This window comes from Cervus elaphus, chromosome 19 (assembly GCF_910594005.1).
Source record: "Cervus elaphus chromosome 19, mCerEla1.1, whole genome shotgun sequence".
NCBI lineage: Eukaryota > Metazoa > Chordata > Mammalia > Artiodactyla > Cervidae > Cervus > Cervus elaphus.
The window spans coordinates 20,896,371-20,968,459 of NC_057833.1; the positions used below are offsets into that span (position 1 = coordinate 20,896,371).

Genomic DNA, 72,089 nt, shown 5'->3' on the forward strand with positions numbered 1-72,089 from the left:
ACACATTCTTGTTAGGTGGGACTTAATCTTTTGTTGTGATAGTTTTAGATCGACTTTGGACTCCATCTTTTTCTGTCCTTTCCACAATGTTTCTTGGTCAGCTTTTGCTTTCCTTGACGTACTGCTGTGGAGAGAGGCTAGGACTGACGAGTGAGAGACACATGAGATGAAAAAAAGATTCATCATTTTTTTTTAAATTCATAGTTATTTTGAAGTTTTAGCACTCTCGGTTCTCAAGGTCTGCTGAGTTTTTGTGTAGACACACTTTTCCCTTCTTTTTGTTTTGTATACTTCTCAGAGGACCTATTGCATGTGTGCTACATGCTAAGAGGACCCCTTAGGGATCTGGTAACTAGTATATGCTACCATTGTCTGAAGCTACCCACAAACTCTACCTTTTGTTTTTATTTCACAATATTGAGAAAACACTCCATTAGACAGAGAAGCACTTGTAAGTGGTAGCCTTTTTATAAATAGCTCACATTCCAAATTTGGGACATTTCTTATTTTAACTGGTCCTGAAACTTAAGAGAAAAGTAGTGTGCATTCTTAGTTGCCTAATCGTGTAAGGCTCTTTGCAACTCTTTGGATTGTAGTCTGCCAGGTTCCTCTGTCCATAGGATTTTTCAGGCAAGAATGTTGGAGCCGGTTGTCACTTCCTACTCCAGGGGATCTTCCCCACCTAAGGACCGAACACAAGTCTCTTGTGTTTCCTGCACTGGCAGGCAGATTCGTTACCACTTAGCACCACATGGGATGCCCATAAGAGAGAAAAGTAGAAGGATTTTTTTCAAAGAGTTAATTGTCTAACATCATGTATTAGCCTGGGCTTCCAGGTAGTTGTCAAAGAACCTTAGTTAACTTGAATCTTGATTGTTTTGAGGACATGTCAAAAGTAGTTTTAATTTTGAGACATTACTTTCTTTAATGCCAGACATATCAGTGCCTTGTACTTCCTTGTAAGGATGCTGGTCCTTTCTTTGTGAGATAGATAACTGTTTGAGTGTTTGATATGAAGAATGACTAACAGAATCACTCTGCATGCTATGTTTGAGGACAGAATGTGAAGGGCATTGTTTGAAGCAGGAGGCGAGTGATGTGTCTGTTGCAATAATACTGTTAAGAAATATGGGGGCCTCACATCAGTGTTCACAGAAGCACTACTTACAATAGCCAAGACATGGAAGCAATCTATGTGCCCGTAAACAGATGACTAATTTAAGAAGATGTGCTATATATGTACATTGGAATATTACTCGGCCATAAAAATAATGAAACATTGCTATTTGAGGCAATATGGATGGACCTAGAGATTATTATACTAAGTGAAGTAAGTGAAGCAGAGAAAGACAGATATGATATGATGTCACTTATATATGGAAACTAAAAATATGATACAAATGAGTTTATTTACAAACGAGAACTAGACTCAGACTTAGAAAACAAGTTTATGGTTACCAAAGGAGAAAGTGGGGTAGGAATAAATGGTTTGGGATTAACAAATACACACCACTATATATAAAGTTGATAAACAACAAGGACCCATTGTATAGCACAGGGGACTATATTCAATATCTTATAATAACCTATAATGGAAAAGAATCCGAATATATATTCTGAATATCTTTGCTGCACACCCAAAACTAACACAATATTGTTAGTGTTCATTACTATAGTTTCTATAGTTCAATAAATAAATGAGAAATATGGAGTCTTATGGTACCATAAGAAGCACAGGGAACTTTGCTCAATATTATATGGCAGCCTGGATGGGAGGGGAATTTGGGGAATGGATACATGTATGTGTATGGCTGAGTCCTTTTGCTGTCCACCAGAAACTATCACAACACTGTGAATTGGCTATATTACAATACAGAATACAAAGTTAAAAAAAAAAAATATGGGGTCTTATGGTAGCCATGGAGTGGATGAGAAGTGGCCAGACTCTAAATATATTTTGAGTTAGAGCTGAAAGGATTTCACCAGGGATTGGATACAATATTTGAAATTAAAGAGTAGTTAGGATAATTCCATGATTTTTGGTTTGTATAAATGAAGGATATAAAAGGGATTGATTTGGATAGGAGATTTAGAAGTTTATTTTGGGAATATTAAGATGGAGGTGACTATGAAACATCCAGAGGAATGTCAAGTAGGCAGGTAAATATATAGCCCTGGAATTCAAGAGAGAGAAGGGGGGTCTAGGATGGAGTTATAAATATTTGAATCATTAGCATATAAAGTGTTTTTAAAGCCATGAGACTGGATAGGATCATTAATGGAGTGAGTTGAGAGAGAAAGAAGTCTAAAGACTGAGATTTGGGCACATCAGTATTAAGACATTAGTCGGATGAGTAGGGAATAGCAAAAGAGATTATAAAGTAGAGAGAAAACCAGTTGAGTGTGGGGTCCTAGAAGCCAAATGAAGAAAGTGCTTCAGGGAAGAGAGTAACTCGATATTTCAAATACAGTGGCTAGATCGAGGAAATGAGAACTAGGAACCAGCCACTGAATTTAGTGACTCGAAGGTCATTAGTGGCCTTGCCAAATGTAGTTCCAGTGAAGCAGTAGAGTGAAAGCAACAGCTGAATGAGTTCAAGAGGGATGGGAAGAGAACTGGATGCAGCAAGCAGAGACAACACTTGCAAAGCTTTCCCCACACTGTAATGGATGTAAAGGAATGCGATGAAGCTGGATCGAGAAATGGATCCAGGGCATTTTTGTTCGGTTTCTGCTTTAAATGGGGAAAATAACAGCATGTTTATATGTTTGTGGGAATGATGCAGTGAAGAGGAGAAACTGATGATGCAGAGGAATTTCTGGACCAATGGTCTTGAGGAGAGATGAAGGGATAGGCTCTAGTCCACAAATGAAGAAAGAAGTGCTGACGTCATACCTGTAAATGAGGAGAAAGCATGGAATATAGGCAGGAAGATGAGAGTAGGTGGATGAATGGATGATGGGACCCTGAGGAAATTCCTTTCTGTTTGCTTTGTGGAAGTAAGGATGGGAGCAGAGATCTTGGAAGTTAGAAGATAGAGAAGAAGGTGTGAGGATCAACTGGGAGACTGGGGGAGACATTGGATCAGAGGATTCTGGCAAAGTCAGAATGAAAACATTTGAGCATGAATAGCTTTTGCCTGAGATAGTGGAGCTATGGTGTGTTTTGGGGGGCTATAAAGCTAAAAAGATTAATTAAGACCAGTTTATAATTTAATTAATTCATCTTGGGATAATACTGGTTTACAGTTTTTGGAGTTGGGGAAATTTTGAGGATGCTTAGAAATGACAAGGGTAAAGAAATGTTTGCCATTTGGCGTCTCTACTACTATCATGGAAAAAATATTCAGAAAATTTGAGATGTAACTTTTATAGATATTTGATAACTTTTCTTTTTTTTATTTTTTTATTAGTTGGAGGCTAATTGCTTCACAACATTTCAGTGGGTTTTGTCATACATTGATATGAATCAGCCATAGATTTACACTTATTCCCCATCCCGATCCCCCCTCCCATCTCCCTCTCCACCCGATTCCTCTGGGTCTTCCCAGTGCACCAGGCCGGAGCACTTGTCTCATGCATCCCACCTGGGCTGGTGATCTGTTTCACCATAGATAGTATACATGCTGTTCTTTTGAAACATCCCACCCTCACCTTCTCCCACAGAGTTCAAAAGTCTGTTCTGTATTTCTGTGTCTCTTTTTCTGTTTTGCATATAGGGTTATCGTTACCATCTTTCTAAATTCCATATATATGTGTTAGTATGCTGTAATGTTCTTTATCTTTCTGGCTTACTTCACTCTGTATAAGGGGTTCCAGTTTCATCCATCTCATTAGGACTGGTTCAAATGAATTCTTTTTGACGGCTGAGTAAAATTCCATGGTGTATATGTACCACAGCTTCCTTATCCATTCATCTGCTGATGGGCATCTAGGTTGCTTCCATGTCCTGGCTATTATAAACAGTGCTGCGATGAACATTGGGGTGCATGTGTCTCTTTCAGATCTGGTTTCCTCAGTGTGTATGCCCAGAAGTGGTATTGCTGGGTCATATGGCAGTTCTATTTCCAGTTTTTTAAGGAATCTCCACACTGTTTTCTATAGTGGCTGTACTAGTTTGCATTCCCACCAACAGTGTAAGAGGGTTCCCTTTTCTTCACAGCCTCTCCAGCATTTATTGCTTGTAGACTTTTGGATAGCAGCCATCCTGACTGGTGTGTAATGGTACCTCATTGTGGTTTTGATTTGCATTTCTCTAATAATGAGTGATGTTGAGCACCTTTTCATGTGTTTGTTAGCCATCTGTATGTCTTCTTTGGAGAAATGTCTGTTTAGTTCTCTGGCCCATTTTTTGATTGGGTCATTTATTTTTCTGGAATTGAGCTGCAGGAGTTGCTTGTATATTTTTGAGATTAATCCTTTGTCTGTTGCTTCATTTGCTATTATTTTCTCCCAATCTGACGGCTGTCTTTTCACCTTACTTATAGTTTCTTTTGTAGTGCAAAAGCTTTTAAGTTTCATTAGATCCCATTTGTTTAGTTTTGCTTTTATTTCCAATATTCTGGGAGGTGGGTCATAGAGGATCTTGCTGTGATTTATGTCGGAGAGTGTTTTGCCTATGTTCTCCTCTAGGAGTTTTATAGTTTCTGGTCTTACATTTAGATCTTTAATCCATTTTGAGTTTATTTTTGTGTATGGTGTTAGAAAGTGTTCTAGTTTCATTCTTTTGCAAGTGGTTGACCAGTTTTCCCAGCACCACTTGTTAAAGAGGTTGTCTTTTTTCCATTGTATATCCTTGCCTCCTTTGTCAAAGATAAGGTGTCCATAGGTTCGTGGATTTATCTCTGGGCTTTCTATTCTGTTCCATTGGTCTATATTTCTGTCTTTGTGCCAGTACCACACTGTCTTGATGACTGTGGCTTTGTAGTAGAGTCTGAAGTCAGGCAGGTTGATTCCTCCAGTTCCATTCTTCTTTTTCAAGATTACTTTGGCTATTCGAGGTTTTTTGTATTTCCATACAAATTGTGAAATTCTTTGGTCTAGTTCTGTGAAAAATACCGTTGGTAGCTTGATAGGGATTGCATTGAATCTATAGATTGCTTTGGGTAGAATAGCCATTTTGACAATATTGATTCTTCCAATCCATGAACACGGTATGTTTCTCCATCTGTTTGTGTCCTCTTTGATTTCTTTCATCAGTGTTTTATAGTTTTCTATGTATAGGTCTTTTGTTTCTTTAGGTAGATATACTCCTAAGTATTTTATTCTTTTTGTTGCAATGGTGAATGGTATTGTTTCCTTAATTTCTCTTTCTGTTTTTTCATTGTTAGTATATAGGAATGCAAGGGATTTCTGTGTGTTAATTTTATATCCTGCAACTTTACTATATTCATTGATTAGTTCTAGTAATTTTCTGGTAGAGTCTTTAGGGTTTTCTATATAGAGGATCATGTCATCTGCAAACAGTGAGAGTTTCACTTCTTCTTTTCCTATCTGGATTCCTTTTACTTCTTTTTCTGCTCTGATTGCTGTGGCCAAAACTTCCAACACTATGTTGAACAGTAGTGGTGAGAGTGGGCACCCTTGTCTTGTTCCTGATTTCAGGGGAAATGCTTTCAATTTTTCACCATTGAGGGTGATGCTTGCTGTGGGTTTGTCATATATAGCTTTTATTATGTTGAGGTATGTTCCTTCTATTCCTGCTTTTTGGAGAGTTTTAATCATAAATGAGTGTTGAATTTTGTCAAAGGCTTTCTCTGCATCTATTGAGATAATCATATGGTTTTTATCTTTCAATTTGTTAATGTGGTGTATTACATTGATTGATTTGCGGATATTGAAGAATCCTTGCATTCCTGGGATAAAGCCCACTTGGTCGTGGTGTATGATTTTTTTAATATGTTGTTGGATTCTGTTTGCTAGAATTTTGTTAAGGATTTTTGCATCTATGTTCATCAGTGATATTGGCCTGTAGTTTTCTTTTTTTGTGGCATCTTTGTCAGGTTTTGGAATTAGGGTGATGGTGGCCTCATAGAATGAGTTTGGAAGTTTACCTTCTTCTGCAATTTTCTGGAAGAGTTTGAGTAAGGTAGGTGTTAGCTCTTCTCTAAATTTTTGGTAGAATTCAGCTGTGAAGCCATCTGGTCCTGGGCTTTTGTTTGCTGGAAGATTTTTGATTACAGTTTCGATTTCCTTGCCTGTGATGGGTCTGTTAAGATCTTCTATTTCTTCCTGGTTCAGTTTTGGAAAGTTATACTTTTCTAAGAATTTGTCCATTTCATCCAAGTTGTCCATTTTATTGGCATAGAGCTGCTGGTAGTAGTCTCTTATGATCCTTTGTATTTCAGTGTTGTCTGTTGTGATCTCTCCATTTTCATTTCTAATTTTGTTAATTTGGTTCTTCTCTCTTTGTTTCTTAATGAGTCTTGCTAATGGTTTGTCAATTTTGTTTATTTTTTCAAAAAACCAGCTTTTAGCTTTGTTGATTTTTGCTATGGTCTCTTTAGTTTCTATTGCATTTATTTCTGCCTTAATTTTTAAGATTTCTTTCCTTCTGCTAACCCTGGGGTTCTTCATTTCTTCCTTCTCTAATTGCTTTAGGTGTAGAGTTAGGTTATTTATTTGGCTTTTTTCTTGTTTCTTGATGTAAGCCTGTAATGCTATGAACCTTCCCCTTAGCACTGCTTTTACAGTGTCCCATAGGTTTTGGGTTGTTGTGTTTTCATTTTCATTCATTTCTATACATATTTTGATTTCTTTTTTGATTTCTTCTATGATTTGTTGGTTATTCAGAAGCGTGTTATTTAGCCTCCATGTGTTTGAATTTTTAACAATTTTTTTCCTGTAATTGAGATCTAATCTTACTGCACTGTGGTCAGAAAAGATGACTGGAATGATTTCAATTTTTTTGAATTTTCCAAGACTAGATTTATGGCCCAGGATGTGATCTATTCTGGAGAAGGTTCCGTGTGCACTTGAGAAAAAGGTGAAGTTGCTTGTTTTGGGGTGAAATGTCCTATAGATATCAATTAGGTCTAGCTGGTCCATTGTGTCATTTAAAGTTTGTGTTTCCTTGTTAATTTTCTGTTTAGTTGATCTATCCATAGTTGTGAGTGGGGTATTAAAGTCTCCCACTATTATTGTGTTACTATTAATTTCCTCTTTCATACTCGTTAGTGTTTGCCGTACATATTGCGGTGCTCCTATGTTGGGTGCATATATATTTATAATTGTTATATCTTCTTCTTGGATTGATCCTTTGATCATTATGTAGTGTCCTTCTTTGTCTCTTTTCACAGCTTTTATTTGAAAGTCTATTTTATCTGATATGAGTATTGCGACTCCTGCTTTCTTTTGGTCTCCGTTTGCATGAAATATTTTTTTCCAGCCCTTCACTTTTAGTCTGTATGTGTCTCTTGTTTTGAGGTGGGTCTCTTGTAGACAGCATATATGGGGGTCTTGTTTTTGTATCCATTCAGCCAATCTTTGTCTTTTGGTTGGGGCATTCAACCCATTTACATTTAAGGTAATTATTGATAGGTGTGGTCCCGTTGCCATTTACTTTGTTGTTTTGGGTTCACGTTTATACAACCTTTCTGCATTTCCTGTCTAGAGCAGATCCTTTAGCATTTATTGAAGAGCTGGTTTGGTGGTGCTGAATTCTCTCAGCTTTTGCTTATCTGTAAAGCTTTTGAGTTCTCCTTCATATCTGAATGAGATCCTTGCTGGATACAGTAATCTAGGTTGTAAGTTATTCTCTTTCATTACTTTCAGGACGTCCTGCCATTCCCTTCTGGCCTGGAGGGTTTCTATTGATAGGTCAGCTGTTATCCTTATGGGAATCCCTTTGTGTGTTATTTGTTGTTTTTCCCTTGCTGCTTTTAATATTTGTTCTTTGTGTTTGATCTTTGTTAGTTTGATTAATATGTGTCTTGGGGTGTTTCGCCTTGGGTTTATCCTGTTTGGGACTCTCTGGGTTTCTTGGACTTGAGTGGCTATTTCCTTCCCCATTTTAGGGAAGTTTTCAGCTATTATCTCCTCGAGTATTTTCTCATGGCCTTTCTTTTTGTCTTCTTCTTCTGGAACTCCTATGATTCGAATGTTGGGGCGTTTCACAGTGTCCCAGAGGTCCCTGAGGTTGTCCTCATTTCTTTTGATCCTTTTTTCTTTTTTCCTCTCTGCTTCATTTATTTCCACCATTTTATCTTCTACCTCACTTATCCTATCTTCTGCCTCCGTTATTCTACTCTTGGTTCCCTCCAAAGTGTTTTTGATCTCATTCATTGCATTGTTCATTTTTAATTGACTCTTTTTTATTTCTTCTAGGTCTTTATTAAACAATTCTTGTATCTTTTCAATCTTTGTCTCCAGGCTATTTATCTGTAACTCCATTTTGTTTTCAAGATTTTGGATCATTTTTATTATCATTATTCTAAATTCTTTTTCAGGTAGATTCCCTATCTCCTCCTCTTTTGTTTGACTTGGATAACTTTTCTTAATTATACTAACTTGAACAGAAACAAGTCAATTATGGGTCTTTACCAAATATATCAAATGATATTTTTTAGCACAGAAAGTTTTTACGCTAAGTTTCAGCCTGAAACATTTTGTGTGTAATATAAGTTCTAACAGAAACGTAATGTAGAGAATGTGTTTACACTCTTTTGATATGAAACACATTTCAAAGGTTACTGAAAATTTTTAGCCTATGGATGGATTACCACTGCTTGGAAAGAGAAATGAAATGGAAACATAATGCTCTTTTCCAGGACATGCCAAATATCTTGTTTTGAAATGAGCTTTTAAATAAAATGGTTTCCCAAATGTCTTGTTCTCTGAATCAGTAGAGACTATGAAAGTGTTTACTGTGCTTCTGGCAAACAACAAATTCTCAGTCCTCAAAAGCACAGCTAACATTTTCTATTTGGAGGAAAGAAGGCATGCAAGTAGCAGGCTGAACTTTTGTTTTATCAGCTCCTGAAGTTAAAAATTCACAGTGCTGTCTACCTACATAGCAGGCACTCTAAGCAGACTTCTTGAATCAGTAAATGAGAATACAGTATGATATTATCTCCTTTTTCTGTGACAGGCTGTAAACATTTGCTTGGAAATACTTTTTGTTTTCTTGTGCTGAACAAGGCAGAATTCCCTACCTTCAATTCCAAGGTGTTTTATCTGACCAAGTTTCAAGCTGGAATTAGATAACTTCCCTTTTGCTCCTTCTGCTTGTTCTGAAACTTCAGAAGAGGAGCGCGAAACCAAATACTGAGGGATACATGGCATCAGTACCACTTCAACTAAACCCAAGCCAGATGTAGACAATTCAAGAAATAATAGAGCTGAAGACAGCACACTTTTCAGGGGTGCCAGGGCCATTTGCTCCCTCTGCTATAATTTATGTTTCTGTAGTCAAGGTTCAGTTATACCACAGTTTAGAAAACTCCCTGGAAACAGCATCCACCATTAGCTGCTCCAGGAGCCCAGGAATTCCTTTGATGAGCACTAACAGATTGGTAACAATACCTCCTAAAGGGCCAGGTTGCTAGGTAACAGCTTGTTTCCTTGGTCACGGTGAATACATGGAAGACCCCAAAAGAAGGCTGCTGATTCTTGCTGGACAGCTCTTCTGGGAATGGGATGAAAAATGTCTTCAGAAAAATAAGTTTAGGAAGGCCAGAGGAACTTTATGCACCAGCAAGACATGTCCAAAAGGTAAGCAAACAAAATGTTAGAAGTAGTCTTATTCATTCCTTAAAAGAAAACAGACAACCACAGCTTTGTGTATTCCTGGATTAAATTTCATTTAAAAATGTAAAATCATGAAATCTGGGTTACTGATGACTGTTGCTTAGAGAAATGAGCCACCACCTCTCCTATATGCAGGCAACTGGCTACAAACGCAATTCAGGTAATCATTGCTGTAACAGAGAGCTGGACTTACTGTCTAGTAGTGGTACACTAATAGCTACACACGGCACTTTAAGAGAGCGTGTGTGAACTTCAGGGGGAAGATCAGATAGGACAACCAGAAGGAAATATCTATTAGTTAATACCCACTAATTATAGTTAATATTAGTTTTATCTATTAGCTACATTTAAATGAAATAACTACCAGAAAACAAGACTTTTGCTAGATCAATAAAGTCATAAACCAGATTAAATTAGAGGCCAAAATCCAATCCTTGTTTCTTCATTCCTAAATTTTATAGCTGTTTCATAAACGTTTCTCAAAGCATGCTGATAATTAGACAACATATGATTAGGTCTCTTAAGGACTTGAATGTTTTGTCCTTATATGAGTTTCAATTGGCTCTCATCCTTTAAAAAGTGAGATTTGCCCCTTCAGTTTTCAGGATGAAATACTTTGTGCTTTCATGACTGTGTGAAATTTATTTATAGCTCCCTAAATTTACCCCCTGTAGTTAAGATAGGACTCATGCTTAAGTAGGGATTTAAAGGCTGAAGCAGTTATATTACAGACGTTTTATTTTAGTTAGCAAACTCTGAACATCTCATCTCAGCAGTATGTAGACGTTATGTTGATTTTAATGTCAAAAACTGTGAAATAATTAGAAATGGGCATGTGAATCAATGGTTTTTAAATGTGTAGAAGTTTTGTGACCAGTTATAAATTAATTTTTCCTAGTTGCTAACACCCTTGAATACACTGTACCAAGAGGAAGTTTACTCATGAATTCTGTAAAAAAAATGATATTTATGATCAATATTATTATTTTTAAGCTAGTACATTTTATAAAATTATTTCAGAGACAGGGTAAAAAGCCCAAGCTGCAACTTAAACTTTAATCTTCAAATTTTGAAGGAGTGGGGAAAGAGTGGGAGGAGGGAAGGAAGAAGAAAAAAGAAAAAAAAAAAAAAATGTTTTCTTAGTGCCAGTATTTGTTCGATCACATTTCTGCACATCATGAAATAAGTCTTGGTCAGACTACCTTCCTAATATACTGTTAATTTCATTTGAAATTTTCTAGTTTTGTCTCTGTTGACAAAACTACCTAATCACATATTGTCCTTTAGTGTCTATATTCTTCTTCTCCTTTGCAGTGTTGTATGTGGTTGAATTCTCAAAACTATAACAATATAGGGAGTAGTAAAACATTCCTCAAGAACTGGGAACCTTCTAAATAGCAGCTATATATGTTGCAATAACATTCTAAAAATTTCTAAGTATAATTTTATAAAGAAAACATAGAGGTATCTCAGTTTATCTTCATTGTTCCTAGGATTTTAATATAACTTTGTGTTTCTAAAAATGTCAATGAACCCATTAATAGGTACTGAAGTTTACAAGCTTTTCCTCTAAAGAATTTTGATAACGTTTGTCCTTTTACTTTTGTTGTATCTTAAATGGGGGCCTATTTGTGTTTATAGGAATGTACATGGGGCTAGAGCAACAGGGACAGGAAAAATTCATTAGAATACAAGGTTACATAAAATTAAAATCAAACCACTAAGAGAGAAATAAAGAAATGACAATTTTAGTTGTATATTTTTCAAACTTATAATTTGTACCTCTGTGTTTTTAGAATCAAAAATCTAAATAGTTTCAGATATATCTGTTAAAACTCTGGGCCTTAGGTACTAAAATTTTAAGGATATTTGTAAAACACATGAGTTTTTTAGAACATTCATTGCTATGTGATTATTTACTTAATTTATGGGTTTAGTTCTAGGAACTTAATTTAGAGCCATCAGAAATTGGAATGCAATAATATGGTATGCCAAATTTGCTATTTCAGACATTAACATGTTATAATTGCAAAAGACTTCTTGATTTCATGAAACCTCCTTTTTCAGTGTTTTACAATATCTCCTCACCATCCCTAACATGTAGATAGCACAATCATCACCTGTTTTACAAATGAATAAACTTATATATAGGTATAGAGAGGACAAGGTCTCTGGATTTTAAAAGATAAGAAGAATGGTCAAAGTAGTCAGAGATTGGATTGATATCTTCTTTCAGCCAAATTTAATGCTCTAGAGTTCATGGTAAGTTTCCTCTAGTTGATAGCCCAAGTGCATGGGTTTAGCAAGATCCCACTAGATCTGAGAGTCTAGCTCAATAATGTGGGGGGAGTAAGAAAGCATCTGAGGACTTGGGGAGCGTCCTTTGCTAACTGAAAATATGATTGAGCTGTTCTTTTTTTCTTCTAAATACAAAGCTTTCATGATGCAGCACTGAATATAAATGGAACATTTAGAAATGGAGTTGTAAGCAATGCCATCTTGATCATGCTGACTGTCTGAAGGAGCCCCCTGGCCTTCTGGATGGTGTGTGTTCAATATAGCCTCCTTCATCTCAGAAGCTCGGCTTCACCTTAGAAACTAGGCCATCTGCCACTTCCTCCTTTCCTGTCCTTGCAAAGCTACATAATCACCAACTTGACATTTTAATTAAATAGATAGCATCCCTTTGCAGCCGACAATTTATGAGGCTTATAAATTCCTGATTGTAAACAACAATGCAATCTTCCAAGGAAAGGGGCTCATGAATTGATAACTTATATTATTATTGTTTTTCGTCCTGCAGTCTCAGCTCACCAGATTCACTCTTGTTGGCCATTCTACACTTTTTGAAACCAAGAACAGATGGCCAATTCAGATAATACCACCTATTTTAAAGACATTATAAATCACTCCTGACAAATGTTGTACTGTTTTAGTCATGGCAACTTTATATTACAGCATTAATAAAATTAATTTCTCTCTCATAAGGTTTAGAGTTGCAATTTATGATACTTATTTGTTCAATGCAGGCAGAAAGATTAAAAATGAGTAAACCAAAATACCAACTAAACTACAAGCCTGGTTTTATTTTCTTTGGGGAGGGGAGACATGAGAGGGTTTTTAAAACAGCTTGATGTTACCTGGAATGATGTTCTCATAGGTTCTACTACTAAAGGCTTACCATTTATTTTCAGTAAAGAGTCACTGCTCAGATTTACATGTTCTATTAACTAGTGAATTATTTATCTGTAGTTAAGTGAAGCAATCAGAATAGGAAAAATCAATATTAATGATTTTCCTTAATAACAACTGCATTCAAATAAATGATACAGATTTACAGTTATTTAAAGAATCACAGTAACTTATCTGAATCTTATTTGAATTGTAGTAATTAAAAACACTTGATCATTTACTTGTTTGACTTGGACAAGTTATGCTACTTCTTTGGGTCTCTGCTTCCTCATCTCTAAAATCAAAATAACAATGTTATGCACTTTGGTGATTTTAATGATTAAATACTTTGGCCACCTGATGTGAAGAGCCAACTTGTTGGGAAAGATCTTACTGCTGGGAAAGATTAAAATCAAAAGGAGAAGGGGGTGGCAAAGGATGAGATGGTTGGATGGCATCACTGACTCAATGGACATGAATTTGAGCAAACTCTGGGAGATAGTAAAGGACAGCGAAGCCTGACGTGCTGCAGTCCATGAAGTTGCAAAGAGTTGGACACAACTTGGTGAATGAACAACAACAATGATTAAATGAGTTAATCTCTGTAAAGTTCTTAGAATAATGCCTAGCACATAGCATATGATTAATAAATGTTAATTATAAAATCATTATATAAGTAATAGTTGTCATCCTATTAATATTGTTGCCAAAAAAACACAAAACCAAACCAGAAAAGCTTTTCACTCAGGCAGAGTCCACATCATCTTATGAATATTAAATGTAAGGACCCACCAGAGGTGCTAAGTGACCCAAGGTCACAGCAGTAACAGTTTTAGATTCTCGGGACTCACTGCTTTGCACTCTGGCCATCAGTGACGTGTGCATGAAGGCAGATGGGGTAGAAGTTTGGATTAGTCAGATAACCTGGAAGATGCTCTACCTTTCCTTTTTTTAAACTAAAGGATCACAAATTATCTTTCTTGGCTGATATTTCCCCCCCCCCCCCAAACCAGACCAAAATAAACTTCTATATGGAATTCATGATAGAAGTAATGGAACAAAGAAGAGCTTCAGAATTCCCCAAAGGTTTTACTTCACAATGTGAGCACACCGCTCTTCACCACTGCCCTCTGGTGTGGCGTCCAGGAGGAATATATGAATGTGAGAGAAAGAATCCAGCCTTTGGGACCCACAGAAAGTCATCACACTGGAAGAGAGTCACACTAGTTATCTACTGATTAGAATCTTCTCAGATACTCTGTCCTTAGCTGAAACTCTAGACCAAATTTATTTCATTCCATTCTGGCAGGAAAACAGCCGGTGAAAGAGAAAGGTTGTTATTTGCCTATTTATTTCTGTTACCAAAGTTTTAAGTACTTTCTGTTATTCATAAATGTCTAGTGCAGTCAAGATAATGGCACAAATAGTTCTTCTAGTTTCAACGTTCAAACAATCTAATATAAACTAAGATAATGAGATAATTTTCAGTTCTTTGTAAACGTGATTTTACCTTGAAGCTGTTGTGCCTGGTCTTGCAGCACTAAACAACCAAAGTACAGTGAAAACCCGATCAACTGGATCCTTCTTATCCGACGTTTTGGCTTTGTGAACTTATGGTTCCCTGTGCTCTCCTTTACCATTTCTCACACTTTAGGTTTCAAAACAAGAGAGAGAGAGACACTTCCAGATTTTCCTATTGGGCCTGTTTCTCATCACCGTGTTACTGTTCAGTTGTGAAGTCGTGTCTGGCTCTTGGCAACCCCGTGGACTGCAGCACACCAGGCTTCCCTGTCCTTCACTACATCCCTGAGTTTGCTCACACTCATGTTCATTGAGTCGGTGATGCCATCCAGCCATCTCATCCTCTGTGGTCCCCTTCTCCTTCTGCCTTCAGTCTTTCCCAGCATCAGGGTCTTTTCCAATGAGTCACCTCTTTGCATCAGGTGGCCAAAGTATTGGATCATCAGCATCAGCATCAGTCCTTCCAATGAATATTCAGGGTTGATTTTATTTAGGACGGACTGGTTGGATCTCCCTATAGTCCAAGGGACTCTCAAGAGTCTTCTCCAACACCACAGTTTGGAAGCATCAGTTCTTTGGTGTTCAGCCTTTTTATGGTCCAACTCTCACATCCATACATGACTACTGGAATAACCAAAGCTTTGACTATACGGACCTTTATTGGCAAAGTAATGTCTCTGCTTTTTAATACACTGTCTAGGTTTGCCATAGCTATTCTTCCAAGGAGCAAGTGTCTTTTAATTGCGTGACTGCAGTCAGTGTGAGCATTGATTTTGAAGCCCAAGAAACTGAAATCTGACAGTTTCCTTGTTTTTCCCATCTATTTGCCATGAAGTGATACAACTGGATGCCATGATCTTAGCTTTTTGAATGTTGAGTTTTAAGCCAGATTTTTCATACTGTTTATAGGGTTCTCAAGGCAACAATACTGAAATGATTTGCCATTCCCTTCTCCAGTGGACCATGTTTTGTCAGGCCCTCATCACTGTGTAACCATCACTAAAGTTCAGAATCACAGGAGTCAGTCATGTCATTATCCTTATTTTCCTGATTTCATTTTGGCAGAAAATGGCTAGCATATTTTCATAAAGACAAGAGAACCAAAAGTCAGTTAAATGTTTATCCTCTCTTCATTCCCTGAAATACTATTCCATTTTGCCTTATTTTATTCTCCCTGATTGTTGGCCAAAACTCTGGTTAGAGACAGCAGGATTTACCTGCTTCAGGAATAATAAATTTTGCACACTGTAATGTTTTTCTAATGTTTGTTAATTTGTTGCCATGGTAAGATATTCTTTGGTATGTCAAGAAAACCATATCCAGTTTATTAAAGAATTGCTCAATTGGGGAATATTGGAGAGGTATATATTTTCTGAGTTTTTCACATGATTAAGACCAAATCTTTTGCTATTTAGTGGTAGATGGAGGGATAATTTTCTCCTTGATAACACAAGGAGACAGTTGTTTTATTTTCTTAATGGCACAATAGCACTATTTTAAGAATATGATGTAATGGCTATGCTCTTCTACTCTAACGCATCAGTTAATACATGAAAAATGAAAGACATTTCTACATTATACTTCATGAAGGCAACTTCAATATACAAGAGATGTGTCAGTTTCTTGTAAGCAAAATTGCTACAGAGCTTCATAATAACTGTGCCATAAAATATAGAATGCTGTCTCTTAAGATTCTTGGAGCCTGAGAAATAATCCATCAAGGGTAAAAGGAGGCCAGAGATAGATACAATTTCTAGTTTTACTTAACATGAAAAAGCATACTCAGATATTATTTTTAAATTGACTTAAAGTAATATACAGTACCAATTACAGAAAGGGAAACATAACCACTCTGGAGGAGAAAGGGAAAAGTGCAAGAATAACAGTAAATAATAAATACAGGAAAGCAAAAAGACATTTTATATCTCAGTGGCATAACAATGGGAATACAGAGGGAATAAGACTGTTTTTAAGTAAAATATTTGAGCAGTATTTCAAAGTGAGTAAAATTGATTAAAGAACCTGAATTTTTAATATGTTTGCCACCAATTTGAGGAAATATAATAGGTTTGGGGGAAATTTCAGGGAAAATGGAAGACCCAGATCAATGGGAAAACCAATAGAGAGTTTAAAGCTTATTTGGCACAAGCCAAATCTGTAGTACTAGTTCTACTAGGAATGGTATTACAAAATTAGGGCTGGTTTCCTTATTCATATCCTACGAGTATGTATTTGTGTGTACTATTAGATTTACTTTTCAAAGATGCGCAGTCTCTGTAGACACTCTTTCTTACCTGGAGGAGTAAGTGACAGCCTTAAGTGACTGTCAGCCATAAAAAATGTGTTTAGGACTATGACAGAATTCCTAGGGTATCACTTATCTTTCCTATAAATGGAAAAGCTGGTGCTTCTCATTTGTGGCTATTGTTGTTTTATACAAAGATATTTGCATTTAAAAACTTAAAGCATTTTTTAAAATGTTTAATTGGAGGATAATTGCTTTACAATGTTGTATTGGTTTCTGCCCTGAAAAAATGTGAATCAGGCATAAGTATCCATATATCCCCTCCCTCCCGAGCCTCTTAAGCATTTTCTTTCACTCAGCTCCTCAGGTCAAAACACAAGTGATCAGGAGACTTGTCCATCTAATTCATCCTACGGCTCCTATCTGAGTGAGACACACACCCCGTGGGCTCTCTCCAGGAACAGAACACTGTATTCTCGTTCAGATTCTGGAATATCATCCCTGGTAAGTATTTTTTAATTTGTTCTTTACTTAGTCTTAAGTTTAACATGCATTTTACTTAACACTTTACACTTTTTAATAAGTGTAAAGTCTTCCAAGGTGGCGCTAGTAGTAAAGAACCTGCTGGCCAAGCCAGGATCATAAGAGATGAGGGTTTGATCCCTGGGTAGGGAAGACCCCTGGAGGAAGGCCTGGCAACCCACTTCAGTATTCTTGCTTGGGAAATCCCATGGATAGAGGAGTCTGGCAGGCTACAGTCCATAAGGCCACAAACAGTTGGACATGACCAAAGCAACTTAGCACACACGCAAACATGTCTTAAATCTATCCTTGTAACTGGGAGAAAATGAAAGTTGTTACTCTGAGTCCCACCTCAGAGAGGAAAGAATCTGGGGGGGGGGGAGGAAGGAAGACAAAAGAGATAGAGATGAATAGAAAAGATAATGACCAGAGACATAACAATGGTGTCGCTTCCTTTCCCCACTGAGTTCAAATTCTGTCTCTAGTCTAAGAATTATCTCCTTTCTTTATGGAATATCCTTTGTCCACAAGATAAAAAATTTTCCTTCTAAACGTACCATTTCCAAGACTGTTCTTTAACCCATCTAAGTGGAATCACAAAGTTTTGTCCCTCCTTTCCTTCATTCAAAACTTTTCCACTTTTCCTTGGATGAAAATGAGTTATTTCTATGTTTGCCTCTCAAATTACAGAAAATGAGTTTTTCAAGCACAAATACCATATTTTATTTAACTCTGTATCTTTAGTGTCTGAGATAGTGCCTGCCGCATAGCAGGGGCACCATATTTATTTCTCAATAAATTAGTGAGCTGAAGCATTTTAGTTTCAAAAATATTTATTGAACCAGTGGATTAATCACTTGGTCCATCAAAATCAAAAAACAGGGTAAGACACAGGAATATTCACCAGTCCTTTAAGAAGAAAGCATGGTCACACAACTGCAATATGTTGACAGCCTTTCACAGATATAAACAAAGAAATGCAATGGCTCATTTTCCTGTGATGTTAGAAACCCCCAAATCAACCACATAACTCCTTTAAAAAACTGACAGTTTTTTTTGCACAAAATTAGATATCAGTTGAAAAACAGAAACCTTATTTTCAATATAACTTTAGCTTAGATTCATTTTTTCCCAGCTAGAGTCTCATGAAATAGCACAAAAAGGCAATTGGATGTGGCAACTATAGGAAATTTAACTTCTAAAAAATTTTTATTCTATGACAGTAACAAGCAAAACAAATTCCAAAAGCATGTAACAGATTGGGAAAGACGCGTCCACAACCATGTAAACCAAACAGCCCAAGATAGACTACATTTTTCAATAATCTAAAATGTGTTTGTGCTTCTTAGTTTTTAAAAAATAGTTCTGAAGAATAAGTGAATTACTTGAAAGTCTGTTAGCAAATCCTCAGATTGTCCCAAAGAATTGCTCGAGCATTAATTAACTTTTTAATGTTGCTGTTAATCAAGTTAGAGAATTTTGCTATTTTTTAAATGAATATATTTAAATATTTATGGAACAACTAAGGTCATTCAGTAAGTAAGTAATGAAGGTAAAAGACCAAAGCTAAATGATTATTAAAAACCCACTTCTTCCCAATTTATTTTGAGGCAGCTTGCCCCAAATTTTGCTTTATAGGATGAGCTAGTTCCATGTGATACACTAAGAATCAAAGGTTCTGTGGTTTAAAAGTCCAGGAAAATACTTTGTAGTACAGACTCACAATATATTTTAGGATACTAAAGGTTCAGAGAAGTCCTGTAGTAAAGATAAATGCTTAGCTTGGTTTAATCCAGTGCCTCATAAGCTTATTTAATGACGAAAATGTTTTTTATGTTAGTCACACAGCCTCAAGCAAAGAAAAACTATACAAAATACTGTTCTGTGAGATGAATGTAGTTGTCCCAAATACTGTAATGGCATTTCTTCAAATCAAATATCCTTGGTTTGTCTGTATAGGTATAACATGGCTAACAGAAGAATGAATCTATGGTGTATGTATTTAACATAATATTCTTTGTTGAGTAATATACCTTTTTCTTTGTGCTAACCTTGAAACTATCATAAGTCATGTAAGATACTAGGAATTTTGATTGACTACAGCTTCAATAGTAATAAACAGCATACAATTGTCCCAGATGTGATCTTGACACATATTCTGGTCAGCAATACACTGTCCAGAACAAGGAAGATGACCAGAGACCTGAAATATTTCATTCAATATTGGCCACACATTTTAGGAACAATGTCAATAAAATGGAACTCTTCTCAAGGAGAACCACGCTTTTCCTGAGTGGGCAATAATTTGTAAACCATGATCTGTAAGTAATAACTAAATGACAAAGAGGATGACAACTATTATCAGACACTTAAAATGTGAAGGGATTCTTCTGTGTAGCCTCAAAAGGCAGAGCTTGTACAACTGGACTAACTTAGAAGGATTACTTCGGACCCATATAATGAAGAACCTTTAACAATTACAACTATTCTAAAATAGAATGAGATTCCTCATGAGCTATTCAATAAATATCAGAGGACAGATTATTAGAGGTGGTGTAAAGTGGATTCATTAATGGGTACATATATTTATTTCTGTTATCATTTGTCATCAAACATAAATCAGCTATAGATGTTGAAAGATGCAAAATTGAATAAAAACAAATAATTTAGATTGGACTAACATAACATCAATAAGTATGTCATTAGGTACCTAGAGTTCGATTTAGCTCAATGTTTGGATGGGTTCACATTACTTGTACACATAAAGTAAGTGAACCATTTATCACCAGATGATATTTCTCTTCTCTCTTACTTTAAAGCTTCCATCAGATTCTTTCAAGTACCTCACTTGGCACACAGTAGAACAAAATGACATCCAAGGAAGTCAACTGCGTTGCCCACGGGTAAGAGAAGGTAAAGGAACTGAAGTGTGTGATCTTTTCGTACACGCTCTTAGTAGATGTTTTTTGAGGATAACAAGACATTACTGGGGGATACAAACCTGTATGACCTAGAGGTAGAAAAATTCCCTTTTTCAAAACCACATAGTTGTTAATATAGTGAAATGACCTTTAAAAGCATACTCTTTTTCTTTTAAAATTTATTCATTTGTTTATTTTTTTTACTTCTGGGCTGTGGCGGGTCTTTGTTCCTGTGTGTGGGCTTTCTCTACTTGCCATGAGTGGGGACTACTCTTCATTGCAGTGGACGTGCCTCTCATGGGGCTTCTGCTTGGGCTCTAGGGTGCAAGGGCTTCAGGAGCTTCAGCCCGTGGGCTCCGGAGTTGCTGTTCTCAGGCTCTAGAACACGGGCTCAACTGTTGTAGCTCATGGGCTCAGCGGCTCAGGGGCACGTGGGATCTTCCCAGACCTGGGATCAACTCAGTGTCCCCTGCATTGCGAGGCAGACTCAACCACTGACCACCAGAGAAGCCCTAAAAGCATCATCTTATAGCTGATCACATAAATAATAACGTTCAATATTAAATATTGGAAAACAGAAACAGAAGAACCTGTAATTCAATTATCCAGAAATAATCACTGTGAGTTTTATTTCCATTTAGTCTGTTTTTGAAAAGCATGTATATATTTCCTTACAAAATAATGTGGACACCTGTATTTCTTGAGTTTTTTCATCTGATATTGTGAGCCTTTCTTTCCTCCCTGTTATAAACATTACTCCAAACAAATTGTTTAGAAGTTGCATATCTTTCCATTGTAAGGATATTATTAAATTTATTTAACCAATGATATTTGTTGGACTTTTATGATCATGAATAACACTGTTAATTCAGTGGATGACTTTAAACTGGTTAATCCTACATTGATTAAAAAAGCATTAAAAGAGAATCTAAATAAACCAGTAGTCTCATTGTTCATTTTCACTAAACATTTTAAACTTGGTAAAATAACCAATGCTTTATTATTCCTCTTTCATACTTTCAGATTTTATAAATATGCTGGTGTGACAGTATGAAGGATTTTTAATCTGAAGCCCTGATATACATAATGTTTGATTTCTAGAAGTAGCTGCAATAGATTATAAGCTCTGTAGGAACAGAGACTGTTATCTTTTTGCATCCTTCATAAGTGGATGAAATAATATTAGACATAATTCCTGCTGCAGTGAGTATGAGTGTTTGGTCTTTATAAAATATCAAGTATCTTGGCTAATTTACATCTCTATTTGTAGACTTGCAGATACATTGTTTATCATACAATTGTAACACTGATTTAAGAAAAGTTGCTATAGGTATATTCATCTGCCCATTTCCACTTCTCAATTGCATTACTTTACCCACTAATGCTTTCCTTCTTTCACTCAAACTCAAATGATAAAGGTGATTAAAATAACATCTTTTTATGAAACTGTGAGTTAAATATGTTCTTATGGTTTAACTCTACCATATCTATTTTGCAGCTAAGCATTCATTGGCTTATATAATAAAACATATTTTATGTAATAACTTAGATTATATATTATATTAATTTATTTTATAATAATAAAATGTTATTAGATAGTACTATTAGAGGTAAATTACACTTCCCTTTGGAGACCTTAGAATATTTTTCTAAGAGCAACAAATTATGGGAAATTAGTGACATGTATGCACTTCTATATTTAAAGTTAATAACCAATAAAGACCTACTATAAAGAAATTTTAATGAAAAAATAAATAAACAATAAAAAATAAATTATGGGGAATTAGGAAGGAAGGAGATCGGAGGCCATGGAGGCCATGTATGTCACAGGTATAGAGTTCATCAACAAAAGAAGGAGAAAGGGTTACATCAGGGGCTAAAGAAGGCAGGGTTTAGTAGGCTCTTAAACTTCTGTGTGTGCGCAAGTTACCTGGAAGTGTGCAGAAAACACGCATTCCCAGGCCCTATGCCTGAAGCATCTGATGTAGTTAGTATGCAGTGGGGCCCTGGAATCTGCATTTATTAAAATTATTATAGGTGATTCTGCTGCAGGTGATCTGAGGTCCATACTATGGGAAAAACTGGTTGAGGGGGCTTGGAGAGAGGCAGGAAATGAAGACATTTGAATAGGAAGTGAAACATGGGAACGGAATGTAAGAGTACTGGCATTTATCCACGTGATGTTGGGGGAGGTCGTTGATAATTGTGGCAGCCACCATGAGGCAGAATAAATTGTATTTGGAGTGACAGGTGGAGAGTTGAGATTTAGAGAGAACTGCAGAACTGAAGAACCTGGAGGAGATGACAGGAGAATAAAAATCCAGGAGTAAACTGAAAAGGAGCATGTGTAAAAAGAGTCCAGCGGTCTCCCTTCTTCTCTCATCTAAGAAGCCAAGTCATGTGCTGAGGTCATCGCTCAGCAAAATCGGCCCACATGAAGATCCCAGTGGTCATTCATGCAGAGGATATCATCGCTCTCCAGAGATAAGGCACAATTTGCTTCCATTAGGCCATTAACAACACCCAATCTCTCGCAAGTGAACGGTCGTAAAAGGATTGGAGCATGTTCTCGGGGAGAGGAAACAGTGAAAAATCCCATCAACTCAAGCCATGAGGAAAACAGATGTCCTTGTTCGTTGCCCTAAATTTTGTGTAAGTGTTTTTTTTGTGTGAGATGGAGAACAAGTGCATTTCAAAAGCATTCTGATAAGAATGCCCCTCTTTCTAGATTAGATCCTGAAACATCCATCAAAATTACTGCAGTTGATCTCAGTTGCCCCAGTTGTACATTCAGGAAGAGTTCCCAAGAAAAGAAAGGTTAGCTGGTGTGTGATAAACAGCAATTTCCCAGGGCTTTGATTGCCAGATAGAAACTGACTTAACTCCTCCCAATTAAATGAAGCCAAAGAGCATATTGTTGGCAGAATTCTTTTAAAGAATAAATTCTTCCTGTTTGAAAATCCCCCAGCAAGTTAATTCAGTCACTGCTGTTAAGAGTTACAAATCCAGTGAAGGGACAAAGAATAAGCTCAGCCATGGCAGGTGTGAGCCAACATCCCTGGGCTGTCAGATATTCCAGACTTCAGTTCTCAGCTGCTGAGATGTATCTTCAATTACCAAGCAGGTCTGAGTTTTTTGTTGTTTTTTTTTTTTTTAAAGAATCCAATTTAATACATCTCCTCACAGTGGAAGTGACCTTTGGCTTCTAACTTCAAAGAAATCTTTGCAAGCTGCTTTGAAAAGAAATAATTGAAACAGCAGAAGATCAATAGATATCAAACAAACAATACAGGGCAGAGTTTAATAACTGGTATAGCTATTACACAAAGAAAGCTACCAAATTTGGTGTGGGGGAGAGGGTGTAAATAAAGACAATAAACTTGAGGTCTCCCCAGTCAATGAGTTGACTGGTCCAGTTTTTCCAGTTCTATAACTTTTCATTCCAATCATCCTAATCAATGAAGAAGGTGATTTCCTAGCACAAGGATATTTTATTTGTAAAGTAGTTGGGATACTACCACTTTCAGGGTATGTAATTTCCTGAGTGGCAACATTACAGCTTGTTATGAGAGAAATGCCTGAAAGTGCAGGTTAGATTCTTGACTTCCACCTGTGTCTGATGAAAGAACTCATGTTTTTGTCAAAATAATGAAGTATTGGCCTCTTGCTCTTATTGCCTTCCATAAATCCTTCATAAATGGGCTCATTATCGCCCATCAGAGTCCAGACGAATTTGCCACAAAAAGCAAAGTTTGCTCTCGATACCTTCAATATTGTTTCTGTGTTCTTTTCACCTTTGAAATCATGCACTCCAGAAAAATGGATTGAGGAGAAGTGGGTACAAATGGTGCAGGTCTGACTCAGAAATACAAGATGTTAGAGTTGAAAGGGAATTGAAATCAAACCTGGTGGCTCGGTGGTAAAGAATCTGCCGCCAATGCAGGAGATATGGGATCAATCCCTGGGTGAAGATCCCCTGGAGAAGGAAATGACAACCCACTCTAACAGTCTTGCCTGGGAAATCCCATGGACAGAGGACCCTAGTGGGCTACAGTCCCTGGGGTCTCAAAATAGTCAGACACGACTCAGCGGCTAAACAACAAAGTTTAGGGTGGCTTTCAGGGGCTTGGTTGGCATCAGGAAAGAGTGAAGTTTGCCTGTGGCAGCATGATAAGGGTGTTGGGTGTTTATAAATTAGAAATTTATAAAATCTTTATAAAGTATTGTGAATTTCAAACATAATTTCTCACCAAATTCAGCCCTTGATGGGCCCTTGATGCTAGACTTCCCCATATTTTTGCAGACGTGGAAAACTAAACAGCTCAGAAAATTAAAATTAATCATCTGGAGTCAGACAATTACCTGCTACTTAACTCCAGACTAGAAACAAAATATCCTTTCCCCAGCCCTGGAAGTTATGTGCAAACCTGATTTAGAAGACAATAAGGCTGGAAAATAGTAGGAAATGAGTTTGGAAATGGAGACTAGGATAAGATTGTAGAAAACATTGCCTGATGAACTAGACTTTTCCATCTTTATTTGGTAAGCAATAAGAAACCTCTGAAAGGTTTTGAAAATATCAGTCCCATGGTAAACACTGTTTTTAGGAGAGCTGGATAGCAATTTGTGTCATTTATGCTGAAGAAGAGAAGATTACAAAGCAGGAGATCTAAGAGAAAGTAGCTATAGTTCCGGTAGGAAGATGTGAGTGTCTGGACATTGAAAAGGAAAGGACATATTCTCAAGGGGGAAACTGGTAAGATTAGGTGGTTTATTGAATCAAGAGACAAAAGAGAAAGAAAGTCAAGAGTGACTTCATGATCCCTAAAGAGAAATTTATATGAAGATTAAAGCCACTATACTGGTGATTTTTCTCACTTGCTTGAGCTAGAAGTAATTGATGTAAGATTAAAAGTTAACTCTACATGTTGACTTTTCCCTACAGTTAATAGAGGTCATTCCTCCCTTTTAATTACTCTAGAAAGTCATCAGATTATCTCTGAACCTCAAATTATTTGTCATAGTAATGTGGTAAATTGCATTTAAAAAGAAATCTATATGTGAGAATTTAAGTTAAAGCTGACTTTTGATTCTCTGCAGAAACCTAGACCATAGGTAGCAGACTTGTGAACAATTTAAGTTAAAATAAACTGTAGCCCTATTTTTTCTGATAATTGTATTTACTTTATTGCAAACTGAAAAAAAGTAAGTAAAACAGATGAAAAAGAAATAACATTGCTGATTGTTTGCTATTTCCTCTCTTGTATAACTCATCTGGTGACGGGAGGGCCTAGAAAGTAAGCCCATCAGAGATGGCCACAAGGCTTCTGGCAGCAGGAAGAGAAACACAGGAACTGGGGGGGTTTAAATATTTAATAATAATTTCTTGATTAATCTATTATTGGTATACCTGCGCATTTGATTTAGTGTTTTCACATTGGAGGTTTCACTGTATTTTGTTTGGAAGACATGAGAGTTATTCAGGAAATTTCAGGAAAAATAATTTTAAACAATTAGAAAGTGTTCATAGTGATCAAGTCCTGGTTCCTCTTCTGTCCCCATCTCTCCCCAGCCTGATTAGGCAGGCAGAAGTGTATGTAGTCACATACATCACATTTTGTTACTGCTCACACTACTGGGGCATAAGAGTTCAATCCTGTCTCCCTCAGTCCTGATATCAAGTGGAAATTTAAAACAACCAGTCAGGCATTCAGTGAGGGGGTTGGTCCTGTCTTCCTGAACCTACTTCCAAGATCTCACCTTGTGATTTCTGCCCAGGACCCTCTGCCGAAGAGCTGCTCCTCAGACAGGAGGAATGTACTTTGCCTTCACAGAAAAGAGTCCTTGAAAAAAACAAACGGGAAACGTGGCTGCAAGAAAACTGGGAGGACTGCACGGTGAGAGCTTAAAAAAAAAAAAAAAAGAAAAAATATATTTCCTTCACTGACTAAATTATGGCATTTTTTTAAAAGGTCAATTGCCAGAATAAACATCAAACCTTTAAGCACATCTCTAGAAATTTCTCTGAAAATAGTTTTGACTGGCATTCCATCTCTTTTTCCACCCTTTCTCTTCATCAAGGCATGCTACTTATTTTCTAATCTTCATTTTATATTGATATTGCTGAACTTTAGAAAAAGTTTAAAAGAACAGAGAATGAAATTGGATTTTTGATAATAAAAAAGTCGTCTTGAACGATAATCCTTATCAATGAGTATATGATGTAATCTGGACTCCTTTGAATGATGTGGTAAAAGCTAAAAGTTTTGATGATCTAGGGCAGCCATTGGGGTCTGAACAGAGCTATCCTGGAACAAACCAAACTTTCAGCAGTGAAGGATTTGAGGTGTGGTTTCTTGGTGCTGAAAATGACTCAGCTGGCTGAGCCACTAGCACTGAAACAGTTCCCATGGTTAGCTCTCAACCACTACCCACCTCTGGAGTTGCCATCACTCAAGCTTTCAAGTCATGGCTAAGCAGAGGACTGAAGACTTAACTGTGAAAAATAAGCATTGGTAGCAATAAAAGAATAAGTGAATAAAAGAATAAATGAACTTCTTTATAACAGAGTAAGATGCCAATATTTTTGTTTTTCAAAGTGATCAAATTGCATGTGAGGATTTTAGGAAATCTTCCAGAAATGAGACTTATTGGGATCTCCCAATGCCTCTTCTGTTTCACAGATGAATCTTGTATGTCATAGAATTCTAGAATTAGGGGTTGGGAAGGAGCTTCAGATTGGGTCTGGTCCAAACACATTCCTTTCAAAAAGGAAAGGAAAGTTTAGAAAAAGAAATGATTTGCCCACAGTCATACAACTTATTCAGGGAAGCAAGGAAAGTAGAATATTGTTTCCCAGTTCAGTGGTGTTTTTTTTCTTTCTAAAATCAATTTTAATTAGTCACATATAATGGATACATTCCACTTTAAAAATTTATATAGTGCACCTACTTATTTATTTGAAAAGTTTAAACAACACACCTAAAACTTTAACCTCCACTCCCAGGATTCTTTTTAAAAGTAATCATTCCAGTGTATACATGCATTTGTTCTTTATAGCTGTCATTTAAACTGTGGATATATTGCAAAGGCCAGTGGTACCTTGCTAAAAATTTCTCATAGAAAGTTAAATTGGTCTTTAGTTAACTATACTGCAAGTGTATGGGTGAATGAACCCTAATCTATCACAGAAAAACTTATTGGGAAAAGCAGCCTATTTGAGAAGGTGATGTTTAATGTGGAAATGATAGATATAATCTCAATATTTCTTTAGTTTACTTTAGAATGAAGACCTTTTATACTTTGGGAAAATAGAACTTATGGTATCAAATTTCATAATGTTTAATGAATATATCAAGACCTTTTTTAGATAGAGATATCTGTATTTCTTTAAACTTATGGTATCAAATTTCATAATGTTTAATGAATATATCAAGACCTTTTTTAGATAGAGATATCTGTATTTCTTTAAACTTATGGTATCAAATTTCATAATGTTTAATGAATATATCAAGACCTTTTTTAGATAGAGATATCTGTATTTCTTTAAAAATAGTAAATTACTTTGCTTCACATTAAAAAAAGGAATGTCATCTTATGCAGTAATTTCTAGTCACAGAAATTGATGGCAAAATTTTGGAAACAAAAAAAGTAAAGTTGACTTTTAGAAATAGAGTTTACAAGAGCAATGCTACCACTGAGAGTGGTTTTAATCTCCTTGACATAAAAGTTGACTGATGTTAAAAGTAAAAATAAAATATCCACTATCTCAGAACTATGCCATGTTATGTATATGTATATATCCCTGGTTATTTTAAAATAAAATCATATTTTCCATCTTTTGAATGATGGCATCTTACTCTGAAATTTTTATAAATGAGATATCTGAGTATTTCCAAGGAGGCTAAAGACCTGGGTTTGATCCCTGGGTTGGGAAGATCCCCTGGAGAAGGGAATGGCTACCCATGTCAGTATTCTGGCCTGGAGAATTCCATGGACTGTATAGTCCATGGGGTTGCAGAGTTGGACACAACTGAGTGACTTCCACTTTCAAAGATAACTAATCATATAAACCCAAACAATGCTTTACCCCCTCTACTTTTCATACCTAGAAAAATTTCAAAATCTAAGGGTCTTTCCATCTCTACCTGCCACCTCCCACCTGGTGTTGAATTCTAAACAATCCCGTCAATATCTTCACCCTCCTCCCCTATCTTGAAAATCTCTGCAATAATTGTGAGTGTTTGGATGTGTGAATATTTTACAATACCAAAAAACAAAACAGTAAAAACTGCTGACTTAAATATATAACAGTTCAAATTAATAACTATTTTTAAAAGTTGATAAAGAACTTGCTTTTTCTTTTTATTTGTTTTTCCCTTCAGAATTTGAACCTTTCATTTCAGGATTTGGGGGACCCTTATCAAGTTGAAAATTTTAACAGGATTCTTAGAAGACTAATTCGAGTTGAAACCCTCTGGTTAGTGGACAATTCACTGGTGGATTTAAGCGCCATAAGATTGCCAAGGTACCTGCTCCCTAGCATGTCCAATTACTAAGTTAAAGTCAAGTCTTTATTATATGGGTTCATGTGATCAATGTCTTTACCTATTGTGGCTCCCCTCATGTGGTCAGGCCTTGAAAGTGAGAGTGCTAAGCGATGTCTGAGCAAGGCAAAAAGGGAAATTTATAAATCAAACCGTCACACTTTAACAGGAAAAATCCATTCCTCTTCAAATTAATACTGCTATTACCAGTTCTTAGGGGAATAATTAATAATCATATGACATATTGGCAGAAAAGCTTGCTAGGTTCCTTGTGTAGTGAACTGGAAATACAATTACATTATATACACATTATCGTTGTAAGATAGTGATTTTTAGTCATGTTTATTGACCATTTACAGGGAAAGACTCTATAGGTAGTTGACAAGCGTCTTGACTTCAGGTTCACAAGCTTTTAAAAAAATTTTTTTAACCGAGAACATTTATTTTTAATTTAATCTCTTATTTGACTTAAGATAAAATTCTTTACATTCTAATAGAGGAGTAGAAGTTGTCAATCAGAACAGTGACAGAAATAAAATTTTTTTTAATTGATGTGGACTCTTTGATGTCCCAAGGACACCAAAGATAATGTTAAAGATAATCTGCCTCCTTGCTCAGGATTGCTTGAGAATTCTGTGGAGAGTTGCCCTTTGCTTCACCAAGCAGGTCTGTAGCTAGAGCAAGCTGAGGTAGACATCAGAGGGGCAGACAAGTTCCCAGAAAAGAATCAGAAAAAATCAAGCAGCCAGAAGAAGAAAAGGTAAATCCTTGAGCGGGTTAAGCTGCATCTCTGAGCCTGGGCTGAGGCAGGGCATCGAAAAGAGCTCATCACAGTTACCAGGGGAGCGAAACAGCCCAGCAGACAGAGGAAGTGGCAGAAAAATGCAATGGTCCCTGAGGATCTTCAGTCATTTTCAAAGTCCCTTCCCAGCGTTAGACAGACTTGTATAACATTTGATTTTACTTATGTTCTTTTCAAATGACAAATTTAAAAATACCAAAATAAAAATTTTCAGAGGACTCTTAATTATCACTGCCATTTTAGTTTATTCAGTTTGTTGCTGTTCGGTCACTAAGTCATGTCCGACTCTGTGACCACATGAATTACAACATGCCAGGTTTTTCTGTCTTTCACTATCTCCCTGAGTTTGTACAAACTCCTGTCTACTGGGACAGTGATACCATCCAACCATCTCATCCTCTGTCACCCCACTCTCCTCTTGCCCTCAATCTTTCCCAGCATCAGTTACTCAATGTTAATTTGTTCAATTTTTTGCCCTAGACTCTCTTCTAGGGATAAAATAAGGATGTATTAGTTATATTTTCTAATATTCATTTAAATAAATGTACAAGAACAAGTATTAATAGTCACATAACATACTTTAGAAACACTACAAAGAAGACCATTAATTTGGTGTATGTGAATTTGACTTGATCCAAATCATTAACCTCCAAATTTTTCCTATCTTATATAAAAAAGAAGAGAGAAAAAGAGAAATTCTTATCATTAAAGAAAAGACTTGATGCAGTTTTAGTATTCTTTAGATGTATTTGTTTGGCCTTTCTTTCTTCAGAAATACAATGTATAATATAAAGTTATATAATTGCAATTCAGACTCTACAACTGTCAAATCAATGTATCAGGAGACCAGAAAATTGATGCATGTAATTCATAGCCTCCTTCTCTTCTGCCCCAGGAGAAAAATCACACTTGGTTTGTCAGTCACGTCCCTTAATATTATCTGACTGACTGAGGATCTGTGATACAGTGAATATGAGAGGCTGATTTGGCCTTGGAGTACAGAATGAAGCAGGGCAAAGGCTAGTAGAGTTTTGACAAGAGAACGCACTGGTCATAGCAAACACCCTCTTGCAACAACACAAGAGAAGACTCTACACATGGACATCACCAGATGGTCAACACTGAAATCAGATTGATTACATTCTTTGCCACCAAAGATGGAGAAGCTCTATGCTGTCAGCAAAAACAAGACTGGGAGCTGACTATGGCTCAGATCATGAATTCCTTATTGCCAAATTCACTCTTAAACTGAAGAAAGTAGGGAAAACCACTCGACTGTTCAGGTATGACCTAAATCAAATCTCGTATGATTATACAGTGGAAGTGAGAAACAGATTCAAGGGATTAGATCTGATAGAGTGCCTGAAGAACTATGGATGGAGGTTCATGACATTGTACAGGAGGCAGGGATCAAGACCATCCCCAAGAAAAAGAAATGCAAAAAGGCAAAATGGTTGCCTGAGGAGGCCTTACAAATAGCTGTGAAAGAAGAGAAGCAAAGAGCAAAGGAGAAAAGGAAAGATACACTCATTTGAATGCAGAGTTCCAAAGAGTAGCCAGGAGAGATAAGAAAGCCTGCCTTAGTGATCAATGCAAAGAAATAGAGGAAAACAACAGAATGGGAAAGACTAGAGATCTCTTCAAGAAAATGAGAGATACCAAGGGAACAGGTCATGCAAAGATGGGCACAATAAAGGACAGAAATGGTATGGACCTAACAGAAGAAGATATTAAGAAGAGGTGGCAAGAATACATAGAAGAACTAATACAAAAAAGATCTTCATGACCCAGATAATCACGATGGTGTGATCACTCACCCAGAGCCAGACATCCTGGAATGTGAAGTCAGGTGGGCCTTAGGAGGCATTACTACATACAAAGCGAGTGGAGGTGATGGAATTCCAGTTGAGCTATTTCAAATCCTAAAAGATGATGCTATGAAAGTGCTGCACCCAATATGCCAGCAAATTTGGAAAACTCAGCAGTGGCCACAGGACTGGAAGAGGTCAGTTTTCATTCCAATCCCAAAGAAAGGCAATGCCAAATAAAGTTCAAACTATGGCACAATTGCACTCATCTCACATGCTGGTGAAGCAATGCTCAAAATTCTCCAAGTTAGGCTTCAAAAGTATATGAACTGTGAACTTCCAGATATTCAGACTGGATTTAGGAAAGGCAGTGGAACCAGAGATAAAATTGCTAACATCCATTGGATCATTGAAAAAGCAAGAGAGTTCCAGAAAAACACCTCTTTCTGCTTTATCAATTATGTCAAAGCCTTTGACTGTGTGCATCACAACAAACTGAAAATTCGTCAAGAAATAGGACCACCTGACCTGCCTCTTGAGAAATCTGTATGCAGATCAGGAAGCAATGGTTAGAACTGGACATGGAACAACAGACTGGTTCCAAATTGGGAAAGGAGTATATCAAGGCTGTATATTGTCACCCTGCTTATTCAACTCCTATGCAGAGTACACCATGAGAAACGCTGGGCTGGATGAAGCACAAGCTGGAATCAGGATTGCTGGGAGAAATATCAATAACCTCAGATATGCAGATGACACCACACCTATGGCAGAAAGCGAAGAACTAAAGAGCCTCTTGATGAAAGTGAAAGAGGAGAGTGAAAAAGTTGGCTTAAAACTCAACATTCAGAAAACTAAGATCATGGCATCTGGTCCCATCACTTCAAGGCAAATAGATGGGGAAACAATGGAAACAGTGACAGACTTTATTTTGGGGGGCTCCAAAATCACTGCAGATGGTGACTGCAACCATGAAATTAAAAGACGCTTGCCCCTTGAAAGAAAAGTTATGACCAGTATAGACAGCATATTAAAAAGCAGAGACATTACTTTGCCAACAAAGTCTGTCTAGTCAAAGCTATGGTTTTTCCAGTAGTCATGTATGGATGTGAGAGTTGGAGTATAAAGAAAGCTGAGCACTGAAGAATTGATGTTTTTGAACTGCAGTGTTGGAGAAGACTCTTGAGAGTCCCTTGGATAGCAAGGAGTCCAACCAGTCCATCCTAAAGGAAATCAGTCCTGAATATTCATTGGAAGGACTGATGGTGAAGCTGAAACTCCAATATTTTGGACACCTGACGTTAAGAACTACTGACTCACTGGAAGAAAAGACCCTGATGCTGGGAAAGGTTGAAGGTGGGAGGAGAAGGGGACAATAGAGGATGAGATGGTTGGATGGCATCAGCTACTCAATGGACATGAGTTTGAGTAAACTCCAGGAGGTGGTGATGGACAGGGAGGCCTAGCATGCTGCAGTCCATGGGGTCACAAAGAGTCAGACACGACTGAGCAACTGAACTGAACTGAACTGAGAGGCTGAGAGAGTAGCAGAGTATACACTGAAAATGAGAGAAAATGACTAGCAGATAAGGAAAGAACAGATTTCAGATGAGGATAGAGAGAGAGGTAGAGAGACAGAATCTGTTTGAGATAGGTTTTCAGTTAGAAATTGCAGTAGGACTAAACTGCATCAAATGATTATGTGTGGGGCTCTCTGATGGCTCAGCAGGTAAAGAATCCACCTGCAAAAAGGAGACACAATAGACACTGGTTTGATTCCTGGGTTGGGAAGATCCCGTGGAAAAGGAAATGGCAATCTACTCCAGTATTCTCGCCTAGAAAATTCCATGGATGAAGCAGCCTGACAGGCCACAGTCCATGGGATGGCAAAGAGTCAGATACAACTGAGGATACAGCACACAAAGATTACATGCAACCTAGGAAAGAGTGGAAACCTGAAGTTATCAAAGATATGGTTAAGAGGGCAAAATATCCCTATGGAAAACAGAAGGAAGCAAGGGAAATGAAAATAATGGATGTGAAAAATTACAATGAAATCTGCAGGGGGTGGGGGGAGTTCACACTGAATCTGTATTTTTCATGCTGCTGTGTGACTGTCATCTCTCTGTTTAGCACCATGTTTACTATTAGCAATAATCAGTTACCAAGTGTCTTTGTGGGCTATGAGGTTTATAAATAAATACCCTGTGTTTCCTTCAGAGTATTAAATCCCAGGTTAAGGAATTTTTCTGTAAGGCAAGGTGTCAGTGATAGATTTGGAATTATTTTCTTTAATGGCATGGTTTTATACAATTATGGTTTTAAGGCAAAAATATTAAGAAGCATTATATTCTGTCTGGAAAATGTATTCAACCTCAATGCTTAGCACATATTTCTGTTCCCAAAGATAACTTTTAGTTTTCTTTTGCATAAAAAAAAGACTTTAAAAAAATTTTAATGCTATTTTCTCAATATCGAATTTAAGTACAGAAAAGTAGAAAGAAAAGAAAACAATTATAATCTCACTAGTTAGGGGCAATATACTCTTCAGAAACTTTCATGTGTCTTTGAGTGAACTTTTCACATTGCTGAGATTTCAGCAGCCCCTTACTCTTTCATCCAGGACTTATTGAGAAGTCACCAGAGACCAAACACAGTGTCAGGTATCTAGTATATACATTGGAAAAGAAAACAGATTCTTGCCTTAGACAAGCTTTCGGGCTTATCCGCCCTGTTTATTTTCTCTTACTATTTTAGTATACATATCCTTTTTTCTTCCCAACCATATTTGTAGAAAATGTCACTTTCACACCTTTGAGGGGTCGTAGTCTAGGTGAGGCATGCTAGTGCTTTGCAATATTTGGTAGTTCACCATCCTCTTTAAGAGACAAATGACAAGATGTTTATATTTTATATACAGTTGCAGAGTTTTAAATATGAACAAAAACCATCTCACATCTTTCAAACAATTGCCAACGATGCCTCAGATTCAGCATTTATCCTTGGCTGACAACCATATTGAGACTCTGAATGGGCTGTCCAGTTTAGAGCACACGCCACTGGAATCCCTTATGCTCAAGAGGAACCCTTGTGAATTTCACCAAAACTACCGGAAACGGTGAGGTCCCAAATGCTTTAAGTCCTCTTTTGTACTTCATTGAATATTTTACTTTTAACCATTGTTCCCATCTTGCTTAAATTTGCTCAGCAGGTATTTAGCTTATCTACTGTGTGTTGAACAATTCATGCTTCTAATCGCACCTAAAGAACTTTGAACTGATTTTGTGTGTGTGTGTATGTTTAATTTTTAATATACTCTTCTGTCAGTTAATTTATGATGCTGTGCAAATTTTAGGCTCCTCCTGTAATGGGACTATACCTAAACAAATATTCATTTTAGACTTTCAAATCCCATGCATTTTTTCTCATGACGTTCAACAGATGTCTTTTATAAAATTTCTAAATGTAGGTTCCCATCAAGACCCAAGTGACCATCTTATAAATTGTTTATTCTCTGGTTTTGTTCTCATATCTTTGGGCCACAAGGGCACCATTAATTAAACGAATACAAAAAAGTAATTGATTCGATCTGCTCTAGTGGTTGAAAGAGCTGGAAACCTGCCAAGAATAAACCATTTTTATTTCTTTGTCAGCATTAAGAACATTCTTAATGATGATAATAATGGGATCTAAACAACCTTGAGCGTGCACCAAGTAATATAGTAGTAGTAGTAGTGAAAGTCACTCAGTTGTGTCCGACTCTTGCAACCCCATGGACTGTAGCCCGCCAGGCTCTCTCTGTCCATGAGATTCTCCAGGCAAGAATACTGGAGTGGGTAGCCGTTCCCTTCTCCAGGGGATCTTCCTGACCCAGGTATCGAACCCAAGTCTCCTGCATTGCAGGCAGATTCTTTTACCAACTGAGCTATGAGCCATGAGGGAAGCCCAAGTATGAGGGAACCAAGTAATATGCCCCCCTATTTATCTGCAGCTAATTTCCAGCACCACTATTAGTATATGTGCGTGCTCAGCTGCTACACTTGTGCCTGAGTCTTAGCGACCCTATGGACTGTAGTCTGTCAGACTCCTTTGTCCATGGGATTCTTGAGGCAAGAAAACTGAAGTGGGTTGCCATGCCCTCCTCCAGGGGATTTTCCTGACCCAGGGACTGAAACCGTGTCTCCTGCATTTCCTGCAATGCAAGCAGATTCTTTACCACTGAGCCACCTTGGAAGCCCACACTATTAGTATACTTATGGAAATTAAAATGATAGAAACAAGGAACTGATTTCTAGACCTACATTTGTCCCCAGATGACCACAGTCATCTCATCTCTCACTCTGAATCTGTCACACGAAGGGTTAGATCATTTCTAGGCTCCATTCTGTTCTGTGATTATAGTCCTTCCTCCACATCCAGTTTCTACAAAAGACAGTTCTCTTACCACTTTCCTTTCTCATATTGGCATTTTCCCATAATAGCAACTATATTCTAGAGGCCTGCATAACATCAGACTCTTCAGTCCATGATGTGCAATGAAAATTGTCAAAATAAAAATTTTAATCTCTGTTGTTACTACATAAATCTCATTACTGCAATTGTTTTCCCTCTGACTATAGTCTGAAAGCAAAATTTCATATTCTGTGACAATAAATTCTCAAATTGATACTATATAAGCAAAATCTAGCAGCACAGTTGCTTTAATATTGAACTAATATTTAACCAAAATAATGTTTTGAAGCTTAAAATTAATTCTATTTCCTACAGTCAGAGGAGTTTTAGTTAGACATTTCAACATCATTCATAAAATAGCACATGTCTGTCTTAAAGATAATTTATTAGTATTATATTTCAGTTTGGTTAATTAATATGTGGGATTTTAGAAAACACTTTGGTCCCAACTCAATCACTTGCGTCTTTTCAAAGAATGCCTTATAACAATAGTGTTAGATTAACTGTCTGAAATCTGAAATGCCCTGAGGTCTCACTATAAATCTGTCTTCAAAATTCATGAGGTGGTATAGAATTATGTGGAAATGAAGGATATAATGAGGTTCTTCTATTTTTTTAGTATTAATTCTTTTGGATTGAGTCCAAGGTGCATACATACTGACAATCAGACTACAAAAAGCCAGGTTGTATTGACCTAGGTAGTGAAGGGTTGCTTTAAATGGAAAGATGTGGTCATTTTAAAGGATGAAAGAAGGATTTAAGTATTCACTCCTACTGAAGCACTAAGCCGAAGTCTCAGGTTCATCCAAATTTAGGTTTAATTATCTAGCCAGAAATCCACATGAGGATTACAGCAGCATTCATTTTGTCACTGGATACCTTTGTGTTGAGGATTTAGGCCAGACTTTCCGTGACCCTTTACATCACGATCAGAATATTTAAGTATAAGCTTTTCTTGATCACTGACACCTAGAATTGTGACTGTCTTCCCTTCCTCCTTTGTTTCAGATCCTCCAATAAGAAGACAGCACAGTTCAAAAGAGAAAGGACTTAATGATAGAGCTAATGGTGTAAGTCCCAGGAGATAGAGGGCAGCCCACTTCTCGGGACACCCACAGGCAAATTCTTTTACCCTTCTTCAGAAGCCAGGGTTATCTTAGTTCACCAATAGTTTGACTGTAAAAAAAGAAAGGGGGGGGACTCGGAGTTCCTGCCAAGTCTGAAAACTGGAGCCAGAAGACAGATTTTAATCTTTACTCCAATACCTACAGGCTTTATGATCTTGGATAAGTTACTTAAAATAGGGGGTAAAAACTAACTTGACGGGATTGTTGTGAGGATGAGATAATGTGCACAAAGCATTTAGAGCTAAGAAAATCACGCAGCCAATGGGAGCATTCCAGGAGGTTGGCACCATCATTAGTTGACATGGCTTGTCTCCTGAGAGGTTCAGCATCTTCCATCCTGGGCCAATGTCACTGCCATCCATTTCCTCTGGCCTGAGCCACCAGAACTCCCCAGTCAGGAAAGCTGTCCGCTCGAAAGAAAACGCTGCTTTAGAAAGCTGCTAGGCATGTGGCCACTGTTTAACTGGGTTGACATGAAAGACCACCTCCTGAAGCTGGAAGTGACTGTCTAAATTTGAAATGTGAGCTTCTCTGTCAAGAGAAAATAACTCAGCCCAAAATTATTTCCCACCCCCTCTTATAACTCTCAGCCAGAATTCTTCCTTAACTATCACTAGACAACTCGGACTTGCTTTACTTTAAAAAACAGCTTCCAATTTTATAATGCGTACATATCTCATGATCTCATTCTTTCTCTCATGGTTAGTTAGCTAAATCCACTCATTGATTTTTTTTTTTTCTTTATAGGACATTGTAAAAACCAGAATGACGTTCTCTTATGAAAACAGAGTGTATGCAGTTTCACTTCTCTGCTCAATACTTAGAATCTGCTGAACGATCTAGTAGCTTCCAGAGAAGCAAGCTATGACAGGGTCATCAGCTCAATGAACACGAATTGTATTTTAACTTAATGTCATTGCAAAGATAAGGAAAACAGAATAAAGTGATAGCCACTCATCTTTCTTTTGACAATAGGCAAAGTCCACTCATTTATATAGAGTAAGTGAAATACAATTCATTTGTTCTGTACAGTTACTTTTTTTTCTTTAATTTTTGCTTTAGAGTGTTCTCCTGTTTGCCAAACTTAAAAATGCTGGATGGAATCCTGAAGCTACCAGAAGATACTTCACCACCAGAAACCAATATTTTTTCAAAAACATGTACTGTATCCTAATGAAATCTGTATAGAAAGAAAGCCATCACCATTGTTTTTAAAAACAATGAATAAACAAGAAATGTATGACTAAATATTATGACTTATTATGTATATATATACATATATTATATATTTATATATCTATTGCTTTCCTTTTATCCAGTCCTCTCCAGTTTTCTAAATTCTATGCCTTATCAGTAAATAAATTTTGAGCACTGAATTTTAAATAATTTTAATAATTTTATTAATTTATTATGGTTTATTAATTTATTATTTTTAGAAATTGTATACATAAAATCACAAAATAAATATATAACATATATTTTAAAACATGCAATTAAAGATTTTTAAATGATGGTGATAAAAATTTAACATAAATAAGGGCTCTAAGGTTTTCCCATGCTCCAGGGACTACTCATCTGGTCCACCCATAGGACTATAAGCTTCTTACTTAGAATGTACTGCTTTAAATATCTGAACCTATCAAAAGGAAAAGGGACAATTAGAAGTACCTTGTACAATTTTAAACCACATGCACTGGATTCTTCATTTTAAATATTCTGTCATTTATTAGTGATTTTCACACAGCAGAAATTTAGGGAGGTCCTAAACCATATGCTATTCATGAAGTGCTTAGAAAATAAACAATAATGGTAAAGCTTCTTTTTGATCAGAGAATTTTACAAATATCATTTTAAGACTGCTTTCCCTACGTGCTAATAGGAAAGAACACAATTCACTTTAATTGCTTTCAAAATTTAGAGAAAGGTCAATACCCAGAACAACTTATGACTATATTTTTTTATTTATAAAGATCAATGGAGTTGCAGAATTAAGGTTTTCCTAAGATGGTTTATTGATTATCTAGAGACCTAGCATGAAATAAATAACATGCTTTCTGAATCATTCTGCCAAGTAAATTCTGCTTGTAAAATTATATAACAAAGATTCTAACAAGACCAAGAAACAGGTCCTTCCCTCAAGGATCTTATGAATGATTGAAGATTGCACACAAAGAGGACCTTAAATTCAAAGAACTGTGTTATGAATAGCTATTATATGAATGAGTGAAAGGAAGAGATTTCATTTAAATTACAGGAAGCCATCTGAGACGGAGTCTACTATTAAAGAATAGTAGACCTTCCCAGGTAGTAGCAGGTTCTTCCAGTCAGATAACACAACATGAAAAGGGATACAAAACCTAGAAATTGTATCTAAGTTAGGAATGGGCCTGGCTAGAAAAGTCAGAGAAGTATATTGACAGTGGTTTAAAAAAGAGTAAAATATTGATAAAAATAGCCATAACTTTTGAATATCCATTATGCATCAGACATAGGACAGATATTATACATTCATCTTTAAGTCCTCAAAAAAACTGTGAGGTTGTGATTATTCTCATTTTATAGGCAGGAGTATCTGAAGCTCAGAGGGGTTAAGTAATTTGCTTAAGATTGGTGATAAAGGTAGGTCACTACCACATGGCAAACCCAAGATTCAAACCCTGAACCCCTTTCAACACTTTTGCTGCCTCTTCTAATAATTTGGTTCTAATTTTAAAATTCAAGATGGTACTTTTATATTTCTAGGAACAGCTTCATCTTCCCAAATTCTAGCATCACAAATCCTAGTATTTAATCAGAGTCAAGAATTCACTATTCCTTGAATGTATCCTAAACTTTTCTTGTTCAAGTTTTTCCGTTTCTGCAATACTTTTCCCTTGAAAACACCCCTGAGAACACCTTTCTCCTTTCAACACTCATGAATAGTATTTCCTCCAAAAAATCTTCCCTCATCATTTCAATCAGATCTGTTTTCTCTGTAAAAAGTACTTTAAAAGAAATATTGGTCTTATGGCATGTTTTCTCATTGCTGCTTCAATTTGATTTAAAAAGAATTAGACTTTGCCTGCTTTCAAAAAAACAGGGACTTTACTCATGAAGCAAATAAAGTGGGACACATTTCATTTTAGGTGTTTACACATGTAACCTTCTGCCTCTCTAACTCAGTGTGAGAAAATGTTTTCAGTAAAGACCCAGAGAGTAAATATTGTAGGTTTTATTGGCCATATGATCTCTGTACTAACCACTCAACTCTGCCATTTTTAGTGCAAAAGCAACCATAGACCACATGTAGATGAGTGGGTGTGACTGTGTCCCAATAAAACTTTTGTTTAAGAAAGTATATGATAGGTCATCATTTACTGACCTCTGCTCTAAATTTTAAGTTCATATGGTGGGTTTTTTTAAGATTTTTTTTTTTAATAACATGTTTCTGTTTTATGTTTTGGTTTTTGGCTGCTAGGCTTGTGGGATCTTAACTCCCTGACCAGGAATCAAGCTCACACTCCCTGCATTAAAAGGTGAAGTCTTAACCAGTGGATCACCAGGGAAGTCGCTCATGTGGTTTATTGCTTTACTCTTTATCAGCATTCACTGCCCTCCCCAGAAGTGTATACTTCCCCCTACTCTTTGAAGTCAGATGTGTCAAGCAAATTGATTTGACCAGTGAAATGCAAATGAGTTTGACACAAGTCACTTATAGGCAGAAGCTTTGAAAACAAGTTCATGCTTTGTCACACTTTCTTTTCTTGCACTACATTAGCAGCCAAATTTCCAGATAATGGCTTCTCCATCAGTCTAGGTCCTTAGGTGAATATGATGTGAGGCAGAGCTACAGTCCACCTACAAAGGATATACAGCAAGAGAGGGTGGACCCATGTCATCAACCTATAAGATTCCATTTGATGATGCACCATAACCTAGCCTTTCCCGACTAACATACCTCCTCAAATTTCAGTTCAATTCAGTTGCTCAGTTATGTCCGACTTTTTACAACCCCATGGACTGCAGCACTCCAGGCTTCCTTGTCCATCACCAACTCCCAGAACTTGCTCAAACTCATGTCCATCGACTCGATGATGTCATCCAATCATCTCATCCTCTGTCGTCCCCTTCTCTTCCCGCCTTCAATCTTTCCCAGTATCAGTATCTTTTCCAGTGAGTCTGTTCTTCCCATCAGATGGCCCAGATATTGGAGTTTCAGCTTCAGCATCAGTCCTTCCAATGAATATTCAGGACTGATTTCCTTTAGGATGGACTGGTTGGACTCCTTGCATTTCAAGGGACTCTCAAGAGTCTTCTCCAACACCACAGTTCAAAAGCATCAATTCTTCAGTGCTCAGCTTTCTTTATACTCCAACTCTCACATTCATACATGACTACTGGAAAAACCAAAGATTTCACTAGATGGACTTTTGTTGGCGAAGTAATGTCTCTGCTTTTTAATATGCTGTCTAGGTCAGTCATAGCTTTTCTTCCAAAGAGCAAGTGTCTTTTAATTTCATGACTGCAGTCACCATCTGCAGTGATTTTGGATCCCCCAAAAATAAAGTCTGTCACTGTTTCCATTGTTTCCCCATCTATTTGCATGAAGTGATGGGACCAGATGCCATGATCTTAGTTTTCTGAATGCTGAGTTTTAGACCAACTTTTTCACTCTCCTCTTTCATTTTCATCAAGAGGCTCTTTAGTTCATCTTCACTTTCTGCCATAAGGGTGGTGTCATCTATGTATCTAAAGCTATTGATATTTCTCCCAGCAATCTTGATTCCAGCTTGGATTTCATCAAGTCCAGCATTTCACATGATGTACTCTGCTTATAAGTTAAATAAGCAGGGTGACAATATACAGCCTTGATGTACCCCTTTCCCGATTTGGAACCAGTCTGTTGTTCTATGTCCAGTTCTAACTGTTGTTTCTTGACCTGCATACAGATTTCTCAGGAGGCATGTCAGGTGGTCTGGTATTCCCATCTCTCTTTCAGAATTTTCCACAGTTTATTGTGATCCACACAGTCAAAGGCTTTGGTATAGTCAATAAAGCAGAAATAGATGTTTTTTTCTGGAACTGTTTTGCTTTTTCGATGATTCAGTGGATGTTGGCAATTTGATCTCTGGTTCTTCTGCCTTTTCTAAAACCAGCTTGAACATCTGGAAGTTCACGGTTCACGTATTGCTGAAGCCTGGCTTGGAGAATTTTGAGCATTACTTTATTAGCGTGTGAGATGAGTGCAATTGAGCATTCTTTAGCACTGCCTTTCTTTGGGATTGGAATGAATGCTGACTTTTTCCAGTCCTGTGCCCACTGCTGAGTTTTCCAGATGTCCTGGCATAATGAGTGCAGCACTTTAACAGTATCATCTTTTAGGATTTGAAATAGCTCAACTAGAATTCCATCACCTTCTCAAATTTAGGGACTGAAACTTTACTTATTCAATACAATAATGTGTTTGATACTTGGTATTGCCAGCCAAAACAGCAGAGTTGGCATGTAAAATGTTGAATAAAGGGAAAATTGCCTACCATCAGAAACCATAAATAGGGTGGTATAACTACCATGTGGGATACAGTTATAATACTTTGGGTGAAATGTATTAAAAAAGATTTAATTAGGGCAATAGTACTGGAAATAGATATAAGTTATGAAGACATGAAAAGCTGGGGAGTTATGACAGCCAGTAAATTGTTTTATTATTTAAATTACTTTGAATTAAGTTATTATCTGCAGGCAAAAACAGTCTAATTGCAAGGAAAATCATGGGTTTCATAAGAGGTGCTGGGTTCTAGAAAGCTATGAAGAAAAATGGCTAAATGCAATGTAATTAGGGTCTCAAAATATGTGTTACACTCTTTCTAAGAGAAAGCTTGTAGTGAATTGAAATCTGATTTTCTGATCTTAAGAGGTACAGGTCCTACAGTCAGTGTGGCCAGAGCAGGTTGACTCGTGTTGGTGATGCTTACCTACACCAGAGGGAACCAAATGGACCAAGGACAATGGACTAAATAAAAGCTAAATCCCAAATTGAGGCTATCTATACATTGTGGTGCCAGCAGTTCTGATAGCTATCAGCAATGATATTATATGTCCAAGGGTGGTATTGCTATTATTTCAAATAAATCTATTCACTTGACCTGTCTAAAATACTTCCTTGTATATTCTATAATCCCCAGATATCTGAACCACTCACTCCCATAGCCTAAACATACTAGCAGGCATACTTTGTTAGGAAATATGCAGGGATTTTAAAAAAATCAGCAACAGAGCTATTTTTGTAGGAATTTTGTACATAGGTGCCAAAAATTTTCTGGCCATAGTCTATTTAACTCAACAGAACCATATTAAGTTTCTATTATAAAATTTTAGGTACATTCATCCTTCTAACAGTTCTAATACTCAGTTCTTCTTCAAACACAGGGTGATTGGCATAAAAGGATTTCCTAAGACCATTCACTATTTCACGTCTCTGTTTGTGTCCCAGTTTCATTCTTCCCCTGAATGAAACACGTGTCAGTTCATGATTATCTTAACAGCTTTAGTTCAAAATAGTGGCAGGAATTAATTGTGTAGATATTATTCACAACTACCACTTCCTGAGAGATGGCACAACGCAAATAACTCGTTAGAAAATAATTTCAGGGAGAGAAGCTCATCTGTGTACAAAGAAATCTCATGTATCAACTAGTCCAGCTTCTCAACAGCATCCAGTGAATGCTTGGATCAACTCTATATTACCCAGTAAAAGGCTTCCCAGCTTACACTGGAACAAATTGAAGGATTAGAAACATTGAAGAAAACTATTTTTGATCCAACTGAATCTCTGGGAAGTTCATCCTGTATTGAACTGATGTCTGCCTTTTGCAATTTCCAACTAACTGTTCAAATCTTTCAAATAAGTGTAATTAATTTCATCTTGTAGGGAATTTTCTTCAGCTTCCAGGTTCTTAAAAGTATCCTGATATTTTCTCTTATATTATGAGCAAAATGTAAATGGTTAAACTAATTTATGGGGTGAGGATGATGAAGGAAGAGCAGAAAAGCTAACTAGAAATCCCCAAAGTTAGAAAAGAATTTTTACCTTTTTCAAGTGTTATGTACATCTAAAGAGGAAAATTCCTAAAATGAATTCCCTGCGTCAACTTTAAAAAATTAAGTTAGCAAGCTCATTCTTCAATTCCTTTAGAAGTCATCTGCTTCCAATTATTATTTCTTTCCAGAACAGAACAATTATAACTAATTGCTTGTCATTATACTACCAAACTGTGTTAATAGATGCCCATCTTCTTAAAGGCTAATTGCAGTCATGAAACAAAATTTCTAATTGGTTTTAGAGCTTTGGAGCAGATGCATCAATATTTGAGTTGGGCAGGTGTATATTTGCTTAGCTGCTTTTTTCTCTTTAATAGAAGTATTCTATCATTTCTGTGCAGAATTTCTAAAATTCTGTGCTGTGTTGTGCTGTGCTTCATCGCTCGGTTGTGTCCGACCCTTTGCGACCCTATGGACTGTAGCCAGACAGGCTCCTCTGTCTGTGGGGATTCTCCAGGCAGGAATACTGGAGTGAGATCTTCCCAACCCTTGGAATCAAACCCAGGTCTCCCACACTGCAGGAGGATTCTTTATCATCTGAGAGGCCGCCAAAACATATTACATTATAATTATCATAATAAAATGTATTATTGCTAATTTTTTAAAAAAATGTTTCTCTAAATTCTCAGTGTCCTTGAGCTATAAATATTTTAGAATACTTTTCATTTTATATTTTATAGTCTAGCTATTTTGATAATGTCTAAAATGCAAGTTGCTTCAAGAGCTGGATTCATCTTAATCCTTCTTTACTGCTGCAGCTAAGTCGTTTCAGTCATGTCCGGCTCTGTGTGACCCCATAGATGGCAGCCCACAAGGCTCCCCTGTCCCTGGCATTCTCCAGTCAAGAACACTGGAGTGGATTGCCATTTCCTTCTCCAATGCATGAAAGTGAAAAGTGAAAGTCAAGTCGCTCAGTCATGTCCAACTCTTAGCGACCCCATGGACTGCAGCCTACCAGGCTCCTCCGTCCATGGATTTTCCAGGCAAGAGAGTACTGGAGTGGGGTGCCATTGCCTTCTCCGAATTCTTCTTTATACCACTCCAAAACAAAATTTTGTTCTTAATGAGTATTAAGTGGATGAATGTGAAATCTGAGTATATTCTCCTTGAGGTTAAATCTCTAGGGCTGAAGAAAAGTTATATCTAAAGAAATACGTTATAGGGCTGACAAAATATTTTATGAACACCAAAAATCTCACTGAGACTAGGACTCTTGTGGGACAAAAGAGAGCCTTGGCATTGCTCCAGCTTCTTTTCCGCCCATTTTCTCACTCCTCCCGCTACCCAAATCAGACCCCAAGCCAGCAGTTCTGCCCTGCTTCTTCCTCCAGCCCAAGGAAAGAGGGCTGAACTGCCTAAACACTGATGACTGACTCCATTGAATTTTTTATGGGTGGAGCTTTTGAGGTGGCTTTGATTTTCCTTTTCCTGATTCTCCTTTTCAGGTATTTGGAAAGTGGCAAGGGCGTCATCTTTCTTCTCCCTTCCCTCCCTCCCCGTCTCTCCCCCTTCTTTCTCTCTCTCTCTCTCTCTCTCACAAATGAACACACATACACATACTTTGCTTGTCACTCTCCTGCTTGCAGGGGACTTTGCTTTGGTCTGGGAGATATGTATGCCAGTCTGGTGGTCCAGGTCTGGTCATTGCTGGGCAAATAGAGCCAATATTCTCTTGTTTGCTTTCGTTCTATAGGAAGAGTCATTTCCTAAAGTCAAATCTGGGCTCAGCAGGATGGCACCCCCTCACATATCGAGCTAGTGTGTAAATTCTACTAAATCACACTGTGTGGAATTTACTAGACTTTGCCAATGGTCTTTGGGGCAGAGACTTAATTTATAACAAGATTTCTTTTTGTTCAACTAGTTATTGCTCTTTTCATTTATCACCTTCCTGAAAATTGTGGGAGGTAGGATTCTAGAATTCCTGAGTCCCATGGCCAAAATACCATTTTAATAAATCTTACTCTACTCTGAAGATGAGAGCATGCGTTTGCTTGCGTGTGTGTGCATGTGTGTGCTGTCACTGCGTTGTGTTAGACTCTTTGAGACCCCATGGACAGTAGCCTGTGAGACTCCTCTGTCCGTGGAATTCTCCAGGCGAGAATACTGGAGTGGGTTGCCATTTCCTCCTCCAGGGGATCTTCCCAATTCAGGGATTAAACCCACATCTCCTGTGTCTCTTGCATTGCAGGCGGATGCGTTACCACTGAGCCACCTGGGAAACCCCATGTGTTTGCATATATACATACAAATATGCTGATAGATTTTGTATTAAACATTGAATAGAATTTTACCTAAGTAAAAGTTATAAACAAAGAAAACAATACCTTGATTAAATTTTATAGATCCAGCTCTTACAGAGTCTCAACTTATTGCCAGTCTGGTCAGAGAGAGCTAATGCTATTCTCTCTGCCTATTGTATAACACAGAGAGCTAATAAGATGGCAAAGCTTTGTTGTGCAAATTAAGGATTAAAATAAGGAACCAAAATGAATGTACATTTATCTCACACCAAGCTATAAAATTCAAGCAAATAGCTGAATACTGGTCTGTATTATTCAGAAGAATTATGGCTTCTCTCTTTGGCTTTCTAAACTAAAAATAAAGACAAAGCAATTGATCACTGGGTAAAAAGATCTAGGATGCCTTTCAAATGAATTTATATTAAGTATCTGCAGGGTATATTGCCATCATTTTTTAGAAGTAAAACTCATTTTGGTGAAAAATTGTGTTTTAAAAGGTTCATTTATTTCCCTTTTGCAAGCACACACCTGTTCAATGACTGGATATATTTCCCCTGCTTTTAAGACCATTATCTGTCTAAAACACATTTTTAAAAAGCTGTGTGTTTTTTCTCTCAGTAAATTATCATGGATAAACATAGAAAATGGCTCATTGGTGAGAGGAAATAAATTTATGAAAAGCAAATGAATTTTATCGTCATTGTTGTTCTAATACTCTAAATTTTAGGTGAGGGTTTATGCACATCTCTGGCCTGGCTCCTCCCACACTTAACTCTCCACAGTTCTGTAACCTACACAAAAAAGCACACATAATCTAGCTTTGATTTAAAAGTTGTAACAGTGTGTGTTTCACTCGATAAAAATCTGATATTTTATAATATTTTTAGGGCAACTAACATTTACTTAGCAGCCACGATATGCAAGACTCTATGCTAAGATTTTTCAAATCACCTGTGTAACTTCTACGCCATCCTGTTTTATTCATTTATTTATTTTTGGCTGCACTGGGTCTTCAGTGCCGGGGGCCGCTCTCTAATTGCGGTGTGTGGGCTTCTCTTGTTACCGAGTACAGACTCTGGGCACTTGGCTTCACTAGCTGCAGTACAGGCTCAGTTGTTGCGGCAGGCGGATGCAGTTGCCCCACAGCCTGTGGGATCCTCCCAGACCAGGGATCGAACCTATGGCCCCTGCGTTGGCAGGTGGATTCTTCACCACTGAGCCACCAGGAGAGCTCTACCCTATCCTATTTTTTAAATGTAATTCTAGCAGTAGATAAGATTTAGGGATTTGAGGATCCTCATATTGGCTGTTCAGTCTACAAGCTCTCAGGATTGTTTTTTTGCATTTGGGCCTTCAAATCCACCTGGGAGCAGACATTCTTCCCCCCTGAGTCTTGACTGGGCACAGTGGAAAGGAGAGAGAGGGAGGTAGATGTGGTCTAAGCATAATTGGACATGTATCAGATGTGATAGTTAATTTTATGTGTCAACTTGATGAGATCATGTTGCCCAGCGTCAACTTGACTGGGTCATGGTGCCTAGATATTTGGCCAAACATATTTTAGATATTTCTGTGAAGTGTTTTTTTTTTTTTTATGAAATTAATTTTTAAATCAATGTATTTTGAGTAAAGCAGATTGCTGGCTATACTGTGGGTGACCTCATCCAATAAGTTGAAGGCTTGAATGTAACAAAAGACCACTTCCTCCACTCCCTTCTCTCACTCCCACTGTACCCAGCCCACCCCCCACCTCCCAAAATTCTGCCAGTGGGTGGGCGTCTGACTGGAGCTGCAACATTGGCTGTTCCCTGGGTCTCCAGCCTGCCAGTTTACCCTGCAGATTTTGGACTTGCCAGCCTCTATAATTGTGTGATCCAATTCCTTAATAATAAGTACATAAATATGTTATAATAAATAAACACACACCCATGTCCTATTGGTTCTGTTTCTCTGAAGAATCCTAATACAGTAGATAACCAGACTATGAAGTGTATCTCTTGCATGCTTCCTATTCTCTCTGAGCCTTCTACCTGCCACCAGATAAGTGATCATCATTTCTGTTTTTGTTTTAATTTCTGTGTGGTTGGAAATGACTTCAACATATCCCTAACCCTTTCTCTCCTGTGGTTTCCTTACACACCATGCCTGAATCCATCGGCATTTAACTTTTGATACTTAAGGTTATTTTGAAATTCAAAAAACCATTTTCTTGCTCAAGTGTCTAGTTCTTACCATTGAAAGGCAAGTTTTCAAAACTATTCTTTTTCTTATATACTTTCTGAAGTTCATCTTGAAAATCAAGGTGGAACACTGCTTTTTATCCTTGGTTTTCATCTGCCCACCCTAAAGCAATGGCTGCTTCATCATTTATGCTAACAGAGGCAAAGCAAAATAATTTTTGAAAAAAATTTTTGATCCATGAGCTAATATTTGTAAATATTCTCACTCTGCAAGAGTTGCATAGATGTGACTCTCAGACTTGGCTTTATACTGGAATCATCTGGGGACCTTTAAAACTATGAATGCCCTAGCTTCACTCCCCAGAGATTTTGATCAGGTCTATGAAGTTCAGCTGTCACGATTTTTACTAAGCCTTTTAGGTGATTCTAACGTACAACCAGAGGTAGGAACTGCTGATGTTAAGCAAAGGCTCAAGGACTGGGTTCCAATGCCTGTTTTGCCAAGAACCAGCTCTGAGACCTGGAGGGATGCACTTCACTTATCTGGGCCCAGTTTACTCATGTGCAAAATGTGGAACTGAGTTTCAAGGTCTTCAGTGAACTGCCCAACACTAACATTCTATAAATCCATCACTGTGATGACTAAAAGGGTGACCTCCTTCAGTGACTGGTTGGAGTATCACAAAAAGAGTTAGTGTAGTCACACAAACACGGTTTCTACTTTGCTCTGAAGTAACACACAACAGGGCTTCCCTGGTGATTCAGATGGTAAAGAATCTGCCTGCAATGAGGGAGACTCAGGTTTGATCCATGGGTCAGGAAGATCCCCTGGAGAAGGGAATGGCAACCCACTCCAGTATTCTTGCCTGGAGAATCCCATGGACAGAGGAGCCTGGCAGGCTACAGCCCGTCGGGTCCCAAAGAGTTGGACATGACTGAGCGGGCGACTAACACGCATACAACATATAACAGCTAAAAGAACTCAGTGCTCTTTCCAGTACAGTGGTCTTTCCCTGCTGTAGACTGTGGGATTATTTAGGGACCAACATCAATTTAGAAGCACTGCTCTATGCAGGGCCACACCCTCTGTTCCTCAGCTAAATTCAATGACATAAGCCTCAAGTACTTTTTATCTTGAAAGCTTGTGTCTCAAAAAAAGTAGAGAAATTGTCCTGCTGTCAATAGTTAAGTATTTTGAAAATGTGGATTGTGTACAAGGAATTTCAAATGGTGAGTTAAATAACATTGAATTGCATGGTAGATTCTTTCTTTTTAATTGTTTTCTTTCTCTTGATTAGTCAAGCAAAAAACATTACTTTATGCTATGATATCTTTTTCTAAATTCAAACTTCTGTTTATTGTTCAATCATTGCCTTTTACTTCTCCAATTTGAAAGATGAACATAATTTCTCTTGTCTTTACCTTTCCTGCCCTTTCCATCTCCCAACAGCTGTCCCTGTTGGGATATCTTTGTTACACAGCTAATATTTCCTAACATATTTTCAGAAAGAGATGTTTCATTTCAGACTCAAAGTTTCATGTAGGGAACAGTATTTAGTTAATATGCAATAAATGTTGTATTTTCACTCTAAGATATGTTATATATATGTAGGTAGATTTGTATCCAAATAGATATAAAACTTCCTTTTAAAGTTCTTCTATACCACTAAAGAAGAATTCACCTTCCTGTCATGATAAGATTCAGATGAAATTATTGAGAAAACATTTACTTGTGAAAAGATGCATAAGAGTCAGACCTGAATTGGACTGGCTGATCAAATAAAAATTGCAAGTGTTTAAATGGAAAAATAAGGAAATCACTGAAGTTACGCTAGTTGGGAATTGAAATATTTTATTTTGTTATTGGCTGGATCTGCATTGGAAGTTGGAGATGACAGTACCTTTTTCAATGGGATGAATAATAAATTTTGATTGGCCATGTCTTACTATTCTACCTTATCATTAATTATAAATAAATTAATTTTTAAAGGATCCAACTATATGTGTCTATATGAGACACACTTTAGATTCAAAGACACAAATGGGTGGAAAGTAAAAGTATAGAAAAAGATGTAATATGAAAGCAGTAACCAAAAGACAACTGGAATGACGACACTAGTATCAGACAAAATAGACTTGAAAGACAAAATTGCTAATGGTGACAAAGAATAGAACGACATTTTTTAATGACAGAGTCAATCTATCAGGACCTGTATTAATATTACAGGAATTTTTTGTTTGAGGAGTTATATATTCTGATACTGTCTAGCTAGTTGTATGTAATGTTTGGACTTCCCTAGTGGCTCAGTGGTAAAGAATCTGCCTGCAATACAGGAGATTCGGGTTCACTTCCTGGGTCAGGAAGACCCCCTGGAGAAGGGAATGGCAACCTACTCCAGTGTTCTTGCCTGGGAAATCCCATGGACAGAGGAGCCTGGTCATAAAGAGTTGGACACGACTGAGTGAGCATGAACGAGGACATTCTTTTTACTTGCCAAACAAGTCCATTCTTCTCACTCAAATTATTTTTAGTGAATGGGGGTCTTAGGTGAGGTTCTGGTACTTTGGCCTAAGGAGCTTATTGGTATACCCACCAGTATCTAACCACATCATCTGATTTGCATGTAGCCCAGAAGACTTAAAGAATACAACCTGAACCTAGTTTCTATTGAGGAACAAGAGAGTCTAGACTAGGGAGAACCCCAGTGGAATTCCTGAAAGAATAATCCCTGTAAATAAGGAAAGACCCTGGCCTGATAGACCAGATCCAACTGTGTAGTCTGTCCCAGGGAAAACTGCAGCAGACTGGAAGTGAGAGTGAAGTAGCCAGGAGGTGGGTCTGTGTGGAAAGTCCATAGGAATGCTCTCAGTAGAGACCTAGAAACTTCCTCACCGGGCAATTTTATTCGTCTTCTCCAAGAGAAGAAAGTGAAGAGTGTAATCTAATCAACTGGAAAGAAAGGTAAATTAGACTCTGATACTGGGTGGGAAAATGGATGAGAGACTAGATTATCCAGAGATACCAGAGATCAAGTACAGATCAGGACCAAGATGAGAAGCCAGAGGAAAGCCTGAGCCAGGCAGCCTGGAGCCGTGTACATAAGCAGCTAGCCCACAGCAAGAGCGGATGCTTGAGCAGAGGAAAGGCAGATTCATCTGAAGGCCTTCATACTGAGCTAGAAGAGTCTTCTGGGGGAACCCAAGAGAGATTCAAAAGGACTAGAAATGCCAAAAAAGTCTAGAAAATCATACAAGGTTCAAGGAAGACCATGTCTCATCAATAGCTACTGATTGGTGCAGCAGCCTTAGGCATAAACTGCAAAATGAACTCATGAGAGAAATTGAGAGTACCTAGACTGTGTACACTGCGTAAAATGTTTTCTTCATATAAGATCATATGTAATCTTCACAATTTGTCCATGAGGTAATATTATTTTCATTACATGGCTCAGGAGACTAAGACTGAGCAGTTAGAGTGACTTCTTTGATATAACTCAGCTAGTAAGTGTGATTGCTAATTCAATCCCAGGTCTTATAACCCCCAAGCCAATGGTTTTGCTGCATCAACTCCAGTCTTCATAGCTTTCAGTATAAATCTACCAGGCCCCAATTTTATAGACATTCTTCAGGAGCCCAACATGCATTTTCATCGCTCACAATGAACAGACTAGTATAAAACTGATCACATGCTGCCTGGAAGGCAAGATTACTTTCACCTGGGGCCTAGACCTAAAATTCACCCTCCTCATCCCAATACATGTAAAGCCCGGACATTGCCATTCCCTACTGACATATAATCTCAGTAGCAGAAGCCTTTCAATCTTATAAAAGTACAGTATCTGGAGAGATATATTTCACATTAGGGTGACTAGGGAAGCAGACAGAGAGATGCATGTGTGTGGTTGGTGTTGCATATGTGTGTGTGTTCAATTGCTCAGTTGTGTCTGACTCTTTTGTGACCCCATGGACTCTAGCCCACCAGGCCTCTCTGTCCATGGGATTTCCCAGGCAAGAACACTGGCACGGGTTGCTACTTCCTTCTCCAGGGGATCTTCCCGACCCAGGGACTCAAGATTAAATGTGGGGGAAGAGATCTTCTTATTCTCTAATCTCTTGGACTGAACAAAAAATAGAACTAAGATTTGCTTCAAATCTTTAAACACCAGTATTTGTACTCTACTATGGATCATTAAGGTGGGATCTGGCACCTTATACCTGCACTATTCTCCACTAAAATGCCATTTTTAAAGCTGCTGTTGAATTATACCAAGATATCTCAAAAGACTAAACGCGTCACTTTTTGGTGACAGAGTCAAGTGGTGCACTCAAATGTAAAATTAGCTATTCCAGGAAGAGAACAAAAGAGACACATATTTTAGATTTTTAAATTATAGTCATCTACAGCAGTACCATCAATACCCCAATCACCACTACCATCATCATCATTAGGGACCACTGAGGCATATATGACAGAGAAGAAAAATAATTTAATATGCTAAAAAAAAAGTTTAGGTTTCTTTTCTTTTTTAGCAAAGAAATGTAATCAATATTAAATGACATATTCTTTATGCTATTTTAATATTTCTAGAAATTAAACAGAGGGGAACCAAGCAAGAAAGAACAAAGGCCAAGGTGAATAGAACAAGAATAATTTCTTATGAGACTTTCCTGGTGGCTTGGTGGTAAAGAATCTGCCTGCCAAGGCAGGAGATGCAGATTTGATCCCTGGAGAAGGAAATGGCAACCCACCCCAATATTGTTGCCTGGGAAAGACCATGGTCAGAAGAGCATGGCGGGCTCCAGTCCAAGGGGTTGCAAAAGAGTTGGACATGACTTAGCAACTAAGCAACAACAATTTCTTATGTGGTAGATATATATCCATATCTGAAAACAAACACTCCATTCCTCATTTTTCACCTCTATAACCTATGGAAATTTCATTTAGATGATGTGGTTCATCAAGGTCATCACATACTTCACAGAAAATTGTTCAATTACGAGACATGCCATAACAATCTATAGAAACTTTGTTGTTCTCAGCTTCTAGCTTCCATTTTGGGTTTGGGTCTCATCTTCCATTGGAAAACATGTTGCATTTGTTCCTTGCATGGAAAATCTAATATCATATAAAATATCTCAGATATTAGACAAAGAAACAATATCTTGTTGGTATCTTGTTGATGATCTATAAAAAGCTGAGACCAAATCTGGTTCCCTACATTGAAAAGCATTGAGTTTATTCCATTACTCAAACTTTCTTGGTAGAACTTTGCCCATGGGTAACCATGGAGCATATATAGTTGTTTACAGTAAGCTTCCTTACTATCATAAAATACAAGGAGTCTTCTAGAATTTAACATATTTGCCTTTGTATTATTCACAGTTTCTACTAATTAGCTTGCTGTTTAGTTTAGCTGACTTTTTTCTCCTTGAGGTAAGACTTTAATGATGTATGAAACAGAATTGATTTACATTCTACCACAAACTCCTTAATCTGGACAACTACTCCAGATTATTCTCATGTCATTGCAACTACGTTATCAGAATTTATTCTTAAACTAAAATTAAACTCTGACCCATATTTGCTGACAGAATAATCACCATGATGTTCACATCATATGTATATATTTATATATATTATATATACATATACATTTATATGCATAAATATATAATAATATATTTATATGTGATAAATATATCCATATATTTATTATATAATATACGTTTACATATAAATTATATATACATAAAAGAATTGCCATGTTGGCAATATCTATTCATTTACCAACTTGTAGTGAAAAGAACTTGGCTAGCTTTATCTGTTATAACTTCCTTCCTTTATCTTTCACTCATTCCTGGATAAGCTGTGGTGTCACTGGAAAGTGCTTCAGCTACCTTCTTTGTGGCAGAGTCATACAAAACTTCCAAGCAAAAATTTTTACTACAGTTTTCTACCTAAGCCTCAGCAAATATATGCAATCTACATTGTAGATAACCCATATAGCACTAATATTCACATGTGAAATATAATGTTTATGTGTGAAAGGCTGAACATATCAAATATATATCAATACTTCTCTCATCCTTTCATTTCATTATTTTTTCTTACAAAGAATTCCTTTAGATTTAAATATATTTCTTTACACCATGAATGCAAATCTTGCTTAAATGTTTATGTTCATTATTTCTTTAGCCAGTACCTTTTCACTGAAGTTTTAGTACTTCTCCAACAATAATGGCCACAAAATTAAACACCGTATATAAGTTATCATTTTTCCAATTAAAGCAAGTGTTAGTTTTCTTGGTCTTCCTTTCTTAGTAATCACATATTTTACTGCAACATTCAGAAAAAAAAGTCTTTTCTCTTGACGAAAAAAGAGAGAAAATTCAGTGAACTAGGCTCAGAAAAAGGCCATATGTAAATCAGGGTTAAGTATAAACAATTATAAATCTGACATCAAATTTTACTAACAATGTTTAACTATAAACTTAAAATTCTGAATCAAAATGTAAAATAACTGAAAACAATGTCTGAAGTTTCTAATACTTAGCTGTTCTCAGATTTCTATACATTTTTGGGTTATGACTGACACTATCTTTAAGATACTACCCATGACTGTATGCAGCTGAACCAAAAAGCAAATTACCACCCAGCTTCAGCAGCACCTGTACTGATCTATATGCTATTAAACAAGATGCGTTTGCTATCATGAACTTGGTTACCATTGTATGCCAACTGCCATAATGGTTTCTATATTCTTACTCCCATTTTCTATATTTTCTTTGTATTATGTTGTTACAAGCCAATAATCAACAGCTTGCACCCTGGTACTGAATGCAGAACCCACTTTGTCACTTAACATAATTATCTATCTATCTACCTACCTGTCTGTCTATAAGGAAAGAGAGATTGGAAGACTTATTTTTAATCTGTTGTTTGTATTATTACCTTTCATTATATGTTTTATTATAAATCTCTGTATGAATCAGATTTATTTAGCCATTGAAACCCTAGTGTCCTCTTCTATTTCCAGAAATGTATCCTGGTGTGATTTTCAGTTAATCCTTAGCAATGCCCCTAACTTCACCTCAGAACTTTTCTTTAGTAAAGCTAAGGATATCATTTATTGCAAAGGGGTTTTTTAATAGAAAATCTGACTGTTTCAGTATCTCCAGATTCTCTATTTAATGCCCCCCCCCTTTTTTTACTTTTATTTGCATTTATTTTCTGCGGCATTTATTCCCAGGCCATAAGTTTTTGTTTCTTCAGTTTCTTCTGGGATATCTTTTTCTTCTGTGCAACCTCCTCTTCTGGTTTCTGGTTCTGGTTAAAAAACCTTTTTGTAATATATGATATCCTTTGTTTTACTAAAGAAAAGTTCTGAGATGAGGTTAGGTCCCCAGTGGCTTAGTAGTAAAGAATCTGCCTGTCAATGTAGGAAGATGTGGGAGAGGTAGGTTCGATCCCTGGGTCTGGAAGATCGCCTGGAGGAGAAAATGGCAACCCACTCTGGTATTCTTGCCTGGAGAATTCCATGGAGTAGCCTGCTAGGCTACAGTTCATGGGGTCACAAAGAGTTGGACATGACTGAGTGACTTCCCAGAACACACATCAGTATCTCCTTTTCTCATCTTGATGAGAAAAACAACATTACCTTCTTAAAGGGTTTTAAAGAAAGATCACACAAGACTCCTTCAGAGAGGAGAGGGAAAGCTGCCAGCAGCCCTGGATTTCAAAGAGGAAGGTATTTAAGGGTTTTGTGAGAATTAGCACATGCCTCACTTCCTCACAGCTACCATGGAAGGTAGCGAAACTGCAGGATGCATGATTTAACAATGAACCCAGGGAGACAAGATCCAAGACATCAAGGCTCTAAACTTGGCAAAGTCTGTGCTGTCAGAGCTTGGCAGAGAGGCAGCCCAGCAGATTGCCTCCAGGCAGCATGCAAGTCTATCAGGAGAAGAAACCAGAGACTGTTTGCCAAATTTTCCAGATCTCATTAGATTCCCAGGACCCTTACACATCCTGGCAAAGGAGAGAGGAGGTCAGTGAGGAATAATTTCCTACTATTTGGGCCAGATAGGGGCTCAGAGCAGAAATGCGACTTAGAGAAATGAAAAGCTATAGAATCTGCAAATTAATATCCACCACAACATCTATATAATAACAGCTAGCAAACAAATTTCACATTCAAGAGATTTAGAAAACCTTTTTAATGCTATTGGCTATGTGACAAGTGATCTCAACACATTCAACTCCTAGACAGATCTTCATGGTATTCATTCAATTATTTGCTCATTCACCAAAATAAATCAAATTTCTTCTATGTTTAGGAACTGTTTTAGGTGCCTTGGATACAGCTAAAGAGACAACAAAAGAGACAATAGCTGCTGTGGCCCATGGAACTTTTAGCCATTTAGACAATAAGCTAGGTAGACACAACCTGTAGTATCTTGCGTGCTAAGTTGCTTCAGTCATGTCTGATTCTTTGCAACCCCATGGACTGTAGCCTGCCAGGCTCCTCTGTCCCTGGGATTCTCCAAGCAAGAATAATGGAGTGCATTGCTGTGCCCTTCTCCAGGGGATCTTCCCATACGTGTGTTTCTTATGTCTCTTGCATTGGCAGGCAGATTCTTTACCCCTAGTGCCACCTGGGAAGCCCTGTGGTGTCTTCTAGAGTCGTAAGTCCCAAGAAGAAAAACAAAGCTCTAAAGGGAAACCTTAATTGTTGAGTATAGGCTTCAATTTTAGAGGGGTAATCAGGAAAGGAGTCACTTAAAAGGAGACATCTGAACAAAGCCTTGAAGGAGGTGAGCAGCACAGATATATGGAGGGAAAGTATTCCAGACACAAGGAGTAACACGTAGAAATTCTGTATTTGAGGAGACGTTTGCTATGTTGGAGGAAATGGGAAAAGGCCACTGTGACTGAAGCAGAATGAATAAGGCAAGAGAAACCAAAAATGAAACCCAAGAGGCATTGAAGGTCAAATCATGCAGGGCCTTGTAAGCCAATGTAGTTTCTGGCTTTCATTCCAAGTGAGATGGGGATGATTGCAGGCATGTGCATAGAGGAGTGACATGATTTGACATATATTTTAAAAGGTCATCCTGGTGACTGCAAACAGGTTTTTTGTTTTCCCAGCAAAATCCAGCTGCATGGATTCAAGGTGAAGTAATCACATGATGAAAGGAAGCTTCACTGCTTAATTCCTGTTCTTTCTTGGTGTTGTATTAAATTCATTCTTCTTCCAGTCTGGTCAACAAATATTGTCATTATTAGCAGACACCAAACCCAAAATCTGCATTGTTGACAGGAGTGAATGATGGAAGGCTTCCTAAAAACGAACTATATTTACACTCTTTAATTGTTTTTTCAAGGACTTGGCTCTGACAGAACGGCTACTCTGGGACAATGACAGCTCCCGCCAACGCCCTGGAAGGAAATGTTCTCTAGGTCGCAGTGTTATTAGTATCTGCTGATGAATGAGGGTACAGCTCACTAATTTCTCCTCTCTTATTGAACAGTAAAGTTACTAACACAAAGAAACAAATTATTCAAATAAATCCAGTATTTTTATTCCCCTTTTCTCTTTCTTTTGGTAAGTAGTCACAAATGTAGGTATTTAATTTCATTAATTGTATTTCTCAATGATATTTCTCAAATTTTTTGTGGGAAGCAGCTAAAGGAGTGCTAAAGGGAAATTTATTGCAATAAGTTCATTTATTAAAAAGGAAGAAAGATCTAAAATCAGTAACTTAAGCATCTCAAGAAGCTAGTAAAATGAGGGTAAGTTAAACGCAAAGCAGACAGAACAAAAGAAACAATCAAGATCAGAGCAGAAATCAATGATATGCAAAATAGAAAACAATAAAGAGTAACAAAGAAATCAGAAAGTTGGTTCTTTGAAAGGTTTAACAAAATCGATAAAGCTTTAGCCAGATTTTCCAAGAATAAAAGTGAGAAGACATAAATTACCAAAATCAGGATTGAATGAAAGGACATCACAGGAGACCTACACAAATTAAAAATAATGTAAGCACAAATCAAACAATGTGACACACCGTATTAACAAATTGAAAGATAAAAACCATATGATAATCTTAATAGATGCAGAAAAAGCTTTTGACAAAATTCAGCACCCATTTATGATTAAAACTCTTCAAAAAATGGGCATAGAAGGAACCTACCTCAGCATGCTGCTGTTGCTATTAAGTCGCTTCAGTCGTGTCCGACTCTGTGCGACCCCATAGACGGCAGCCCACCAGGCTCCTCTGTCCCTGGGATTCTCAAGGCAAGAATACTGGAGTGGGTTGCCATTTCCTTCTCCATACCTCAACATAGTAGACACACTTGTCTTGTTCCTGATCTTCGGGGGAATGCTTTCAGTTTTTCACCAGTCTTGTTCCTGCTCTTTGGGGGAATGCTTTCAGCTGAAGGTCAGGAAGAAGACAAGCATGTCTACTTTCACCAGTATTATTCAACATAGTTCTGGAATTCCTCATTACAGCAATCAGAGAAGAAAAAGAAATAAAAGGAATCCAGATCGGAAATAAAGAAGTAAAGCTCTCACTGTTTGCAGATGACATGGTACTGTACATATAAAACCTTCAAGATACTGTCAGAAAATTACTAGAGCTAATCAGTGAATTTAGCAACGTTGCAGGATACAGAATAAATACACAGAAATCACTTGCATTTCTATATATTAACAATGAAAAATCAGAAAGAGAAATTAAGGAATCAATTCTATTCATCATTGCAACAAAAAGAATAAAATATCTAGGAATAAACTTACCTAAGGAGACAAAATAACTGTACACAGAAAATTATAAAACACTAATGAGAGAAGTCAAAGGCAACATAGACAGATAAAGAGATATTCCATGTTCCTGGGTCGGAAGAATCAATATTGTGAAAATGACTATAATACCAAATGCAATCTACAGATTCAATGTGATCCCTATCAAATAACCAATGGCATTTTACACAGAACTGGAACAAAAAATTTCACAGTTCATATGGAAACACAAAAGACCCTGAATAGCCAAAGAAATCTTGAGGGGGAAAAAATGGAGCTGGAGGAATCAGCCTTCCTGACTTCAGACTGTACTACAAAGCTAGAGTCATCAAGACAGTATGGTACTGGCACAGAAACAGAAATATAGACCTATGGAACAAGATAGAAAGCCCAGGAATAAACCCATGCACCTATGAGCACCTTATTTTTGACAAAGGAGGCAAGAATATACAATGGGGCAAAGACAGCCTCTTCAATAAATGGTGATGTGGAAACTGGACAGCTACATGTAAACAAATGAAATTAGAACACTTCCTAACACCATACACAGAGATAAACTCAAAACGGATTAAAGATCTGAATGTAAGACCAGAAACTATAAAACTCATAGAGGAAAACACAGGCAGAACACTCGATGACATAAATCAAAGCAAGATCCTCTATGACCCACCTCCTAGAGTAATGGAAATAAAAACAAAAGTAAACAAGTGGGACCTAATTAAATTTAAAAGCTTTTCACAGCAAAGGAAATTACAAGCAAGTTGAAAAGACAGCCCTCAGAATGGGAGAGAATAATAACAAATGAAACAACTGACAAAGGATTAGTTTCCTAAATATACAAAAAGCTCATACAACTCAATACCAGAAAAACAAACAACCCAATCAAAAAATGGGAGAAAGACCTAAACAGACATTTCTCCAAAGAAGACATACAGATGGCTAACAAACACGTGAAAAGATGCTCAACATTGCTGATTATTAGGGAAATGCAAATCAAAACTACAATGAGATATCTCCTCACACCAGTCAGAATGGCCATCATCAAAAAGTTCACAAACAATAAATGCTAGAGAGGGTGTAGAGAAAAGAGAATGCTCTTGCACTTTTGGTGCGGATGTAAATTGATACAGCCACTATAGAAGACAGTATGGAGATTTCTTTAGAAAACTAGGAATAAAGCTACCATATGACCCAGAAATCCCACTCCCAGGCATATACCCTGAGGAAACCAAAATTGAAAAAGACACATGTATCCCATTATCCATTGCAGCACTATTTACAATAGCTAGAACATGGAAGCAACCTAGATGTCCATCGACAGTTAAATGGATAAAGAAGTTGTGGTACATGTACACAATGGAATATTACTCAGCCATAAAAAGGAACACATTTGAGTCAGTTCTAATGAGGTGGATGAACCTAGAATCTATTATACAGAGTGAAGTAAGTTAGAAAGAGATAAATACTGTATTCTAACACATATATATAGAATATAGAAAAATGGTACTGAAGAATTTATTTACAGGGCAGCAATGGAGAAACAGATATAGAGAATAGACTTATGGACATGGGGAGAGAGGAGGAGAGGGTGAGATGTATGGAAAGAGTAACATGGAACTTACATTGACATGTGTAAAATAGATAGCCAACAGGAATTTGCTGTATGTCTCAGGAAACTCAAACATGGGCTATGTATCGACCTAGACGGGTGGGATGGGGAGGGAGATGGGAGGGAGGTTCAAAAGGGAGGGGGTATATGTATCAACTCATTTCAGTCAGTCGTGTCTGACTCTTTGCGACCCCATGAACCGCAGCATGCCAGGCCTCCCTGTCCATCACCAGCTCCCGGAGTTTACCTAAACCCACATCCATCAAGTTGGTGATGCCATCCATCCTCTGTCATCCCCTTCTCCTCCTGCCTTCAATCTTTTCCAGCATCAGGGTCTTTTCCAAGGAGTCAACTCTTCGCATCAGGTGGCCCAAGTATTGGAGTTTCAGCTTCAACATCAGTCCTTTCAATGAACACTCAGGACTGATCTCCTTTAGGAGGGACTGGTTGGATCTCCTTGCAGTCCAAGGGACTCTCAAGAGTCTTCTCCAACACCACAGTTCAAAGCATCAATTCTTCGGTGCTCAGCTTTCTTTATAGTCCAACTCTCACATCCATACATGACTACTGGAAAAACCATAGCCTTGACTAGATGGAACTTTGTTGGCAACGTAATGTCTCTGCTTTTTAATATGCTGTCTAGGTTGGTCATCACTTTCCTTCCAAGGAGGAAGCATCTTTTCATTTCATGGCTGCAATCACCATCTGCAGTGATTTTGGAGCGCCAAAAAATAAAGTCAGCCACTGTTTCCACTGTTTCCCATTTATTTGCCATGAAGTGATGGGACCAGATGCCATGATCTTAGTTTTCTGAATGTTGAGCTTTAAGCCAACTTTTTTCACTTTTTGCCATAAGGGTGGTGTCATCTGCATATCTGAGGTTATTGATATTTCTCCCAGCAATCTTGATTCCAGCTTGTGCTTCCTCTAGCCCAGCATTTCTCATGATGTACTCTGCATATAAGTTAAATAAGCAGGGTGACTATATACAGCCTTGATGTACTCCTTTTCCTATTTGGAACCTATGACTGATTCACGTTGAGGTTTGACAGAAAACAACAAAATTCTGTAAAGCAATTATCCATCAATTAAAATATATATAAAAAATAATGTAAGGAAACGAGCAACTGTATGCACTAAATTAGACAATTTAGATGAAATGGGTAAATTCATTAGAGAGACACAAATTATCAAAATATAGTCAAGAATAAATAGTGTATCAGAGCAGGCCTTAACAAGAAATTAAAACAGTAACTTACAATTTTTCCTCACAAAGAAAATCCCAGGTCTAGATGGCTTTACAGGTGCACTCTATTAAATATTTAAGGAAGAATTATGCCAATCCTGCACCAATTCTTTCTGAAAACAGAAGAGGAAAAAAAAACACTTTACTCAATGCAGGGACTTCTCAGTCAGTGCTATGCTTAGTTGCCCAGTCGTGTTCAACTCTTTGTGACCCCGTGGACTGTAGCCCACCAGGCTCCTCTGTCCATGGGGATTCTCCAGGCAAGAATACTGGAGTGGGTTGCCATGCCTTCGCCCGTGGGATCTTCCCAACCCAGGAATCGAACCGGGGTCTCCTGAATTGCAGGTAGATTCTTTACCAGCTGAGCTACTAGGGAAGCCCAATAAGGATACATCTCATTGTTGACCAAGGGACTACATCACCACTTAATATATAAATGCCTCTCCAAAGAGCATCAACATCTTCAGCGTCCTAAAGCTAATACAGTTCCACAGAGGGAAGTGGCTCTCAAATATCAGTGATAATAATGTATCATCTGGGTGGGTATACTTTCTGTTCACTCAATAGTTACTTCTTAAAACAGAGTGATGTTCAATATAATTTGTATATTAGAACAGCTACAGTATCTCAAAACATAGTTCATAGTCAACAAAATCTGAGAATATCTTCTAAAACTGTTTATTTCCAGGAAATTGCACTATAATTTTTTGTATTCTGTTTCCTTCGACTTCAAGGAATTCTACAATAGGAAAGGAGACATATTCAGTATTTTTGCAGTACAGATTTTTGCCAGAGGCAGTTTTGCTGCACAACTAATTGGCTGAAAAGCAATTTTATCATTAAAGACAAAAATAACAGTTGACAGTTTGATTTCAAATGGCTGACATTTTCATTTAATTTTTCCATTGACAGGGCACTCTTATTTTTATGTTATATAAATTGTAAGCCTCATAATGGAAAGGAAATATGGCAGGCTTAAAATAGTAGATGATAAGAACTATGTATATGGACTTGGAAAAAAATGCGGAGATAAATAAACTTACTGGAAGTGTGAAATAACAGAGTATAAAGCCAGATTGCATATTATACTAAAACATGATAACACATTAGTTTTCAGATCCTTTGGTGACCACAGTAATCCTTCCCACCCTCGAAAACCAAAGTTTGCCAAGCTATAGCAAATATAAAAGATGTCGGTGGTAATTCACAACAGTATTCAAGAGCATTAATTATCCACTGTTTTAGCTACAATAATTCAACAACAGCTTGTCTTCTAATGCCATTTTTACCAAATTCATCATGCAATATTATAAATTGGAGGCAAGCGAAGACTCAAGCTCTAACATGATTCTGATGCAGACAGAATTTTAGTATTTGGCATGGATTCAGGCTTGGAGAATTTGGTGAAATATAAGGACTAGGCTTGTGATAGAACAGTTCAATGTAGTTCAGATATGTACTTCCAGTTACAGACATTACATATATTGATAAGAAATAACAGCATCTTTCTCTTCCCTTGTGGCTCAGCTGGTAAAGAATCTGCCTACAATGCGGGAGACCTAGGTTTGATCCCTGGGTTGGGAAGATCCCCTGGAAAAGGGAAAGGCTACCCACTCCAGTATTCTGGTGTGGAGAATTCCATGGATTGTATAACCCATGGGGTCACAAAGAGTCAGACACAACTAAGCGACTTTCATTTTCACTTTTCTCTATTTGTTTTACTTCAGATTTATGGGTAAATCTAAAGAATCTTACAGTAGATTTTCTTAATATTATAAAAATAAGATTTTTAATATTTTTGTTATTATTAAAAAGTATCCTGACTTTAGAGACTAAATCATTAATGACTGACTTTGAGAAAGTATCATTGTTTTCTCTACTATATTCTTTAATAGAAATGTAACCATGAATCTACACACATTTTACATATATTGAAATATTGTTTGCATTTTCGTTTTTCACAAGATGTTGAAAACTTTTATTCTTTTATGTTTCATTATGTTCTTTTTAATGTCCCTCTTTTATTTGATTTTTGTTAATGTACATTGTATGTCAAAGTTGCCTTCTGATCAATTGGTTGTGCAGAGAAACTGTAGGAAACTACTTGAGCAAAGATTCTTATTGTGAAAATGCCTAGAACCAAAACAGGGTTTCCCTACAGTAGCTATTTGTGTAATCTACATATGATCCATGCCTATGAGTGTGTTTTCCAGAGAAACTGAACTGAACTAATCTTTATAAATATATATATATATTAAAGTGAAAGAGTTGCTCAGTTGCATCCAACTCTTTGTGACCTCACGGACTGTAGCCCGCCAGGCTCCTCTGTCCATAGGGTTCTCCAGGCAAGAATACTGGAGTGGGTAGCCATTCCCTTCTCCAAGGGCTCTTCCCAACCTAGGGATTGAATTCAGGTCTCCTGCACTGGAGGTGTATTCTTTAGTGTTTGAGACACCAAGGGAAACCCATATACATATGGAAATCCCATGTAAATATGTATATATTTACAGTATTTATTGTAAGAAATTGGCTCATGTAATTTTGGGGGCAAAAACTCCATAATCTGCAATTGGCAAACTGAAGTGCCAGGAGAACTAGTGGTATAGCCCTCATTTCAGTTCAGTTCAGTTCAGTCGCTCAGTCATGTCCGACTCTTCGTGACCCCATGAATCACAGCACGCCAAGCCTCCCTGTCCATCACCAACTCCCGGAGTTTACTCAAACTCATGCCCATCGAGTCGGTGGTGTCATCCAGCCATCTCATCCTCTGTCGCCCCCTTCTCCTCCTGCCCCCAATCCCTCCCAGCATCAGGGTCTTTTCCAATGAGTCAACTCTTCGCATCAGGTGGCCCAAGTATTGGAGCTTCAGCTTCAGCATCAGTCCTTCCAATGAACACCCAGGACTGATCTCCTTTAGGATGGACTGGTTGGATCTCCTTGCAGTCCAAGGGACTCTCAAGAGTCTTCTCCAATACCACAGTTCAAAAGCATCAATTCCTTGGCACTCAGCTTTCTTTATAGTCCAACTCTCACATCCATACATGACTACTGGAAAAATCACAGCCTTGACCAGACGGACCTTTGTTGGCAAAGTAATGTCTCTGCTTTTTAATATGCTGTCTAGGTTGGTCATAACTTTCCTTCCAAGGAGTAAGCGTCTTTTAATTTCATGGCTGCAGTCACCAACCACAGTGATTTTGGAGCCCAAAAAAATGAAGTCTGACACTGTTTCCACTGTCTCCCCATCTATTTGCCATGAAGTGATGGGACCAGATGCCATGATCTTAGTTTTCTGAATGTTGAGCTTTAAGCCAACTTTTTCACTCTCCTCTTTCACTTTCATCAAGAGGCTTTTTAGTTCCTCTTCACTCTCTGCCATAAGGGTGGTGTCATCTGCATATCTGAGGTTACTAATATTTCTCCAGGCAATCTTGATTCCAGCTTGTGCTTCTTCCAGCCCAGCGTTTCTCATGATGTACTCTGCATATAAGTTAAATAAGCAGGGTGACAATACACAGCCTTGACGTACTCCTTTTCCTATTTGGAACCTGTCTGTTGTTCCGTGTTCAGTTCTAACTGTTGCTTCCTGACCTGCATACAGGTTTCTCAAGAGGCAGGTCAGATGGTCTGGTATTCCCATCTCTTCCAGAACTTTCCACAGGTTATTGTGATCCACACAGTCAAAGGTTTTCGCATAGTCAATAAAGCAGAAATAGATGTTTTTCTGGAACTCTCTTGCTTTTTTGATGATCCAGCAGATATTGGCAATTTGATCTCTGGTTACTCGGCCTTTTCTAAAACCAGCTTGAACATCTGGAAGTTCTCGGTTCACGTACTGCTGAAGCCTGGCTTGAAGAATTTTGAGCATCACTTTACTAGCGTGTGAGATGAGTGCAATTGTGTGGTAGTTTGAGCATTCTTTGGCATTGCCTTTCTTAGGGATTGGAATGAAAACTGACCTTTTCCAGTCCTGTGGCCACTGCTGAGTTTTCCAAATTTGCTGGCATATTGAGTGCAGCACTTTCACATCATCATCTTTCAGGATTTGAAATAGCTCAACTGGAATTCCATCACATCCACTAGCTTTGTTCGTGGTGATGCTTTCTAAGGCCCACTCAACTTCACATTCTAGGATGTCTGGCTCTAGGTGAGTGATCACACCATTGTGATTATCTGTGTCATGAAGATCTTTTTTGTACAGTTCTTCTGTGTATTCTTGCCACCTCTTCTTAATATCATCTGCTTCTGTTAGGTCCATACCACTTCAGTCCTTTATCGAACCCATCTTTACCTGAAATGTTCCCTTGATATCTCTAATTTTCTTGAAGAGATCTCTAGTCTTTCCCATTCTGTTGTTTTCCTCTATTTCTTTGCATTGATCGCTGAGGAAGGCTTTCTTATCTCTCCTGGCTATTCTTTGGAACTCTGCATTCAAATGGGAATATCTTTCCTTTTCTCCTTTGTTTTTCGCTTCTTTTCTTTTCACAGCTATTTGTAAGGCCTCCTCAGGCAACCATTTTGCCTTTTTGCATTTCTTTTCCATGGGGATGGTCTTGATCCCTGTCTCCTGTACAGTGTCACAAATCTCCGTCCATAGTTCATCAGGCTCTCTGTCTATCAGATCTAGTCCCTTAAATCTATTTCCTACTTCCACTGTATAGTCATAAGGGATTTGATTTAGGTCACACCTGAATGGTCTAGTGGTTTTCCCTACTTTCTTCAGTTTAAGTCTAAATTTGGCAATAAGGAGTTCATGATCTGAGCCACAGTCAGCTCCTGGTCTTGTTTTTGCTAACTGTATAGAGCTTCTCCATCTTTGGCTGCAAAGAATATAGTCAATCTGATTTCGGTGTTGACCATCTGGTGATGTCCATGTGTAGAGTCTTCTCTTGTGTTTTTGGAAGAGGGTGTTTGCTATGACCAGTGCGTTCTCTTGGCAAAACTCTATTAGAGTCTATTAGCCTTTGCCCTGCTTCATTCCATACTCCAAGGCCAAATTTGCCTGTTACTCCAGGTGTTTCTTGACTTCCTACTTTTGCATTCCAGTCCCCTATAATGAAAAGGACATCTTTTTTGGGTGTTAGTTCTAAAAGGTCTTGTAGGTCTTCATAGAACCATTCAACTTCAGCTTCTTCAGCGTTACTGGTTGGGGCATAGACTTGGATTACTGTGATATTGAATGGTTTGCCTTTGAAACAGAGATCATTCTGTCATTTTTGAGACTGCATGTCCAAAAGGAGGGTGAAGGCCAATGTCCCAGCTTGCAGCCCATTAGGCAGAGAGTAAATTCTCTCCCGCTCAGCCCTTTTAATTATATTCAGGCCTGGAACAAACAGGACAAGGCCCATCACATTGAGGGTGGCAATCTGCGTTACTCAGTCTATTGATTCAAATGTTAATCTCATTGAGATACAGGGACACACCTAGAAAAATGTTTAATCAGTTATCTGGGCACTCTAGTGGCTCAGTCAAGTTAACAGATAAAATTAAGGATTACACCCTGTCTTATCAAGCAATCTGCCTGAGATAATAAATATGATCACAGTCATTCAACAAATTTGATAAATATTTATGAGTTCCTATCATATGTCTGTTCCCCATGTAGGGTCTAAGGATACAGCACTAATTAAAACAGACAACTCCTTGAGTTCTGGAGACATTAAGAAGTATATTCCCTAGTTTGGAGGTGTTGGTTTTCCACTGTCTATGAAAGAACCTCCAGGCTCTAGCAAAGTTGTCCCACCCTACAGAGTCCAGTTATTCCAGGGGAAGAGGGTGATTTCACTCCTTAAAGACACTTCATTCCTAATAAAAATAGACTCCAGGTGAAGTTGTGCTGCTTATCCTCCAGACATGCCTAGTCATGTTTTAGCTCCAGCAGTGTACATAGCTGCAAATCAAACTGGCAGCCCAACTCCACACATAATGTTTGAATCTGAACTACCACTTCCTCGAACAAATCAATAACAGACTTGTTTGGCCTCCCTGGGGTTTGAAGACAAATGTGGTCGAGGTCTTGCCATCTCAGTAAAAAATTCAATTTTGTGAGTCATGATGTATCTGACAAGTTGACTCCTTTCGAAGCCATTAATTCTACAAAGTTCTTAAATTGAAAAGACTTTTCTGCAAAGTTTCTGCTATGCATTCTATGTGACTAAAATCTAAAAATTACATTTCTAGAATTTGCTTTATCTCGTTCCCATGAGCCATTCAAAAAATATAGGGTAATATATAAACATCAAAATAAGAATTTCAAACTTGATGTCTCCTTTCTGTTACACGATAAAAAATCTGACTCTTAAAGTTGCCAGCAAAGAATCTCTTACTGAATGATGCAGAAGACGTGTGAGACAGGTCAGCCTCCGCTCTGGCTTGCACAAGCTGCTAAAATCTTGCTTTTTGCCTCTTCATTACAGATGTTCCTTCTGTGATAAGTTAGCTCAACTATTCCAGGGTTATAACACATTTCTCAAATTCTCCACTTCCAAATGTGTTAACCCTGTCTAGTCTTTGTGCGCCTGTATATTGAATTTTATTTTGCTTCATTTCTGTATTGAATAGATTACCAACAACTACCATTTATTGAAAGCTAGTCATGGTTATGGGCTTCCCTGGTGACTCAGATGGTAAAGAATCTGCCTGCAATGCAGACCTGGGTTCAATCCCTGGGTTGGGAAGTTTCCTGGAAGGGAATGCACCCACTCCAGCATTGTTACCTGGAAAATTTCATGGACAGAGGAACTTGGCGGCGAGTTACAGTCCATGGGGCCACAAAGAGTCGGACACAACTGACCAACTAACACACAGGCATGATTGTAAAACATTTTCTCTAATCCTTATAACAACCACGTATTATTCTTCACACATAGCAATTGAGGTAACTGTGGCTGAAAAAATAACTTCACTAATTTGCCCAAGGTCACCCAACCAAACACTGTAAATTGAGGTTTAAAAAAGTTTTTGCTAAACATCTTCTGGTCCTGGTGTATCAGTGATACTTAGTGTAATAACGTATGATTCTATTACAACACAGCTATGGTTGGAAAGAAAGAATGAAATTTTGTGGTTTAGTTAATGCTTTGGAAAGATGTTTTTTTTTTTTTTTTTTTTTGGAAAGATGTTTTGAAAACCAACCTCCACACAGTTTCCCGTTCTTCTTATTGATAATGGCCTACATGAAGGAGATACAATAATATTAGCTCTCTCTGATGGATATGCACAAGGACAATTTGCACATGAGATTTTGCCCAATATGAACTCCAGCTGAAGCCAACCCTATTTGTTCTCATTTGGCATCAGATTTTAATATATGGTCATGACTATGCTTTTATGTTTAGTAAAAATAAGATGATGTTATAATAGTGGCACAGTACTGAATGTTGTATTCAATATTGCTATAGGAGCTTTATTTTATCTTTTTTATTTTTTATTTTTTCTATAGGAGCTTTAGAATATGAAAAAAACAAAAAGGGCCAAGGTCAAAATTTTTAAGTCACAGAGACTTTACCCTTTACTAATATTTACCAGGAGGGAAGTCAATGATTGGGAGGAATAGAAAAATACACCAGGAAAAATGTACTCAGAAATTATTTAAATGGGAAGTTACACAAAACTGGCTGTATTAGCACTACTCTCGACTACTAATTTTTTTAACTATGGACATTAATGCTGTAAAAATTATCATGGGTTAATCTTTAATCATCAACTGTCTAGTTGTTATTTTTCTGACTATTGAACCTATATTTCAACTGAAAAGGTGATTAACATTTTGAGTTGACTTGACTATTGTCTGATGTTTAGGTTCAGACTAATGTATTTCACAGTGTCTTATTTCCCTTTAGAAATTAATTTGTCACCAATTAATCTTTTCAATAAGCTTTTCTGCAAAAAATTATTTTTTGCTTTGCAAATATAAATCACATATAACTCCTCAGGGAATAAAATGGTAATAAAATGTGGAAGTTAATTTGAAACAGGAGAAATAGCAGAAATCAGAGCTCTCAGTGTCAGTTGCTGACATTTGAAAAGTCCCCCAGAAGAACCAATTGCTACAGCAAAGTTTATTTTATCAGATTTACTGCAATGAGAGAGAGTGTCACCTTCACAGGTGGCTCAGTGGTAAAGAATCCATCTACCAATGCAGGAGATGTGGGTTTGATCCCTGGGTGGGGAAGATCCCCTGGAGAAGCAACCTACTCCAGTATTCTTGCCTGGGAAATCTCATGGACAGAGTCTGGTGGGCTACAGTCCATGGGGTCTCAAAAGAGTCAGACACGACTTAGTGACTGAGCATACATACACAAACACATCACCATGATAGAAACTTAATAGTATCCTTAGAAGAGGGAAGACAGTGGAAAGTATCTGAAGGGTTTTGTCTGGGAGAGTTTAGGTAGATTTTGTCAAGGAGCAGGACTGATTGGGTTTGGGCAAAGTTCATGAATGATAGCTTTGGATTGGAAGGCACAATAATGTGAGGACTTCAAAGTACTGATGAGTAAAATATTAGTCTTTATGAGTAAGTTATTTTAGTTGGTTCACCATCTTAGCTTACAATAATTTCCTGGAGCAAATGGCTGTTATTTTTGCTTAATTGCACAATCACTTTGCACAGAGAAAGAAAGTAGGTTGGTTTCTGGTGAACTTGATTCTTTAACTCTGATGCAATCATTGCCAAAAAGTAGATGTACACTTAGCTGTAACATCCTCAAAAACATGAGGGTGTCTTCCCAGCTCCTGTTTCACCTACTTTGAGAACTATGTTTAAAAATGGTACTAGATGGGACTTCTCTAGTGGTCAGTGACAAGACTCCATGCTCCCAGTGCAAGGACCCCAGGTTCAATCCTTGGCCAGGGAACTAGATCCCACATGCCACATCTAAGAGTTCACATGCCACAACTAAGAACTGGTGAAAAGTAAAATTAAAAAATAAAAATGGTGACAAAGTAATATTTCTACTACATGCCCCAGCCCTCTCTCCCCATCTTCCCACCCCATCTAATTGGGTTATGGGTAGACATCTGGCCCAACTCTTCTGTCCCAAGTATTCAAAACTGGAATTTAGAGTACTTTGTTCTCTTTTCTTGATCTGAATACATGTAAACTCCAGAGTATAAATATATACTGCTTATTAGTACATGCTTATTAGTCTCAAGTTATTTGTGTATAAACATGATATTTAAAAATAATTGCCTTCAATGGAATCATGTGGGCACCCATTTCCTGCTGGATGGTGGCTCTCTTGAATATATTTTGTCCAGATTCCATAATCTTTTAGTCCCTTTTTAATATTTAAATAGTCTCATATTGGCATTCAAAGAGTCAATACCATTGATTTGTAAAATTCAGCCTCATTATCTAATTTCATACCTCTTTCCTTTTCCCCTTTGTAGGCTGTCCCCTTTGTGGCTCCTCTCTTGGGGCTTAAATAAGAGGTATAATCTACTCTTCCCACATGTCCCCCTTCAATTTCTCTAAGTTGTTTCCTGTATCGCTGGGGAGAAGGAGAGTTGGAGGGGTGCACATATAATATCTCAGAGTCAGAAGGGAGTCCTCTTTTGTTCTTTATCACTGTTGCTTAACATTGTCTGGCCAACTAGTTCCATAAGATGCTGGTGTCTAAATATGGGCTTTATCATGGGACACAGGTTTCCTCCTTCCCTTCCCTGGAATAGAAGTTCTAATGTGGGTTTGACCACTTCCTGAGTTCCTGCAAACTGCTCATGCTGCAACCTCTGGCTGCTGGGTCTCAGTAAATGGCTCTGTAGGACTGGGGGAACTGGTGGAACTGATCAAGCCCATGATCTTTTGGTGTCCAGTCCCTACAACAGACTCCATTAACATGACTGTTAGAAAATGACAGTTAGAAAACCACAATTAGAAAATTTTTAAAAGGAGACATATTTCCAAGAAAAGGGGAGCAAGACAGGAAACAGCAGTAGAAAAGGCAGCAATTTTTTCCCCCTAGCAACAAGATAATTCAAACTGCAAAACATGAGACAAGCACAAATTGATGCTGTCATTCTGAAGGGAACGGTGCGGAGTGGGGCTTAAAACAGGAGGA

At 37.6% G+C, this 72,089-nt stretch overlaps 1 protein-coding gene across 1 annotated transcript; it reads left to right on the plus strand.

Moving 5' to 3' along the window:
- Nucleotides 1-9,601: 9,601 nt before the first annotated feature.
- On the plus strand, nucleotides 9,602-38,115 carry LOC122675663. The gene is made up of 8 exons (XM_043874648.1): nucleotides 9,602-9,711; nucleotides 17,044-17,188; nucleotides 20,026-20,119; nucleotides 25,906-26,024; nucleotides 28,512-28,654; nucleotides 34,204-34,401; nucleotides 36,744-36,805; nucleotides 37,925-38,115. Exons 1-7 carry the CDS (start codon nucleotides 9,686-9,688, stop codon nucleotides 36,787-36,789), a joined length of 771 nt encoding a protein of 256 aa, XP_043730583.1. The 5' UTR covers nucleotides 9,602-9,685; the 3' UTR covers nucleotides 36,790-36,805; nucleotides 37,925-38,115.
- The last annotated feature ends 33,974 nt before the right edge of the window (nucleotides 38,116-72,089 follow it).

Bases quoted from the DNA above. Each gene is read 5' to 3' on its own strand.
- LOC122675663 (XM_043874648.1), top strand. From the start codon at position 9,686: ATGCACCAGCAAGACATGTCCAAAAG. The intron at 9,712-17,043 runs GTAAGCAAACAA...TCTTTCACTCAG, and splicing joins CAGCAAGACATGTCCAAAAG to CTCCTCAGGTCAAAACACAA. The intron at 20,120-25,905 runs GTAAAGGAACTG...ATTTCTGCCCAG, and splicing joins TTGCCCACGGGTAAGAGAAG to GACCCTCTGCCGAAGAGCTG.